The sequence below is a fragment of the Leucopleurus acutus genome (genome assembly GCF_964270905.1).
Source record: "Leucopleurus acutus genome assembly, chromosome: 2".
Classification (NCBI taxonomy): domain Eukaryota; kingdom Metazoa; phylum Chordata; class Mammalia; order Artiodactyla; family Delphinidae; genus Leucopleurus; species Leucopleurus acutus.
This window is the reverse complement of record NC_139143.1, coordinates 187,622,895-187,693,656: the sequence shown is the minus strand read 5'-3', so window position 1 is coordinate 187,693,656 and position 70,762 is coordinate 187,622,895. Positions and strand designations below refer to the sequence as shown.

Below are 70,762 nucleotides of genomic sequence, written 5' to 3'. Positions count from 1 at the left end.
TGTGGGATCTTCCCAGACCAGGGCTTGAACCCACGTCCCCTGCATCAGCAGGTGGATTCTTAACCACTGTGCCACCAGGGAAGTCCCTTCCTTTGTTCTTGAAGTGTGTCTGACCACTTGTCTCCTCTCCTTCTTTGTCTCTATTTCCCACACCCCTTCAAAATTAAAAGGGGGCAACTTTTGCCTGCTTTCTTCACAAAGAGCCAAAGGTGAAGTCATTCCAGAACTCCCCAAACATTTTCTTCTTAAAATGCAAAATGACTGGAGGCACTTAAATTTTTTGCATGAGTGCAGTGCTGCATAAATTAATATAGTTACAATTTTTAAAAATTAAATAAAAACCACTCACCACCATTGTAGGGATAACATGAAATATATGAAAGTGTTCTGCAAATAAAAATAGCGTGTTATTTCTTGAAAAGAAACAGGTTTTTAATATCTAAATCAAAACTTTAAAAACACTGACATTTAAAAATACCGTTTGAGGGCTTCCCTGGTGGCGCAGTGGTTGAGAGTCCGCCTGCCGATGCAGGGGACACGGGTTCGTACCCCGGTCCGGGAAGATCCCACATGCTGCGGAGTGGCTGGGCCTGTGAGCCATGGCCGCTGAGCCTGCGCGTCCGGAGCCTGTGCTCCGCAACGGGAGAGGCCACAACAGTGAGAGGCCCGCGTACCACAAAAAAAAAAAAAAAAAAAAAATACTGTTTGATCTCATACATTAATGGTGAGAATGCTAAGTGATTCAACTTGTACGGAGTTGCTCAAATTTATTTCCCACTTCTGGGAATTTACCCTCCAGTTATCCTTGCACAAGTAGGACATATGAACATGGTCAGTCAATGCAGTGTTTTTGGCAGAAAACGACTGGAAATAACCTAAGTGTTAACGATAGGGCACCAGTAAATAATCTACGAAACATGTCCACAATGGCATACTATTTATCCGTGGGGAAAAAAATGAGGAACTTCTTGATATGGAAAATCTTCAAGATATTCTTAATATGGTAGTGGCAGCAGGTAGGGAAGTGCAGAACAATATAGAGTCTGCTACATTTCTATGAGAAAGAAGGAAAATAATAGTATATATTGGTATTTGCTTGTGCATGCATAAATAGTGGAAGGATGCCCAAGAAACTAAGAACATTGTTACCTAGGAGGTGGGAATGGAACTGGATGGGGACCCGGATAGGAGTTGTCTGTTCAGTGTAACCATATCATTTTGGATTCTGAAACCAGTAAAAGTATCACTAACCAGACTTTTAAAAACATAATTTGAGATTGTTGACCTTAAAACAAATAAAATAATAAGACCTTTAGCTAGCCAAGATGAGTTTACTTGGGAATAGCAGAGGAATTGCAATTCAGGACAAGCCAACTATGGTGAAAACCACAGGCAAGTTCAAGGAGGCCAACGGAAGGTCAGTTTTTACTAGATTTTGAAGGAAATTGGGGAGGGCTGTGGCAGGTTTTTTTATTGGCTGCAATTATAGGCAGCTTGTTGCTGTGTCAGAAGGAAATTTTCTTTCTTTCCCTGGGGCCTGTAAGATGCAGTGAGTGATAGGTGTGTTAGAACCCTCCCTTCATGGTTTCCCCAGCCCATTTTGATTTAGGTTTCCTTTGTGCATTTTCACAAGATTGTAATTTCAATAAATTAATTAATCAAATACAGACATACTTCATTTTATTGCACTTCACTTTATTGTGCTTCGTAGACATTTCATTTCTTACAAATAGAAAGTGTGTGGCAACCCTGCATCAAGCAAGTCTACCAGCACCATTTCTCCAACAGCGCTTGCTCCCTTCGTGTCTGTGGCACATTTTGGTAATTCTCCCAGAATTAAAAGTGGAACCTGAAGATGTAACTCAGTTGCTGCGATTTCACGATCAAACTTTACCTTAAGGAGATGAGATGTTACTTCTTATGGATGCGCTAAGTAAGTGGTTTCTTGAGCTGGAATCTACTAATGGTGAAGACGCTCTGAAATTATTGAAATGACAACAAAGGATTTAGAATATGACATCAACTTACCCGACAAAGCAGTGGCAGGACTTGAGAGGGCTGACTCCAATCTTAAAAAGTTATAAAGCATTTGGTAAAATGCTACCAAACAGCACTGCATGCTGTAGAGAAATCCTTCATGAAAAGCAGTCAATTGATATATTTTCATTGTTTTAGTTTAAGAAATTGCTACAGCCGCCCCCAACCTTCAGCAAGCATCACCCTATTCAGTCAGCAGCCATCCACATCCCAGGCTCCACCAGCAAAACCCTTTCATCAGCAAAAAGATTAGGACTCCATGAAGGCTCAGGTGATGGTTAGCATTTTTTAGGAATAATAATAATAAAAAAAAAGCACATACTCTTTTTGGACGTAATGCTATTGCGCACTTAACAGACTACAGTATAGCGTTAATATAACTCTTATTTGCACTGGAACACCAAAGAACTCGAGCGTCTCGCTTCACTGTGGTGGTGTGGGACCCAACCTGCGGTATCTTTTTTTTTTTTAACGCGCAGGCTCAGCGGCCATGGCTCACGGGCCCAGCCGCTCCGCAGCATGTGGGATCTTCGCGGACCGGGGCACGAACCCGTGTCCCCTGTATTAGCAGGCGGACTCTCAACCACTGCGCCACCAGGGAAGCCCTACAATATCTACTAAGTACACCTAGACGTGCCTGATTTACGTGCTCAGCTCCCTCCCTAATTCTGTGGATGTAGAAGCAGCTTTGGAATCTTTAAAAAATACTATTTTGAGAAACGAATACACGTGAAATTAGCCTCCGTAACCAAATTAGTCACAGGGGATCGGGTAACAGAGCGCAGGGAGACCCTGAAGAATCCTAATAGAGCGGGGGCGACGAGGGAAGGCGCTCCAGGAAACAGGAACAATGCAGAGGGAGCCCTAAGTGCACAGATGAAGCGTGAAAGGAACAATTCTACTGATATTTTGTGAAAATGAGTATTTAAAGGAAGCCGACGCACTCTCCAGACCGGCACAGCAAAAAACGTATGGGCTGCGGGAAAAAAAAAAACAAAAACGGGTTAAATTCAGCGTGAGCCGGGGGCACACCGGACCGTGCCTCGGATGTGGGAGATTTCGGCAGGATACGTGAGTCCACAGGCTTCCCGCGGTGCCGGTTGTTCCAAATGGAATCAATCCCAGGAGCACAATCTCCACGCAGAAGGGTAAGCGCTTCCCACCCGTTCTCCAGGGTGGGTTCGGCCGGACGTGACGTAACGTGATGAGAGCGACGTGCGTCTGCGCAGTGCGAGGCTCAGGAGCCGGGCCGGACGGCGCGCGTCTGCGCAGTGAGGGGCGATGAGAAGCCGGACGGCGCGCGCCTGCGCAATGAGGGGCTGAGACCGGAGCGTGGCGGCGCGCGTGCGTGCTGGTTTGCGTACCTGCGTGAGTCCTGGGTTAGTCCCGTTCTGGCCCTGTTGTCCTCCGGGTAGAGGTGCCGACGGAAGGGGCCGAGTCTCCGCGTCCCTGGGAAGAGAGGCGAGGTTCAGGTCGGGGTCTTGGGGAACCCGGCGTGTGTGCAGGCCGTGGCGCCGCGGGCGGCGAGGGCGCGCCGGCAGCCCGCTGGACCCTCGGGGGGTCCCGGAGGCGGCGCGGACCTGGCCGGCGTCTCGCAGGGTTTGAGGAGTGGGCGGCCTTCTGACATAAGCAGAGGACGCCGTTAGGCCGCCAGCGTAGTAGCAACGCTAAAGCTGCCGGAATTTGCGTGCATAGCATCCCACCAGCCGGGAGCTGGTTAATCCTGTGTGTGTTAGCATCGTTTTACCAAGATCAGTTCACGGAAGACAAACTCTGCGGAAAGAGAACAGGCTAAAAACTATTCAGACCCTGGCTTAGCAGCCGTCGTTTACAACGGCGTTTGCTAAGTGCAAAGAGAGAATCTAGCTGCATTGAGCGTAGTGAGGGGGAATTACCATTTTTCTCCGTTATTAAAAAAAAAGTGTGTTCAAATATTTAACACTGTTAACCTCCCCCGAATTTTTAGTGCAGTTATTGGAACTAAAAAAAAAATCCCCTCCAAAAATCTCAGGAGCTAATTGCTAAAGAGTGTATTTCGTTTCTCACCCAGCTAATAAAGTTTAGTCGTTTCTCTGTGAAATAGTACTTGAAAAAAGATGACTTTGTACCTCCCCCGCGTCGTGTGAAATGAAAGACCCATGTACTTGTGTCTTGGAAAATTACATTTGCAATATATTACTAGGAATTGGATTTTTAAAAACATGATGAAAGAAAATCTAAACAATACCAGCGTGTTGGCAACCTTACTGTGTTTTCATCTCAAAAAACATCAATTGAAATGCTGTGAAAACCAGTGTTAATCTAAAATGCATTTTTCATGTTCAGTTGTGTTTGTGTATCAAAACCTTTTCCCTAGGAGGCACTTAGTTACTCTCCTTAAAAATGTTCCTAAAATTGAAGTTGTTGGCTCTTACAGAGTCGCAGTGAAAGTGTTTCGAAAATCTTTTTTTCTTTTTTTCAGTTACATCTTTAAGAAATCCAACATCAAAATGGCTTCAAAAAGAGCTCTGGTCATCCTGGCTACAGGAGCAGAGGAGATGGAGACGGTCATCCCTGTCGATGTCATGAGACGAGCTGGAGTATGTCCCCCAAAGTTTTCTAGCTCTCCTGTCTTTTAAAACATTTTTGGATTTTTATAAGTCATTTTGAATAAAGTAATGTTCCATGTACTTTATGAAGTATTTCAAACAAACACGACAGTACAGAGACTGATTCCACCTGTTTATCTACTGTGCACATTTACTACTTGTTAACATTTTGCTATATTTCTTTCTGACCTGTGCCTTGAAGAACAGGTGCTTTAAAGGAAGAAGGCATTGCAAAGCCCTCTTTGTAAATTTCCCTAATCCCTTTCCCTTTCTTGCCCCAGAGGTAACTGCTGTCCTCACAGTGATGTCTTTAAAGTAGCATAAGAGTGTGGTTCTCATTTTGCATGTTTGTGGTATAAACCTATATATACACATATAACCATAGTGAATGCTTAAATAGCATTTACTGAGTGGTAGGTATCATTCTAAGCACTTATATAAACTTTTTAAAATTTTATAACCTTATGAATTATTGCCATTCTCATTTTAAAGTTGAAAGAACTGAGGCACAGAAACAATCAATAAAATAATTAAATAAAGTGCCCACGTTGTAGTAAAAGTATAGATCCGGTTTGTTTATTTAAAAGTGCTGCCTAGAGAATTCCCTGGCGGTCCAGTGGTTAGGACTCTGTGCTTCCCCTGCAGGGGGCACGGGTTCAGTCGCTGGTTGGGGAACTAAGATCCCGCATGCCGCGCGTGGCATGGTCAAATAAAAAACAATAAAATTGCTGCTTAGTCTTGCACTGTAGGAATATGCCAGTCTAGCCGTCCCTTTATTACACAGTTTCACAGCATTCTAATACTGTAATATTCTTGTACAGGTTTCATTGTTCACAGGGTTAGCAGTTTTTCTAGGCTCTATGCCTGAAAGGAATTGCTAGTTGCATGGTTGATGTTACTAGATTTTGTCAAATGACTATCCAAAGTACTAATATGTGGGCCCACCAGCAGTGAGGAAAATTCCCATTTTTTCCAGTATTGTCAACTTTGTAAATTTTTGCAAGGCGGAGTAGTATTTCGTTGTTTTAACTTGTATTTCTACCTTAAGAAAATACCAGGAGGGTTAAATGGCAGCAGCAACTTGGCCAGGTGGATTATTGATAGGATGATCATATAATTTATCACCTAAACCAGAACACTTGTGGGAGAAAGGACGCTAAACAGACAGGGTGCTGGGACAGCATCTTTAATTCATACTGTTCCAGGCAAAGTGGGACAGACCTAGTGATTAAATATATTTAGCCATCTTAATAGCCTAAGGTCAGCATGGTTTGGTTGCAGTATTTCCTGCCCAGTTATTTTAAAACACAGGGCAGCTGTGGAAATGTTACTCTAAATTTATGTTTCAGTGTTCTTAAATATCGTGATGATGTCTTTCTCTTAGATTAAGGTCACCATTGCAGGTCTGACTGGAAAAGACCCGGTACAGTGTAGCCGAGATGTTGTCATTTGTCCTGATGCCAGTCTAGAAGATGCAAAAAAACAGGTTTGTTCCATATACTTGGAATTATTCCTTCCTCTGGCTTCTTTATCAGTTTCTTGAACTGTCTCTTGACGACATCTAAGACTGTTGTTAGCACAGACTTATTTTAAGAAAGTTACTTTGCTTGGACGTCTTCGTCACTAAACTAAGCCCTGGGAAGTGAAGGACTTTGCCTTTTTCCACTGTGTATCCACGGAACCTGGCAGGTCCCTGATACCACGTGTGCTCAGTGTGGGTGGATGGGTGGAACCCTTTCATCAGTGTTCTGGCTCATACAGGCAGCCTGTCCTCTGCTTATGATTATGTTACTTAATATAAAAGAGTCAAGTGGACATTTCCCATTCATTTTTCACTCTTTACTTGAAAGCTACTTCTTACCTTTCCTTTATCAGTGACACAGACGTGGTTGTGTGATTCATGTTACGTGGAACAACTCATACTTGATTTGTGGTCGGATTAAGGGAGGGGTAAGAGGTCCCCTGAAATTGGTCACTTTTTCATTATTGCGGTTCTTCCTTTTGAGGGGGACCAACACTTCCGGGAATCTGTCAAGAGCTGTGGTCCCTTTCCTCAGAAGCATGCCCCACGCTACGTATACCAGACAACTTTGCACACGGTTTCACCAGGCTCAGGCTTCAGGGGCCGGTGTGACAGGAGTGTAGGCTGTACCCTGTTGGAGCAGAGCCCTCTCATGGACGGCCATCTCTGCCCTCCTGGGGAACCTGGAGCCTGATTTCCCTATGCCTCACTCTCAAATGCATAGAAAAAAGTGTATTCCTTTCTAATAAATCCAGATATTTCAGATTTATTTGCCGGACTGTGGAGTGTAAGAACATTGGTATTTCACATAAATTGGTGAAACTTTCTAAATAGCAGGTTAAAAATGAGAGAGTAGGAGTAAACATTCCTTCCCTGTTCCTTTTTGTCCTGTGGTGTCTGGGTATTTTAGAACAGGTGACATCTTGTGTCTATTTAGTGTTTAGTTCAGTTTCCAAAAGGAGTGAAAAAAGTTCTGTACTTCACAAATATTGTTCTAAGTTTTGCTTGGTTTTCAAACAACATAGGACATTTTACAGTCTTTAAAAGTAACTCTAAATAGTATATGTTGGACTAAAAATGTAAATTTTCATTTCATTTGCTTAATGACTAAATTTTTAAAGCTTTTAACAATTTAAGATACTGTATTAAACCAATTTCTATTTGTAATTTCAGCAAGTTTGAAATCATTAGACTTCTGGGGTGTTTTGGTATCTGGGATACTAAAATATTACATCATTTTTATCCTCCAAGTTCCATTTTTCATAAGGTTAAGAAAAACTTTTTGTGCTTTTTAGAGTTTGTTTTTTTTTAGTTATTTATTACTATGTACATTCTTGTTGAAAACAATTCACGCGGTGTAGACAAACGCAGAGTCAAACACGCTAAATGTCCCTTTCTTGTTCTTGCCCTCCCCCCACCCTGCCTCAGTTGGCGATCTCCTTTGTCCATGAGTGTCTGTATACTGTACACATGTATGTGGGGGCATTGAGAGGTGTGTACACACATGCATCTACATGCGTGTGTATATTTATTCTTTGTACAGGAATGAGATCATGATAACGCCTGCAGTTCTGCAGCATGGACATCGTTTCATGTTACTGTATACAGATTTTCTGCAGTTTTTACTTACAGTATCCCATTATAGAGAAACCCCTAATTTAACTGTTCTTCTGTGAACAGCTTTTTGCTCTGATGTGAAAGTGTTCCTGCTTAACGCACACTTCAAGTGAAACATCTTCACGTCCTTTTTCATTTTTTGAACTGTTACAGGGACCTTACGATGTGGTGGTTATGCCAGGAGGTGGTGTGGGCGCACAGAATTTATGCCAGGTAAAGCTGGGGGGCTTCAGCCTCTCGTATTCTGCTGGGTTTGCTGCTAAAATATTTCAGGAAGGAGGCTGTGAATAGATTAGGAAAAGGTGAAATTAACAAAGTGCTGTTCCAGCTTAATTTTTAAAAAAAGTTTCTAATAACATTTACTATAGAAGTAAGCGGAATTGGTGAAACAGTTATGAACAGATTCTGTGAATACAGTTCAAATGTAAGACTACTTGTTTTTTTCCCCCAACCGCAGCAGAATGATTAATTTTGTGCTTGTGAGAAGGGTTAAGCCTAGAAAGATAAGAGATCGGCTGTCTACTCAACCATCGGGGTTAGGGAGGTTGCAGGGGGCTGGAGCTGCCAGCTTGAATGAAAAATGGCATAAAAGAAGCCGCTGCTTCTTCTTTTTGTCTTGTGTGAAGAGTTAGCCTGCAGGAAGAAGAAGAGAGAGAGGTGGCAGGGGCAGGGCACACAGAAGCTCATGAGGCAGGTGGAATCAGACATTTGGGGCTGCTGAGCTCCACTCCCTACTTTGCTGTCGGAAAACACCCAAAACAGCACATTTCCTCCCTTCTGTGTCTTTCTCCCTAGAGTACAAAATGGCAAGGGTTAATATGCCCAAGGGAAATTGCTTTTCTCATCTTTAAACATCTTTAAGAAAAGGGTACCTTTTTCTTATAGTAAATGCCTTGATTGGGTTTAAGGATGTAGAAACACTATGAATTTGGTAGTTTTTATATTGATGATTTAGCGGTATTGTTGAAAAATAGATTGACGACCTTGTGGTTTAAGCTAAAATCAGATTCTGCCAAAGTTGCCAGCCAGAGATTAGCTGCAGCTTAATGACAACTTGCTGTGTTTTTGGTTTTCTTTGACTAGTCCTCTGCTGTGAAGGAGATCCTGAAGGAACAAGAAAAGAGGAAGGGCCTCATCGCCGCAATCTGTGCGGGTAAGTACAGAGCCGTCCTGTGGTCAAGTGCGTTGTTGGCTTTCTTCAAAAAATACGTGACGGGGTCGTCTTTAGTTATTAGATCGTGTTCCCAGGACTTCTTCCCCTTCCTAAGGTATGAAGGGCATCTGTATCGGTGTATTTAGTTTGGGGCATGAGGCTGATGTCATCTCAGAAATTACTACAGTTCCGTTTTCTGCCTCTCCCTGCCTTTGGTCTACGTTCTGTGAAACTTAGTGTTTTCCCTGTTTGGTGGACCTGGAGGAGAACATGGCCCCTCTGGCACTCAGTAAACAGCTTGTTACGACAAACCCCCGTGCCAGGAAGTACTTCTGCCCGCACAGGGTCAGCAAGAATTGGGCCAGCATAGTGTCAGAGCTCTGCCCTGTGCTTGCCCTGGGGGGCTTCCTGCCTGGTCCCCAGTGTTGAGAGCTGGGTCTTAGGTACTGTATTCTCTGCCACTTAATTTAGAGTAAGGCTGTTGGTGCTTTGTCGATGTCTCCACATCTTTGAAACCTAGTAATACTTTGGGTTTTGATACCATTTTAAAGTCCATCCTTCTTGCTCTAATATCAGATGATATTCTGCCATCTTGCATTTTTTTCATAGTGTAATTTTGGCAGGTGCTTTCCTTATTCATAGGTCTTCATTAAATGTTTGTCAAAAAGAGCAAATAGGGGCTTCCCTGGTGGCGCAGTGCTTGAGAGTCCGCCTGCCAATGCAGGGGACGCGGGTTCTTGCCCCGGTCCGGGAAGATCCCACATGCCGCAGAGCGGCTGGGCCCGTGGGCCATGGCCGCTGAGCCTGCGTGTCCGGAGCCTGTGCTCCGCAACGGGAGAGGCCACAACAGTGAGAGGCCCGCGTACCGCAAAAAAAAAAAAAAGAGCAAATAAAGAGATGAATGTATGGATGATTAATTAAAATGATGTGTTGATATTTTCTTCAATACAGTAGACTTTTTAAAAGAAGTCATCGGCCGGGGATCTGGGGACTGCATTACAGCAGTGGTTCTCGGAGTTTTTTCAGAGGGTTTGTAAGGGCAGAGCAGATACTATTAACACATTATTTGCCTTTTTCCTTCTTATTCTCACAAGAGTGCCATCAGAGTATGACGATGTCATCATTCAGGCATGGCCTGTGTGCTCGAGTATTCTTACGTTGTAAACCTGTCCCAGTTTTCATTTCTAGCATGGCAGATACTGATAAATGTAACTCGTATAATAGCTAGAGGGGTCCTAAGACCCCTTTACATGTTTGAGAACCTCTGCATTAAAGACCGGGAAGGACTGAGGGGCAACCACCTGGCAAGCCCCGTCCTTGGGTTCCAGTCAGCACTGATCTCTGACCTGCCCTTGGGGCTCGGGGATTTCTGTCTGCTGAAGGACGCTGCAGCCCAAGCAGCTGCAGCCCTCCTTGTGGAGGAAGACAGAGGTGCTGTCATTCATGCAAGGGCTTAGTCCACCTCCCCCTTCCCACGTGCTGACCCTCACCTCTGCCTCATTCTTAGTGCTTTACCTAAAGGAAGAAAGGAAGGGTTTGGGCTGGGTTTGTCCTCTTAGGACTGTGTTGCAAGTAAAAACCGCATATCAGTTTGTCATTTTGTGTCACCAAAGTAGCAGAATTATCAGCCACATCTGGTTCAGGGTTTTGTGTTCAGGCAGACTTGAATCCCACGCTGCTAAGACACACAGGCCTTGTCATTTACATCCACATTGTAAAGTGAACGGAGCTAGTGACCTGTTGTCCTGTTGAATGTCCTGCACTGCCCCTCTGGGTGCTGCACAAAGTAGGAGAAGCGTGATGGCGTGTGGAGGAGATTGCAGCGAGGTTGGAACGAGTGATGGGAGAGATTCGGGTGTTTAAATCAGCAGATGAGAACAAGATGATTCTTAAATGTCGCAGTTAGGAAATGGGAACGGTTTATTGAACTGAAGGAATATTAACTTAACCCCTAATACGGAGTGAACGGGAGAGACAGAAATTGGAAGGGAGGCTGCCTTGAGAAGAAAATAAAACGAGATTCACTCTGGGTGGGGCAGGGGAAGGAAGCCTGGAGGTGACGAGCAGGCTGCGGGCAAGCGCTGGGCTGCAGGTGCAAGCTGGGGGCGGTTGCCGGGCTTGGTGTTCGCTCTGTACATCACCACACGGTGGCGCTGTTGGCCTTCGCCTCTGGGCCTCCCAAGGCGATTCTGTCCACTGGACCCTCTGTTCCCTGAACCTTCTGCTCCCTGCTCAGAGCTGGACCCCTGTTGCAGACTCGGCCACATTTCATCCACTGGAATCTCAAGTAATAGGAGCAGTTAAGTGTCCCCTCGAGTTTTCCAGCTAGGATTCTGAAGCACCGGCAAGCAGTAATTTTGAGCTTACCGTACAGTCACTGATGTTATAGGCAGCCATTTTATCACCTGGAGGGAGCGGCCTAAGAATTCCTTGCTCACTGTATGACCTGCTGTCCTCATGTACGATCAGTCCTCGCTTGAAATTTGCTTTAAAATGTATGACGTAGGAAATTATTTTTTCTTAAAATCTTACAGAATAAGAATTAAAGGTAATTCATGAATACATCGAATAAAAATGAGATAATTACTCTATTTTTACACACTCTTAGGATTTGCTACCAAGCATAGCTCTCATATGCAGCATACAAGTAAGGAGGAAGGGGGCGTCAAGTATATTTAAGAGGCTTTCCAGTTAAGATATAAGTGAGGACTTGGTATGAAACTGACACCTGACGTTAAGGCAGAAAGCTTATGTAATTACGTATCATTTGTTTGATCTTCCTGTTAGTAGCAGGTAAGATCTGAGTAGCCTGTAGGTAGGTCCGTTATATAACCACTTTATCCTTGGAACGGTGCTGTAAAACGAAAGGTCATGAGAGCAAGTGCTTGGGTTTGCTGGAGTTAAAGTGTGCAGAGTCTGTCCTGGGATGTTAACCACAGTGCCCTAACCACTTAGAAGGCCACGGTGCTCTTCTGAAGTTTTTCTAGGTGTGACATTGGGCCTTAGAAAGTTTTTCTTTTGTTATTTTTTGGTGGCTTAGACGGAAAAGGTAGAAAAACTACTTTTCTAAAAGTTTTAAGATAACAAATAGGGACTTTTTTGTCTTAGTCCCTATTTGAGGACTGTGACCTACAACATATGCTTGTGATTAGCAGTGAAGTTGACCATTCATAAAAATCTCAAGTTAGCAGCGGCATATTTTTTTTTAACCTTCATTTTAAGAGGGAGCATGTAGAGGACCACAGGGGGCATTTGCACAGGGTTCTTAAGTGCGTCGTTGTGAGACAGAAACGCCAGTGCCTTTGTATCTCAGACGTGGGCATTTCACAGGTGTCTCCTTTGGGGCTGGGACAATGTCCCATTCATTTTAATAATCCTACCGCCTGATACATTTGGATAGACAGATGGATGAGTGCTAATTTTTCATTCTCAAGTAGAAAAATAAAACTAGTCTCTACAATAGCAGTCAAGCCCAGGGGTTCAGAGAGTATTAGTTGCCTTTAATGTGTAACTAAATCTTCCGTGTGCAAAGGGTAAGCAGGACGTTTTGCCCTCCGTGGTCTCCCCCTCCTTTGTGCCCCTGTTACACTTGCAGCCTGTCCCTCGAGGGGACATGTTCTATTTACCTGTTTGCGCCTCAGCTATAAAAGCAGATATTTTTGATTAAATGGTTATTGATGTGTTTTAAGTTTGTGCGTTTTTGCCGCATGTGCTCGGCAGGTGGTTTATTATAAACACACTTTACCTCTCATACTAAGAAGTGTTTAGTTTCGGAATCATAAGCATATTTTAGGTAAGAGCCCCTGATTTTGAAGAATAGTTTTGCTGCTGCGATTTTTAAAACATGGGTTTTTCTGTGTCTACATTTAAGTCTTTTTATTCATCTTCTTTTTAGGACCTACGGCTCTGTTGGCTCATGAAATAGGTTTTGGAAGCAAAGTTACAACACACCCACTTGCTAAAGACAAAATGATGGACGGAAGTAAGTACCTGCTTATATTGTAATGAGCCAAAAGACCTACTCAGAAAGCTGTGCTATAGCGTTGTCTCCCGCTTGGTAGACAGTAGTACATAGGGATTCTCTGTGGGTTGGGGTGTGATGTGTTCCTCACTTTCTTTGCAAGTGTTTCAGTGAGAGAGACGGGCTAATGGTGTGGGTGTCTACGTGTGCGCCCCCTGACGGTGTGGGTCTGCAGACATGCACCCTAACGGGAACGCAGGCGCTGAGCCAAAGGCCAGCCTGGCTCGGAGTGGCGCAAAATGCCAGTTTAACGAGTATTTTTACTCAATACTTTGCCAGCGGCCTGAGGGTAAATTTTAAACCTTGATAGCGATTTCAGAATGTGCCCTTTTGCCCACAGTCCAAAGTAAAATGGACATTGCTCCCTTCTTCCAGAGGAGGCCCGGGTGGCAGGCAGGCCTGTTCCTTCGCTCATGGGCTTCTTTTATAAATATCAGCTAGGTGTTTAACTTTCATTCATTTATTTTTATGAAAACAATTTCTATTCATGGTTAAAATAAAAATGCAAACAGTACAGAAAGGGGTGAAGTAAAAGGAAGTGTTTCTCTTCTAACTTCCCCAGCACCTTTCTACTTTTCACATTTAACTTCTATTAAGTTTTCCTGTGAAACTCTAGAATTTTCTCTGCACATACTCATTATCCTTTGCAGTTTAATATTGTTACCCACATGAGATCTAGTAAGTACATTCTACAGCTTGCTTTTTTAACCTAATAGTATAACCTATAATTGATCAGCTTTTTAAAAAATTCTCATATTGTTGCTTGTCACTTGGAGATTATTTTTAAAAAGCACGTCATTGTCTCTGCCCTCCAAGAGTTAACAGCTTGCAGAGACATGTGCATCAGACTTAGAAATATGAGGCAGTGTGTAATTAACAGCAAAACAATGTAACCAAGCTCCTGGATGTACAACTGTGTAGCCACTGCTTCTCAGTGTGACATTCAGAGCACCAACCAGGTAGTGTCTTTTGTCAGGTGGTATCTTCCTCTGCCACCTGTCCCTGGAGTGCATATCACAGGGAGGCAGAGACCCTGGAACATGCAGAGAGAAAGGAAAGTCACGCTGGTGTGGATAAGTGCAGGGAATCACAGATTCCCACTTAGAAGCCAAAAGTGCTTCGACTGGCGTTCAGCCAGCAGGGAGACCGAGTGACCAGCTCTGTTTAAAACACCCACCGACCAAAAACCAGTGGCTAAATAAAAAGACTAATAGTTAGGGAGGGTGGGAGGGAGAAGCAAGAGGGAGGAGATACGGGGATATATGTACACGTACAGCTGATTCACTTTGTTATACAGCAGAAACTAACACACCATTGTAGAGCAGTTATACTCCAATAAAGATGTTGGAAAAAAAATAAAAGACTAATGGTATCAAAAGCGGATTTGAAAACAGCTGCACGACTGATAGATTTTCTTGTCTATCTCTGTTCTGCTCTGGACTTATTCTGAACTAAAAGTAGGGCAAGTAAATTTTTTCTTATGTTAATGCTTTCATCGCAAAGTAAAGTGATGCATTTTTCATTCACTGCCTTTTTAAAAAGATTAATAGACCTTATATTTTAGAGGAGTGTTATGTTCACAGCAAAATTAAGCAAAAAAGTACAGCATTTCCCTAACCCCCCAGTACCCCACCCCATCCCCCTCACCGTCAGCTTTGTTTCCCCCACCAGACGGTGCCTTTGCTGCAGTCGATGAACCCGCGCTGATGTGTCCGCGCTGATGTGTCGTCATCACCCAAAGTCCATAGTTCATGTCAGGGTTCACTCCCGGTGTTGCAGGTTCTGCGTATTCTTAAATCTGATCCAAAGTAGTATTTTCTTGGAAGATCTGTGAGCTTAGTTGGCAGAAAGGTACGAAGTTGTCAGTAAAGCCATCTTTGTGAAAACTGATGGTTTTTAAAGGCTCTGGTTTCTGGGCATTTTGTATTGTAGGGATTTAATTTACTTTGAGCTGATGGAGGGGTTTGGGAGGGTCAGAGAGAACAGAGTCGGGCTTCCTTTAGTAGTTACGACACATGAGAAGGAAGAAGGAGTGGAACGTGTTCCCCGTTATCTGCACATGTATCTCTGTGGCTCTTTCCTTGTAACGCCTCAGGAAGTTGAGGCTGATAGAACTAGAAAAAGATGAGATCGTTAACTCTCGGGCACCTACAGGGTATATTCCTGCGTGTTATCTCGAGCCTTGCAGCCCCCGTGCCCAGCAAGGCAGGTGTTGGCCTCACCTCGCCTGGGGAGGTGAGGCCACTTGTTGGAGCTGGGCCGGAACTGGGGCCCCCGCCTCTGTCCTGGTGAGGCCCCCCACACGCCTAAGTTACCAGCATTGCATTCTGTCCTCTTACACGTAAGTCCTCTTGTAAGAGAAAAATGTTTGCAGTTTCTGCCCCTTCAGAACATTCTGAGAGGTGGAGCTGTAATCGCTTCCTGGACGTCTCCTCCGGGAGGCCCTCTGTCTCGTCCTCGTGGTGAACGTCGTGTTAAGATCAGTAGGCCTGGCTGTGTGCTGAGTGCTGGGGACGCCGCAGTGAACAGGCTGCCCTTGCCTGGCCACGTCTGCGGTAGTGACACCACCACTTTCTGCTGGCGTTTGGTTCGGTTGGGTTCCCATGATCATCCTGTTAGGTTGGTATCATCCCTATTTTACAGAAGAGAAAAAGGAGGCTCAGAGGGGTCAGACAGCTGCTGAATGGCAGACCTGGATTTGAACCCAGAACTGCTGTGCACAGGGGTCGGCGGCTTTTCCTTGAAGGGCCAGATAGTAAATATCTTGGGCTCTCTGGGACGCCCCGTCTCTGTGGCGACTACTCCACCTGTGGCGCCCCCTCCACCTGTGGCGCCCAGACCATGTAGGTGAGGGGTGTGCAGGTAAAAGCTGCCGTTGGTTGCTGCCCCCTGGCCCCCCCAGGTGTTTGATCTCAGCTTTGAGAGAGGCTTTGGGGTGTTCGCTTAAAGTTAACGGAATGAATGCCTCCTGCGGGTTGGCCAGGAATTGGCTGGTGCGCGGGGCGTTTTCTTCATTGTCGCCACTAGGTGGAGGTGGTCCGTAAGTAGACCTTTTGCTCTTCCTGGTTGAGATTCTTAGAACCATGGAACCTTTAAACATCTTTAACCAGTTTAGGCTGTATTTGTAATATTTTACCCACAAAGAGGTTGTTAAGTGAACCATTTAGAGCCGTGCCTCCCGCTGACCTGTCCGTCTCAGCTCCAGGAGACCCAGCCCAGCCGGTTTCCTAGTTCAGCATTTAAAATGATCTTTAACCATCAGGAAATGAGGTTAGATTAGGAAAACCTCTCGCCCTCAAACCAGGGATCCACTTTTCTTCTAAAAAAGTGTAACTAGGAAATGTTTCACGTACTGTAGTCAGTTATTTCAGTGGGTGACGTGATTTTTAATGAGGTTTAGGAAGACCTAAATCACTGCAGGTGTTATTCATCCACTTTGAAAGGACACGAGCATCAGGACGTGGTTTCTAAAGCTTGTTAACACAGCAGAAGCATCTTGCTCAGGAGACTTCTTTTTTTTTTTTTTTTTTTTTTTTTTGGCTGCGTTGGGTCTTAGTTGCAGTGCGCGGGCTCAGTAGTTGCGGCGCGCGGGCTTAGTTGCCACGCAGCATGTGGGATCTTAGTTCCCCGACCAGGGATCAAACGCATGTCCCCTGCATTGGAAGGCGGATTCTTAACCACTGGACTGCCAGGGAAGTCCCAGGAGACGTTTTTCTGTATGTGTTCACTGAACAGGCATTTCCTGAGCTCTTCCTTAGGCTCTGGGAACAGAAAAGGGAACAAGATAGAGCCACGTCCTCAGGTGTTCTCGGGGGTGGGGGTGGGGGGGCGGGACTGGCAGGAGGTCTGCACTGAGCATGGGGGAGGGGAGGGGTTCAGAGGCGGTGTGTGCCTGGCTCTCCCTGCGGGGACTGGGTGTGGCGGGATTTCACAGAGGACCCTCTGTCTTTCGTGTCCCACGTCACTGAGTGGTACCACCACCCGCCCACCCAGTTGCCCAGGACAGGCGACTGGGAGTTATCCTTGATGTCTCTCCATCGAGTCTTTCCCCAAGGCCCGGGCATTTTATCTCCAAGGTACATCTCAGACCTTCATTTCCTCTCCGTTGCCGCTGTCCCATCCAGGTCACCGTTTGCTCCCACCTGGATGCGGCTTCTTTTCCGTCTCCCCTCTGGTTCCTTCCGGTCCAGTCTCTGTGCGCAGGCCAGGCCCGGGGGTTTGTGCACCGTGACGTGGAGCTCAGGGTCACCTCAAGGTGCTGGAGAAAGTTGGCGAAGGCTTCTCCTGGGGGAACTGGGTGTGCTCTGATTTGCGCTTTGGAAAGGTTCCCGTTTTGGTGGTGCTGAGTGTGGAGGGAAGGGCAGCCAGAAGGGAGGCTGGACGCAGAGGTCCCGCAATAAGGCAGCAGGCAGAGGAACATTCATTCATTCTTTCATTTACCTGGTCCTCGGGGGCCCCCCCTTGGTGCCATTAATACCCTGGGCCAGACGGGCAGGTGAAGGCTCAGCGTTTTACAGAATAGACAGTAAACAGGAGACGTATTGTTTCCTCGGCGCTGCGAGGGCGCTGTGATGGAGTGACCTGAGGGACCTGGTTTAGAGAGGGGTCACAGGTGCCCTCTCTGAGGGCTTGGTGCTGATGCTGAAATTGAAAGAGCAAGTCGCTGAGAAGAGCTTCCTGGGCAGAGGGAGCAGCCCAGGCGCCCCGTGGGGCCGGAAAGAGTGCAGTGTGCCCGGCAGCAGCTCCCGGCACGAGAGGGCGGGGGGGGGGGGGCAGGCTGCATGGGGCGGTGGTGCTGCACGCGCGCGTGGAGGGAGGGTCTGCTGACGCCTGCCTGGTGTGGAGGGTGAGACCTGTGGGGGCTGGTGCAGGGAATCCCAGCTTTGTGCCCTGAGACTTGCCCGGAGGTAGTGTCGTTTACTTCCTGGGAATATAGGAGAAGCACATTTCTTATTACATTTGCAAAAATACAGCCAACTGGGGCCGCAGAGGAAAATAGTCCCTGACGAGTGAGTGTGGTTCCTCCTCCGCGCCTCCCTCCCCGCCCCCGACCCCTTATGTGTAGTTTGTGCTTGTTTGATTTTGAGGCAGCAGAGCGCGTGTGTGCGCGTTACCTAGGTAGTCTGTATCACAGGTAGTTTCTACCTTCAACACCAGTTCACCCTCATCCCCCTTTCCTCCAGCATTTTGTAGGGAAGGAAAAGTAATTTTCCCTCTACCCTTCTGAGTTCTTAGCTGAGACCCCTGAAAAAAAAAAAAAAAAAGACAGATTGACCAGAGAAAAACAAGCTTAACATGTATACATGGGAGATACCCAGGGAAAAATGAGTAACTCCCTGAGGTGGTTTAGAATTCTGGCTTAAATACCATCTTACTAGAGAAAGGAGACGGGGAGGTAGGCCTCTCAGGGGAGCGTAACTGGCTTTTAGGAAAGTTGAAGGGACCCTTCGGAGAGTAGCTGGGAGGAGTAGTAGTTGTGACAAAGTTCGTCTGGGTGTGGTGTCAACTTCTAGTTTTCTCTCCCGGTTGATGAGACTCCCGAGAGGGGATTTCTGAGTTCCTTCCGGATGATCTGTCTTCAGGCAGGAAAGGAGGTTCCGAGGAAGCCACTCCCTCTCCCTGCCTGTGCTGTTTTTCAAGTGCTTTTAGCTCAAAATAATCAGTAAAGCAAAGCAGCCTATTTTGGGGTGGCGTTTCCTGAACTCCTGCTGTCATACTTTCGAGTGTGTATTCTCTCCCCTTCACTTCACAGAATTGACACTTGGGTGTGTTGTGGAATAGAAACGTGACTGCTTAGCATTCACTCTGGCGTCCCCCTCACACACACGAGGGCTTTTGCAGCTGCGTTGAAGTCACGTGTGTTCACACACTTCATTTCAGCGTTGGTAGTGCCTCCTGCTCTTTGCTGTGCGTGGCGGCCTCGGTATCTTCCCGCTGTGCTCCGAGAGCTGGGAGTGCCTGAGGGTCGCGAGGGACTGGCCACCTCGTTGTTGTCCTGGGGGTTTTTGCTTGTTCTTGTTTTGATTTTCATGAGACCAGTAGTAGTGCTGCAGGGGAGTGGGACTGCTGAGTGGTGGTTCTTGCTGTCCAGCATAGCCCGCTGGGACATAACCCTTTTTTGTTTTTATTTCGAAGATCATTACAGCTACTCAGAGAACCGCGTGGAAAGGGACGGCCTGATCGTCACCAGCCGGGGGCCGGGAACCAGCTTCGAGTTTGCCCTGGCGATTGTCGAGGCGCTGGCCGGCAAGGAGGTGGCCGAACAAGTGAAGGCCCCGCTGGTTCTTAAAGATTAGCGCAGAGAGGTTTGGTGATGGGTAATCCATCCCCACCGTGTTCACTTTAAACAAAAGAAGGGGGATTACTGTGCGGAGACGCCGTCATCACCATCCCCCCTCAAGTGTGGCTGTGATGTGACAGCTGCACAGAGATTCCTCAACCTGCACTTGTGTCCCCACGTTTCTGAACCTTGACTGCAGAATAAATGGGGCATTTAGCAAAACTACTGATGGTTCCTTCTTTTACTTCTGGTCTCTGTTTTCTTGTGTGAAACCAAGTGATTGTCAGCTTCGTTTGCAGCTCTTAACTATTGATACAGCTGCTGAAATAAATGAATAGGAAACGCATTTTACACAGCAGGGAGGAAAAGCATAAAACAGAGATTGGAAAGGCTTGTGACTTCTCTCTCGTCCATTAACTGTATCTCTAATGTGCGACTAAAAGATACCAACGAAGTTGGCTGCACTGGTGAATTTTTGTAAGCTAATCCCTCGTCTCCCATTGCAGAGAGAGTCCTGAGATGGAATGGAAAACTTCCCAAGGCTGGCCTAGCCTGCCCTCCCTTCCCTGGGTAACAGTACCTGGCTGTTTCACCCCGCGAGCCGCCCGGCTCCCGTGTGCAGTGGGTGGGATGCACACCAGGACTGGGCACACAGCCCAGGCCCGGCCAGTCAAAGCCTGACGCACCCTGACCAAGGTGGAACCGTCAGCCAGTGGGATTCAGTGCCAGGGCCTGCGCCCTGCCCGCTGGGGTTCTCTGCTGGCTGGTCAGGAGGGCCGGCAGTGAACCTGGAGGAAAAAGGCCTGGCCGAACGTGGCTCCAGCATGACAGGCGGAAAGCTCAGAACGTGCTTGACCCAAGATCCATCTGCCCCCGAAGCAGGCAACGCCTGGACTTGCGAACAGGAGCCAACAAATTCCCGTGGCTTTTTTGTTTCACTATTTATAAGTGACTGATGGGACCCAGAGGAACGAGGTAGTGGGCAGGCTCCTGAAGGTGGAGGGCTGAGCCACTGAGTAAAACTGCCGACCCACCAGTGTGCTCTGCCGCCTGTCCCCGCTTGCCCCCCACCCCACCCCCGTCTCTCCTTCCCCCCTCCCTCCTGTTCCTCCTTCCCTCCCTCCTGGCCTTTTAGACGTGTGGGCTGTGAGGTTTCTGTCACAACTACTCAGCTCTGTCCTAGTAGCATAAAAGCAGCCACAGCCACGCCACCAAGCAGGCAGGATGGCCGTGCAGCAAAACCTTTATCAAACCGGGCAGCAGCGGGGATTGCACCCTCGGGCTGCAGTTTGCCTACCCCTGAGCCAGAAGGCAAGGCAGATGTTACTGATGAAAAATGCAAACGTAATTGCAGGTTTTAATACGCACTGATGGTGTAAAGAGGATGCCGGGGAGGGAACAGGAGAGACTGCGTGAGGGGTGGGGGGCCTCTGAGGTGAGGTTTCAGCTGAGACCTGAGGAAAGGTCAGGTTTGCCCCTTCAGCAGCCGTTGGCTCTGCTGGACCTGCTCTGTGCCCAGCCCATTCCTGGTGCCGCAAGAGCCACTGGGAGACACAGTCTGTCCTCTTAGAGCTAACATGTGGGATTGGGAGAGACTGGAAAACATCTACGTTCTATGAAGAGAAGCAAGGTAAGGGGGCAGTGACGGGGATGTTTCCTGCAGGGCGTATATAGGAGACCTCTGTGAAAAGGGACCTGAGGGGAAACCTGGAGAGATCCGGTGTTGAGTAAGGCAGGACTGCTAAGAGCATTCCAGGAAGAAGAAACAGGAAGAGCAAAGGCCCTGCGGCAGGATCAGTGGGGTGTGGAGGGCGGCTGGCTGGGGGTGGGGTTGGAGAGCTAGCTGGCAGGCACCTAGATGGGGAGCCCTGGAGGAGGACCCTGATCTGTCTCGGTTCAGAGGTTCTCTGTTGAGAGGGGACCCCATGGGGAGCAGGGGGGAGGACCCCAGAGGTGGGCGCCCATGTGGGTGAGAAGGCCATCCCCACGTTTCCAACTTGAACACAAGGTCAAATGGAGATTGTGTCCTGAGCTGGAGAAGGAGCCCGTGGGGTAGGAGGGGTGAATTTGGAGTGCAGATTGATGAATGCAAGAGGTCTATAAAATACACTTTCAATAAAGAAAGAAAAACTCAAAACCTGTTACTTTGAAAGTCCCAGTTTACTGACGTTTAAGTAATTCATTGTTAAGAGTGAACAGTAAAAATTCCTGCGTGACTTCCCTGGCGGTTAGGACCCTGCGCTTCCGCTGCAGGGGGTGCAGTTTCGATCCCTGGTCGGGAACTGAGATCCCTCATGCTGCGCAGCCAAAAAAGAAAAAGAGAGACAGACTAATTATTTGGTTTTAAAAAAAAGACTCTCGCAAGTCATGGCGTATCTTACCAGCAGCCCCTACCTCTGATTAAGCTCCCTGGAATTTGAGTGATCTGCAGGAAGGGAACTATTTAAGAGATTAGCTCTTTGAATTTTTGTGCCTTTGGGGCGGCAGGGAAAGGTGATTCCAGATGGACAAAAAGGAAAGAGCATTTTTAAGAGACTCAGTTTATCAGACTCCAGGCGATATAGCGAAGATTCCCCCCACCCCCACCCGACAGTGTTTGGGGCAGGGTCTCCAGGACCTGCTTTATCTAAACCTTAGACCTTTTCTGGCCAGGTCAAGAATTACTGGCTTCAGGCGGATCGATAGCATCTAAAAGCCTCCCCCCTGTCAATCTGCCGGCTTCTTTCCTATGCTAAACACACCTGCTCTCTTCCTTCTAGGAAGTAGGGGGGCAGGGGGTGCGGGACAGTGGTGCCGACCAAGAGAACTTGGGAACTGAAGGAGGGGGGCGGCTGGCTACATTTCAAAGTGACCTGGACTTGGAGTTTTAAGTGTGTGGCCCCTCCAGCTAGACGGGCCTCCTCAGCCAGGGGTCACCCCACTTTGGGCATCATTTCCTTCGCTCTCACCTTTGCGACAGTAGCTGTGGCTCCTGGAGCTCCGGTGTCTGCCCAAGGCCGCTTGCAGAGTTAGGGAGGAGATGGGGTCTGGAAGTCAAATCTCTTACCCGGAGCCCAGCCCGGGTGAGCAGCTCAGGGCCGTGGCTTTCCCGGCACTGGGCAGAGGTGGCCAGGCTCGGCTGGCCAGGGGGTCACTGTTGCCCCAGGGAAGGGACGGCCAAACTGCTCTTCCAAAGAGTTAGTGATTGTGACTGGTATCTGGTGAAAGCCTGATGAATAAATGGAGGAGCTTAGGGCGGTTGTTTCCCAGGGGCTAAGTAGTACAACAGGGAGGGTCCAGGGCGGACCAAGCATCCCTCTGGGTGGCTAACCTTTCACACTGGATGCAGAGTCATTACATATGTCACTGTTCTCCCCCTGCTTTTTCACTGATGGTTATCTTAGAGAACCTTTTCTCTGCCAGCATGCGGAGATCTACGTGCTGGCTACATCATGCAACTCAATTCTCCCAACGTCCTGACAAAGTGGTCATTGGCATCCGTTGTAAAAAGAAGAGAAAATTGTCGTCTCTCGGTCCTGTGCTGTAGGGTTGTCCGAAGAGCAGAGGCAGCCATGAAGGGGGGAAGTACATTTCTTAAACTGTGAAACATTAGATGTAAAGTATGGTTTTAGTGCAGCCGACTCTATCATCTTAGAGGCTGGTTGTGTGTTCTATACTCTAGGCTGTTGCTTCCCTAAGGAATGAGGAGAACATTCAATTTTCCTGAGCAATCATCTCATAGTTTTGCTTTTTTTTAAAAAAAAAAAAAAAAAACTCCCTGCCTTTGCCCTTGGTCAGGGGACCTGGGTGCCCGAGGAGCAGCAGGGGGTCAGGGCCACTGACATACCTGCCACAGCGTCTCCCCTCGCGTGTGAGGTCAGAGTCAGTGAGGTGCACAGGAAGGGGCTGAGGAGTATCTGGGCTGGACACACCCTGCTGGCTCCTAGTGTGGGATCCTGGAGCTAGCCCCTCCCCCCAGACCCCAGCTCCAGCCTCAAGGCACCCAGGGCCAGGGGTCCAGGGCTCTCTTGAGGCCAGGCGCTGCTGCAGGATTGCCATCACCATCATTATCACCATCGCCATCAGCATCACCATCTTTGCTTCCTGCAGCCCGCAGGGGCTGTTTCAGGTTCCCCAAGTCCTGGGCCAGCTGCTATCCATCGTCAGATCAGATGCGATCCCCGCTCCGGGCCTCACAACTCATCTGCTTTATTTTGCTTTTTCAGTTCTGCGTGTGATCCCATTCTCGGGTTTTCTCTTTAAAAAAGTTTATTTTTTGTTGTTTTGTTTTTGAATTCATCCTGCTCTTGGAGATTTTTCCTTGGATTAAAAATAACATTAGAGTGGAAAGTTCATTGTCTTAAAAAAGAAAAAAGTTGTGGGTAACAGAGGAGCCATATGCAGACACAGACCTTGGGTTGGTGGTGACGGAATCCCGCCCGGGATCGGGACGCTGGGCCTCAGTCGATGTCACGGCTTTGCTTCAGAGGTTTTCTTAAAAGCCAAGCAAAAGTGAGTATGCCGTAAAGGTTTCTTTGTTCAAGGGGAGAATAATATTTCACAGAGTTTACTGAAGAGCGAGTTGTGCTTTGTTTTAAAAGACACATAGAATGTAACCGGTGTCAGTCCTGAATTCCTGCGTCCTGAGGGCTTGTCCCTCCAGCCCCTACCCCACTCTGGCCTGTTGTGGGGAGGTCTTGGGGCCCACCTGCCTTGAGCCTCAGGCCCCCAACGTGATGTGTGGTCAGTTACACAAAAAGCAGTCTCTCTCCATTAGCCTGGCTGAATGACTAGCCCTGGGGATGTAGGGAGATAAGGTGGCAATCTTGTTAGGGATAACTTGCCAGGTGAGAGGCAGGTAAGGGATGATGATGCAGAAACTGATAGCCATGCCTTAGAGCCTTAGACCATCCCCTTGGTTTGCCTTAAGCAGCGAATCAATGCAAGAATAATGGACAAGTTTGCAAGCAAGAATGAACTCACCCTCTTTTTTAATACTTGCTTATGCCTCTCCTTCCATCATCCAAGAATGACGGGCCGCTCAGCCTACTTACGACAGAGTAAACTGCCTCTGGATTGTGGATAATACTATGTCATTAGCCCGTGAGACATCTAGCTCAGTGCCACCCGAGTCTTCAAGCACTTTTAAAAAAATTTAATTATACGGCATTCTACAATTTATCCATTGTTGCTAATGAGCGTTTGGGCCCTTTCCAGTCTCCCAGGGTTTTGCTCGCATCTCCTGATGCATATGGGCAAGAGTTTCTCCATGGTAGACATTTTGTTAAGGACCACTTATTTTAGTATTTGCTTTTTTGTTTCATGGACCCCTTTGGTACAGTAGTGAAGTCTTGGATGACTTCTTAGAATAACATTTTAAAATACATAAAATACATTGGATTACAAGGGAAACCAATCGTATTGGAATATAGTTTTCAAAATGTTAAAAATACAAACTTGTGATAAAGCAATACATGTCCTCCTACCATTAAATGGTCGTATTTAGCCATTGGTCTAACAACGACCATAATTTCGAAGTTCTGGTGAGCATGACCGGTATTTTGAGACATCTGCAACAAATTCAATGTGATACACAAAATCTGTATCCTCTTGGTTGGTACAAGTCACAGGTACAGTACTAGTAACACAAAGGTTTGGTTCCTAATGGAAGGAAATAGCAAGTTTCAGTTAGAGATTAGTGACAACACAGACATACTTTTTTTTCCCATTCGAGCACACAGACGCCCCCTGAACTCTAACCACGTGCCCCAGGTTAAGAAGTCTTGCGCTAGGACGCGCTAAGCCACTTCCCAACAGTTCTGGGAATTTATTCTCCACAAGCGGTGAATAAGAACGACTGTTGCTTCATATCCTGTCGCCATTAGCTATTGTCCAACTCTTTAAGTTATTGCCAATTTGGTAGGTGTGAAATGGTATCTCCTTGAGGCTTTAATTTGCATTTTCCTGGTAACTCAGGAAGCATTTTTCTTATGGTTTCTTCTGTGTAATGACTCTCTTTTGCTCATTTTCCTGTTGGGTTTTCATCTTTTTGATTTGTAGGAATTTTTTATACATTCTGAATATTAATCACTATCATTTATTTGAGAAGAAATTGGGAGAAATGAGTGAACTGCTTTTTTTTTTCTTTTGCGGTACGTGGGCCTCACTGTTGTGGCCTCTCCCGTTGCGGAGCACAGGCTCCAGACGTACAGACTCAGCGGCCATAGCTCACGGGCCCAGCCGCTCCGTGGCATGTGGGAATCTTCCCGGACCGGGGCACGAACCCGTGTCCCCTGCATCGGCAGGCAGACTCTCAACCACTGCGCCACCAGGGAAGCCCTACTGTAGAGTTCTTTTGTTGTTGTTATGTTGTTATTAGGTTTCTATTGTTGTCACAAATTACCACAATTGTAGTGGTTTAACAACACAAGTATATTATCTTACAGTTCTGAATGTCAGACCTCTGACACTGGTCTCACTGGGCTTAAATCAAGGTGTGGGCCGGTGTGTGTTTCCTTCCGGAAACGCTAGAGGAGAATCTATCTCTTTGCCTTTTCCAGCTTCTAGAGGCCCCTGCAGTCCTAGGCTCGTGGCCCAGTCCTCCATCCTCAAAGCCAGCAGCACAACATCTCCCTGACTGTTCTTCTGTGGTCACATGGCCCTCTCTGGCTGACTGCAGCCAGCAGTTTCTCCACTTTTAAGGATTTGTATGACTGGTTTGGGCCCACCAGGATGACCCAAAATTATCTCCCATTTTGAGGTCCCGAGCCTTAATCATATCTTCAGAGTCTCTTTTGCCATTAATGGTAACCTATAGGTTCTGGAGATTAGAACAGGGACATCTTTAGGGGAGGGGAGGTGGTGGATGGGAGCATTATTCTGCCTGCCGTCATCATATTCTTTATTAGGTAAGGAAATACACTTCCATTCTTTGCTTGCTAAATTTGTGTCATGAATGGATGTTGAAATTTATTAAATGCTTTTCCCACAGCAGTTGAGATCATTAAAGGTTTTTGTCCTTTGATCTGTTAATGTGGTGAATTAAATTAGTAGATTTTCTAATCTACTAATCTCTTGCATGCCTAGATAAACCCAACTTAGTCATCATGTTTTATCTTTTTTATTCATTACCAGATTCTGTTTGCTAAGTATTTATTTTAGGATTTTTTTGCATCTCACGTGTAAGGTTGAACTGGAAGTTTCCTTTCTTGTACAATTTTGGTATCAAGCTTGTGCTAAGGTCATAATTTGAGTTGGGGAATATCCGCCCCCCACCCCCATTTTTTTCTTTTCTATAGAATCATTTGTGAAGGATTAAACTTATATATTCTTTGAATGTTTGATGAAATTTCCCTCTAAATCAATCTAGACCCAGTGTTTTCTTTGTGGTGAGATTTCTGTTTTAACTGAGCTGAAATTCGTATAACATAATATTAACCATTTTAGAGCATGGAATTACTGGGTTTTCTATGGGTTCAGTAACTCTACGTTTAACTGCTTAAAGAACCACCATTCAAATTCTTTGCAGGCAATAGGATTAGTCAGGTTCTTTTATCTTCCTGAGATGGTTTTGGCCCCTGAGATGGTTTTGGTAAAGTTGTATTTGTCTAGGACTTTATCTTCATTACTTAAGTTTTCAAATTTATTGGCATAAACTGGTTTATAGTCGCTTAGAATGTTTTTAATCTTGGCAGCCACCTGGAATCGTGTCCCTCTTTTCATTCTTATTATTGTTTATTTGTGCTTTCTCCTTTTATTTTCTTTGACTAATAATCGTGCAAGGGATTTGTCTATTTAATTAGTCTTTTCAAAGAATCAACTATTGATAATACTTTCTATTTTACGTTTTCCCTACTTTTCAGAAATTTCTTACTCTTTCCAGACTTTTCAACCTCTACACTTGAATGCTTGGCTCCCTAATTTTGAGATCTTCTTCTTTTCTAATATAAACGTTCAAGGCTCTACTTTTTTTTAAAATATATATATTGATGTCAGTTTGTGTTAGCATTTGGTTCTGATTATTTCCGAGTGCCTGCATCTTTTTTTCAATTTATCCAGCTATATTTTTGCTATTGATTTCTAACTTAATTGTAACGTGGTCAGAGAGCCTGGTCTGTAGGGTAACAGTCTTTTTAATTTTGTTGAAGCTTACCATTTGGTCAGTTTTGTAAATATTTCATGTGTGATGGAGAAGAATGGGTCTTCTCACGCCCATCAGAATGGCTAAGATGAAGATAGTAGGGTAATACTGAGCATGGATAACGGGGGAGCATCTGGAACACTCATATGCTGCTGGTAGGAATACAAATGGCTACAACCATTTGGGAAAATTTTTTGGCAGTATCTGCATAATAACTAAACCTGAGCTCAACCTACTCAGCAGAAATGTGTACACATGATCATCAGAAGACATGTCCAAGAATGTTCATCTCAGCATCATTTGTATTAGCTGTGAGGAGGAAACTATCTAAACGTCCACCAGTGAAACAAGAGATAAACATCTTGTGGTTTATTCATATAATGGAAGAACAAAGAAGACATTTCTACATGCTTAAATCTCACAAACATAATATTGAGCCAAAGAGATACAAGAGTACTACTGTATGATTCCATTTATGTAAAGTAAAAAGGGACAAAATTAATCTGTGGTGTTAGAAGCCAGGATGATGGTTACCTATATAGCATGGATTGTGACTGGGGGTGGGGCAGAGCAGCAAGAAAGGGGGTTCTGGGGTGCTGTAAGTTTCCATTTCCTGATTTAATCCAAGTCCTGGATCTGCAGTGTGTCCACTTTGTGAGAAATCGTTGAGTCATATATATATATTTTGGGGGGGGGGTACCAAATTACTTTATTTGAAGGAATGGGACTAAGGAAAGGACTTGTAGATATTTTGGTACAACTTACAGAAAAGGTAAGGTAACCCAAACATGCATGCACTGCCTTGGTGACCAGGGAAGTCACCCCTGTGGCTACGGGAAGCCAGCCCAAGGCTTGGCTCTCATTATCACTATTTCCCAGGGTGTGCTTGTCTAAGAGATACCGTGCCATTTCAGATTCGGGGGCCCCCATCGTGCGCAAGTTGGTCATGTGGTCACCCACTTCTTTAGTGGATTTCACCTGCTCATTCAGGTAATGGGTCTCAATGAAGTCACACCAATGGGGGTCATTTTTCTCTGTGGCCAGTTGGTGCAGTTCCAGTAGTGACTGAGTCACACTTTTTTCCAAGTGTAGCGCACATTCCTTTGCCCTCAGCCCACGCTCCCAGTCATCACGGTCTGGTTTCTTGATATCCTGAAGGAAGATTCGGCCACCCCGTTGGTTCTGCAGCTTCATCAGTTTCTCGGCATGTTCCCTCTCCTCACAAGATTGGTGAAGAAAGTATTTGGTAAAGTTCTTCAAAGCCACATCATCGCGGTCAAAATAGTACGACATGGACAGGTAGACGTGGGAGGCGTAGAGCTCCGGGTTGGTCTGGTGGTTGATGGCAGCCTCCGAGCCCCGGTGGTAGTTCTGGCGCACCTGCAAGGGGGACGCGGTCGTCATGGCGGGCGGCTGAGATGAAACGGTGGCGGTGGCTGCGCGGCGCTGTAACGACAGCGGCGGGGACCTTGGGGCGGTCGGAGGGCGCCGTGAGGTGATGGCGAGGGCTGGCTCTGAGCGGCCGGCCGGAACGGGGGACGAGCGCCGGGTTCCGTCCAAGCACTGTTGAAGCAAGAAACCGCGGCGACTCTCCGCGAGGACTGTCGAGTCATATATTTTTGATCTGTGTTCTCTTCTCTATTTATGTTCTCATTCAGTTAAAAGTTTAGTTTAAAAATGTCTATTCTTGGGCTTCCCTGGTGGCGCAGTGGTTGAGAGTCCGCCTGCCAATGCAGGGGACACGGGTTCGTGCCCCGGTCCGGGAAGATCCCACATGCCGCGGAGCGGCTGGGCCCGTGAGCCACAACTACTGAGCCTGCGCGTCCGGAGCCTGTGCTCTGCAACGGGAGAGGCCACAACAGTGAGAGGCCCGCGTACCGCAAAAAAAAAGAAATAAAAATAAAGTCTCTTCTTGGGAAAGAATCTGAAAAAGTATATATATATATTCTTAATAACTTTGCTGTACACCTGAAACATTGTAAATCAACTATACTTACTTCAGTAAAAAACTCTATTCTGTAGTTGCTGGGTGCAATGTTTATATATTCATTACATCAAGTGTGTTAACTGTGCTAGTCACATCTTCTCTGTCCGTACCTATTTCTTATATGCTTGATATGTCAGTTACTGAGAGAAGTGTGTTCAACTCTCCTACCGTAATGGTGGCTTTGTCAGTTTCTTCTCATAGATGCATAAATATTTGCTTTGTATATCTTGAGGCTATATTATTAGATACCTATAAGTTCAGAATTGTTATCACCTCCTGGTAAACTGGATTTAAAAAAAATCACTGTGTAGTAGTCCTCTTTATTGCTTTTTGCTTTAATGTCTATTTTGTCTGATTTTTTTGGATAATTTTCTGTTTCTGTTTATTAATTAATTTATTTACTTTTGCTATGTTGGGTCTTCGTTTCTGTGCGAGGGCTTTCTCTAGTTGTGGCAAGCGGGGGCCACTCTTCATCACGGTGCTCGGGCCTCTCACTATTGCGGCCTCTCTTGTTGCGGAGCACAGGCTCCAGACGCGCAGGCTCAGTAGTTGTGGCTCACGGATTCAGTTGCTCCGCGGCATCTGGGATCCTCCCAGACCAGGGCTCGAACCCGTGTCCCCTGCATTAGCAGGCAGATTCTCAACCACTGCGCCACCAGGGAAGCCCTTGTCTGATGTTTAATAAGCGATTTCAGCTTTCTCTTGGCCACTACTTCGTGGTTTACCTTTTTCTATATTTTCAAATTTTCAGTGTCCTTATGTTTTGGAAGCACCTCTTGTGAATAGCATAGAGAAGAATTATTTTTTAAAAAATCTGGCCCAACAGTGGTTTTTTTTTGGCCACACCACGCGGCATGCAGGATCTGAGTTCCCCGAACACCCGCCCCCTGCAGTGGAAGTGCGGAGTCTCAACCACTAGACCACCAGGGAGGTCCCCAACAATGTTTTCTTTTAACCAGCATTTTTCTTCTGACTCCCATTGTTGCAGCTGAGAATTTAGTCATCTAATTGTTATTCCTTTGTAGGTGATTTTTTTTTTCTCCTGCTTTGGCTGCTTCTAAAACTTTTCCTTTCCTCTGGTGTTTTGCACTGCAAATCCATGATTTGTGGATTTATTTCCTTCCTTCCTTCCTTCTTTCCTTTTAATCTGCTGGGATTTATTAGAATTTCTGGATTTGAGCCTTGGTATATTTCAACAATTCTGGCAAATTCTCATCCATTATCTTTTCAAATATTGCTTCTTCCTCATTCCCTCTTGTCTTTCCTTCCAGATAATGTAATTTACCTCCTTTTATTATATGTTTCATATCTCTTGACCTCTCTTTTTCCATTTTTTTTGTTTTGTTTGTTTTGGGTTTTTTTGCTTTTTTGTTTTTTTTTTTTTTGCGGTACGCGGGCCTCTCACTGTGTGGCCTCTCCCATTGCGGAGCACAGGCTCCGGACGCGCAGGGTCAGCGGCCATGGCCCACGGCCCAGCCGCTCCGCGGCATGTGGGATCTTCCCGGACCGGGGCACGAACCCGCGTCCCCTGCATTGGCAGGCAGACTCTCAACCACTGCGCCACCAGGGAAGCCCTGTTACATATTAATTTTACTTTAAAATGTTTTATTCTTTTTCAAATCTATTTGTTGTATGCACATGTTTATTTATTTAAATATACCAAACATATGTGCTTTTTATTTTTTTTTAATTTTTTATTTTATATTGGAGTATAGTTGGTTAACAATGTTGTGTTAGTTTCAGGTGTACAGCAAAGTGATTCAGTTACGCATATATATGTAACTATTCTTTTTCAAATTCTTTTCCCACTTAGGTTGTTACACAGTATTGAGCAGAGTTCCCTGTGCTGTACAGTAGGTCCTCACTGGTTATCTATTTTAAATATAGCAGTGTGTGTCTGATAATTCTCAAATCCAAAGTCTTTGCAGTTCTGTCTCTGCTGTCTGTGGTTCCTGCTGTTTTTGTTTATGGTGCTTTGTTTCCCTGTGTGTTTTGTGGTTTTTGCTTGGGAAGTGTTCATTTTCCTTTATCTTATCGTTAATTCTATAGGATTCTTTGAGGTTCAGACTGAGTTTGAGCTCTTCCCAGAGAGGGTTTACACTACTTCTGAAAGTCACCTGAGGGGCCCTATCATTCTAAGACCTGAGTGGTTGTGTGTGTTACCAGTTTCAGAGTTCAGTGCAGGAAATAGAAACCACTCAGTGTATTTTAAGCAGAAAGGGGTTTAAAACAGGAAATTAGGTGCTTATAAAATCACTGGAAAAACTGGAGGTGTGGTAAATCAGGAAACCTCCCCTGGAACTATTGAGTTGAAGACCACATCAATGTAGTTTTGATTCAGGCATAAGGAAGCCAGGGTTAGGAGGCCACTGCTGCTGCAGCTGTTACCATAATGACCATATCTACCCACAAAGCTGCTGATAAAACCCTGAAATGCTGAGTCTGGCCACTGCCAATCTTTTACACTCCTCGTCATGACCTTGGTTGCCAGCGGAACAACAGTCTTGGCCTCAATTCCAGCTACCAAATCTCACGCAGGTCCATGCAGTTGGGAGAACCTAATTCATGTCTAGAGTCTAGCTGCAAAAGAGCATCAGAAATTAGGCTTTTACGTTCCAGCCTCTACAATACAGGAGTTGAAAAGCGTGCTGAGTCCGTTGATCATGACCTGCTCAGAGCTACTGGGTAGCTTCTCACCGCTCTGCAGCCTCTCAGTTCTTGTTACCCTTTTGTCAGCCTGTGCCTAGTGTATCTTTTCCATCCCTGTATTTTGAACCTGTGTGAGACACTATTCACTGGCTACGGAACATTCATTTCGAAATCCCTTATCTCTTGTCTGCCTTTACTAAATAAGCTGGGGTGACCTCCCCTCTTGCCAGCTGACAACAGTTTTTTGGTTTTTGTTTTTTTTGCGGTACGCGGGCCTCTCACTGTTGTGGCCTCTCCCGCTGCAGAGCACAGGCTCCGGACGCGCAGGCTCAGCGGTCATGGCTCACGGGCCCAGCCGCTCCGCGGCATGTGGGATCTTCCTGGACTGGGGCACGAACCTGTGTCCCCTGCATCGGCAGGTGGACTCTCAACCACTGTGCCACCAGGGAAGCCCTGACAACAGTTTTGATTCCTGAAACACCAGCAGAAGTCTGTTGAGAACTCTGGGAAGGTTTTTGCTTTTCCTGAAAGAGGAAGCCATGGGACCAGTGTTGTTTTTTTCCCATTCCTGCTTTCAATGTGGATGTAATGCCTAAAGCCTTGGCAGCCATCCTGTGACCATGAAGAAAAGGCCAAGAGAACTGCTGAGATACCAGCCGTACGCTGACGAACCAACACCAGCAGCCACGTGCTTCCAGACTTCTACAAGAAAAATAAACCCACTTTGTTAGCCACTGTAGTTGGTGTTTCTGTTATTTGTATTCAAAAGCAGTTCCAACTAACATATAACTTTCTTTGTACGTGTGTCTTCTGTGAATAACATATCAATTTGGTTGTCGTTAATCTGAAAGTCTCTATTTTTAATGTCACCTTCATCTTTTTTGCTGTTGTTTACATACATTTTATTTTATTGAAGTATGGTTGACTTACAATGTCCTATTAGTTTCAGGTGTACAGCACAGTGATTCAGTTATACATACATATATACATACATATATATTATTTTTCAGATTCTTTTCTCTTATAGGTTATTACAAAATATTGGGTAGAGTTCCCTGTCCTTGTTGGCTATCTATTTTATATATAGTAGTGTGTATATGTTAATCCCAACCTCCTAATTTATCCCTACCCCCCTTTCCCCTTTGGTAACCATACATTTGTTTTCTATGTCTGTGGGTCTATTTCTGTTTTGTAAATAAGTTCATTTGTATCTTTTTTTTTTTTTTAGATTCCACATATAAGCAATATCATATATTTGTCTTTGTCTGGCTTACTTCATTTTGTGTGATGATATCTATGTCTATCCATGTTGCTGCAAATGGCACTATTTCATTCTTTTTTATGGCTGAATAATATTCCATTGTGTGTATGTATGTATGTATGTATGTATGTGTGTGTGTGTGTGTGTGTGTGTGTGTGTGTGTATCTCACATCTTCTTTATCCATTCATCTGTCATCTGTCAGTGGACATTTAAGTTGCTTCCATGTCTTGGCTATTGTAAATAGTGCTGCAATGAACTTTGGGGTACATGCATTTTTTCTAATTATAGTTTTCTTCAGATATATGCCCAGGAGTGGGATTGCAGAATCATATGATAGCTCTATTTTTAGTTTTTTAAGGAACCTCCATACTGTTCTCCATAGTGGCTGCACCAATTTACATTCCCACCAGCAGTGCAAGAGGGCTCCTTTTTCTCTACACCTTCTCCAGCATTTATTATTTGTAGACTTTTTGATGATGGCCATTCTGACCAGAGTGAGGTGATACCTCATTGTAGTTTTGATTTGCATTTCTCTAATTATTAGTGATGTTGAGCATTTTTTCATGTACCTGTTGGCTATCTGTGTGATTTCTTTTTTTTTTTTCTTTTCTTTTCTTTTTTTTTTTTTTGTGGTATGCGGGCCTCTCACTGTTGTGGCCTCTCCCGTTGCGGAGCACAGGCTCCGGATGCGCAGGCTCAGCGGCCGTGGCTCACGGGCCCAGCCGCTCTGCGGCATGTGGGATCTTCCCGGACCAGGGCACGAACCCGTGTCCCCCACATCGGTAGGCGGACTCTCAACCACTGCGCCACCAGGGAAGCCCTATCTGTGTGATTTCTTTGGAGAAATGTCTGTTTAGGTCTTCTGCCCATTTTTCATTGGGTTGTTTGTTTTTTTGTTATTGAGCTGTATGAGCTCCTTGTATGTTTTGGAAATTAATCCCTTGTTGGTTGCATCATTTGCAAATATTTTCTCCCATTCTGTAGGTTATCTTTTTGTTTTATTTATGGTTTCCTTTGCTGTGCAAAAGCTCAAGTTTCATTAGGTCCCATTTGTTTATTTTTGTTTTTATTTCCATTTCTCTAGGAGGCGTATCTAAAAAGATATTGCTGCAATTTCTGCCAAAGAGTGTAAATGGGAATTTAATTCATACCCCTTGTGATTACTGGAATGTTTTGACTTATTCTTGCTATCTTATTTTATGTTTGCTTTTTACCATGATTTTTCATATTAAATTTCTCCTCTTACCATTTCTTGGATTGATCACTCTCTTAAAGTTTCATTTTCTTTTTCTTCAAGTGTCTTAGAAGGTGTACATCCAATTTCTACCATCCCACTTGGGACAAGTTTCCAATGGATTTTCTTTTTGTGCTGTAGTTTGAATACCTTCTACTTACCTGTTTTTATGTTCACATTACGATCCTTTCTTTTGCAGTATCCAATCTGCTTTCAATCTCCTAAAATTTTTCTTTCAGATATAGCATTTTTCAGGTCTAAGATTTCCATTTGGCTCTTTTTTAGTGTTTCTATATTGCTCCTAAAAAGTCATCCCTATACCTTCACCCATTACATCCATCTTTTCCTGTCAAATCTTTAACATATTTATAATAATTATTTTTGAGTCTTCGCTAATTCTAGCGTCTGGCTCTTCTGTGGGTCTGCTTTTTTCTCTTGATTATGGGATGCAGTCTCCTGCTTCTTTGCGTGTCTCATACATTCTGATCGTACACTGAACATTATGGGTGATACATCATGACAGACACATAGTTTCTGTCAACTTCCTCTGAAAGGTGATGAACTTTGTTCTAGAAGGCCGTTAAATCACTGGCAGATAAACTTGGTCCTGTGGCAGCTCGGTTCTAGGCTTTGTTAGGGTATGTTTATTTCAGTTTTGCCCTCAGTGCCTTCATTTTGTGTGATGATCTCTACGTCCTTCCATGTTGCTGCAGATGGCACTATTTCATTCTTTTTCATGGCTGAATAATATTCCATCGTGTGTATGTATGCATGTGTGTATGTATGTATATATGTATGTATGTATGTATGTGTGTGTGTGTGTATATACGGGCCTCACTTCTAAAACATGGCCTTTCTGGGGTTTTAGTATAAAGCCCAAGGAGTTTACCAAACACCTCGAACTAGGGTGGACTTGAATTCCAAACTCTGAGTCTGCAGTCGGGCAGCTGCTGAAATCTCTGCTCAGTCCTCTGCCTCTCCACTTGGCACTTTCAGCTGGGCTCCTTGGAGGCGTGACCCATACGTACCTGGTTCAGCAGTCAGCCCAGGCTTGAAGGGTGATTTGTACACAGATCTGGGGGCTTCCTCCTTTCAGGATCTGCCCTCCCTCAATTCCCAGCTACTCTGGCAGCCCTTAAATCCAGCTTCTGTCTTTTCAGCCCTGTAAGATGAGGTGGACCACCCCGAGATTCCTTCCGTCTAGGGCACTGTGCCTTCACCTAGTTGTTTTTTATGTTTTTCCCAAGTTTCTAACTCTCAATAGCTTCTGTGCTATTACCTGAGGTGGAACTTACCCTCTAGATTTTTTTTTTTAATTCCCATGCCACTCTCTATATTTTACAGCTTCATTTTTAATGGTTTCCTAGGGAGCCTGACACTTCTTATTTATTTATTTAGGCTGTGCCGGGTCTTAGTTGCGGCACGCGGGATCTTTTAGTTGCGGAATGCGGACTTCTTAGTTGCGGCATGCGTGCGGGACCTAGTTCCCCGACCAGGGATCAAACCTGGGCCCCCTGCATTGGGAGCGTGGAGTCTTACCCACTGGACCTCCAGGGAAGCCCCTCCTCTAGATTTTTAATGTACACTAATAGTATTCAATAATATCCAGAATTAATCAATTCTATCCTCTCCTCCAAAAAGACCAAAACCTGAGTCTGTTTTCACTTCCCTTCTCATTCTCCTTTTCCTTGAATTAATCCGGGATCTTAGTTCTCTATTATTATTCATTCTTTAGCTATGCATAAAAACTATTTAAACTTCACTATAAGCTGTAACGGCTGCTCTGTTTGCCACTGCCCATTGGATACCATAGCTACCTCCTTCTTGGATTCTTTGTGTCTTGCTATGTGGCAATCCTTGAGAAATTCCTTCAGGGAGCAAATCTGAGAGTGACAGACTTCCTGAGGTTTATATGCCCCAAGTATTTCGCTGTGACCTTTCACGTGAATGCTAATTTGGCTGAGTAAAGGCCTCTGGGTTCAAAGTCCTTTTTTCTTAGAACCTTGATGACATTGCTCCAGTTTCCACCAGCATCCTATGTTGCTGGGACTCATATAATTCTTACTTCTTTGAGGGTAATTTTCTGCTTATTTTCCTTCGGAAATGGTGTTGTTTTTTGTTTTTCTCTTGGTATTCTGAAGTTTTGGGAAATGTGTAAGGGTGTGTCTTATTTCCAAGTAAGTCATTTTGTCACCCGAGGGCCCTTTCCATGTATCTTTCTTCAGATCTGGGAAATTTTCTTCCATTATGTTTTAATTATTTCTTTCATGCCACTCTCTGTTCCTGTCTCCTCAGATTCTAAATGCCTCTTTACTTTTCTTCTCATTTGCTGTTCCTCGGACTTTTCCCATAATACCTTGGTTTTGTGTCTTGTAATGTTGTGTCTGAGGGTTATTTCCACACCTGTTTACTTTGTGAAATCTTTGCCTGGGTGCTGGTCTCTGTTTATAGAGTTGTGTGCTCTTCTTGACATTCATTGGTTTTCAAATGTTTGGTGATTTTTAATCTTAGGCTCCTGTTTGTGTTTGAAAACCCCCAATTCTGCTGTCTGTGGATCCAGGCTCTGATCACATGGGCTTGGAAGAGGAGGGTCCGTGCTTCTGGCAGGGTGTGCAGTGGGGATGGGTCCTCTTCATCGGGAAGGGCTTTCCGTCCCACCTAGAGACTTCCTGCTGCCTGGGGCCTTGCCTGTCTCTTGGACACTAACGCTCTAGCCTGGAGGCAGACACTCACTGGCACGGGTTTAGTACAGGGAAGGGAGTGGGAGCCGCTAGCCAGCGGATACTCCGAAAGTGGTTCCCCAGATAATCACCCTGACTCCTGCCCCAGGGCTGCTTCCTGTTCCATTTCCATAAACACAGAACTTTCTCAGAACTCTTGGACTGCTTTCACAGAAGTCACTGCCTGTGAATATTTTAGGCTTCCTTTTCCTTTGATCCTATTTCTCCATCAAGCCACACCTATCTACTCTGTATCTTTCATGAATTCCTGAAACAGTCCGGTATGCCAATAGACATTTTGGGTTTTTACTTACAGGTTTTTTTGTGGTTTTTTTCTGGCGGGGGGCCTCGCCGCATGGCTTGTGGGATCTTAGCTCCCCAACCAGGGACTGAACCCAGGCCCACGGCAGTGGGAGCGCGGAGTCCTCACCACTGGACCGCCAGGGAGGTCCCAGGTTTATTCTTGACTTCAGGGGACTCCAGGATATGTTTACCAGGGAGGCAGGAGGCCCACCTGCGTTGGGCCATGGATGGGTCCCCACAGCTCGCCTGCATCACATTCCTGGTTATGGACCACAGGGTAGGGGCTCTGCACCCCTCCGAATAATACAGCGTCTCTTGTCCTGGTTGAGGTTCAAACTTAAAGGAGAAAGACCTGCTGACATCAGGATTTGCAACTGGGAGAGGGGTTGAAAACATATCCTCAACATTAGGCTACAGAAGAAAACCTTTCCATGAAATTCCCACCTAGAACCTGTTACGGGGAAGTGAGGTGATAAATGAGTCCAGAAAAATATATGAGGGCTTCTAAGCCAGCCACAGCTTGCGTCAGGACACAGTGATGTAGAAATAACACAGCAAAGTTTTACGTGCAACTCAGGGTGTGGCATGTATGTATGATTCAGAAAGAATAATATGAGTTTGTATAGCTGGAAATGGGCATTTGGGTGGAGATTAAGCAACGACAGAATTATAATGCACGCTGGGTGGGACGGTAACACCTCTTTTTGCCTGTAAGGCTGTTCAGAGAAAACTCTGTATCCAGAAATCTGTCTTTTTAGGATTACTGAATACATAGAACCATTAAGAATATGATTTAAGGGAAAAAAAAAGACATGAATAGAAGATGTCTATAGACTGATGATACTCCAGGTTTTAGAGGAAAACATTGAAAATGAGGATTTGGGGCTTCCCTGGGGGCGCAGTGGTTAAGAATCCACCTGTCAATGCAGGGCACACGGGTTCGAGCCCTGGTCCGGGAAGATCCCACATGCTGCAGAACAACGAAGCCCACACGCCACAACTACTGAGCCTGTGCTCTAAAGCCTGCAAGCCACAACTACTGAAGCCCGAGTGCCACAACTACTGAAGCCCATGCGCCTAGAGCCTGTATTCTGCAACAAGAGAAGCCACTGCAATGAGAAGCCCGCAACAAAGAGTAGCCCCCACTCGCCGCAACTAGAGAAAGCCCACGCGCAGCAACAAAGACCCAATGCAGCCAAAAATAAATAAATTTAAAAAAAAAAAGAAAGAAAATGAGGATTTCAAGTGTACAGCAAAGTGAATCAGTTATACGTATACATATATCCACTCTTTTTTAGATTCTTTTCCCATATAGGTCATTACAGAGTATTGAGTAGAGTTCCCTGTGCTATACTAGAGGTTCTATTAGTTGTCTATTTTATATATAGTAGTGTATATGTGTCAATCCCAATCTTCCAATTTATCCCTCCCCCCCTTACCCACCGGTAACCATAAATTTATTTTCTACATCTGTAACTCTAATTATGTTTGGAGATAAATTTATTTGTAGCCTTTTTTTTTAGATTCCACATATACATGATATCATATGATACCTGTCTTAGTCTGTCTGACTTACTTCACTCAGTATGATAATCTCCAAGTCCATCCACGTTGCTGCAAATGGCATCATCTTGTTCTTTTTAATGGCTAATATTCCATTGTATATATGTACCACATCTAAATCAACTATAAAACATGACAATTTCAGTTTGGTAAACCAATTTCTTTATGAGATACTCATCAGTAACCAGATAAGTGCCAACCTATTAGCGTTAAAGTGTGTGGATTCTTGCAAAAGGAAAAAACTGAACTGATTCGGCATCCAGTAAGCTTGGAAGAAAAAAGAAAAAACTAGCCTCGAAAACAAAAATAAAAGCAGATTTCTGGCTGCTGTCCACAAAATCCTCCCACACAGCTGACTGATGACAGGTTGAACACCTGTTGTGTTACCTGCTCCCACGGCACACCTTTCTTTCCTCAAAGAGCCTCTGGCGTGTGCCAAATCAGGATTTTGGTCCCAGTGACAGTGACTTTCTCGCGCGGCCCCGTACAAGTGTCTTTTTTCTTTTCTTCTTTCTTTTTGGCCATACCACGCGGCATGCAGGATCCTAGTTCCCCAACCAGGGATCGAACCCGCCGCCCCACCCCCACCCCCCGCAGTGGAAGAACGGAGTCCCAACCACTGGACCGTCAGGGAAGTCCCAAGCATCTTTTCTTTTGAACCAGGTCGCTTGGTTGTAAGGCAGATGCTGGTAGCTTCACGCAAGATCTCCGTGTGCCCAGCACCGCCGCTGGCAAAGGGCACGTTTCTGATAACTGGTGACTGTTAACACGGTCAGGGAAATGCAGGAACAGGTTCAATCAGTCAAAGTGGCATCCGCGAGCCACCTCTCAGGCCAAAGCTACCTTGAGTGGGGGGAACACGGCTGCCTAGGGCCTCGATATTGTGCTTTTTTGCACTGACTCTGCCGCGATGCCCAGCAGTTTTCTGCTGTGCCAGTTAGGGGGCAGGTGGAAAGTTGAGCTGGAAAGACCAGAAACGTAGAGCCTGAAACCTTGATGGGAGGATAAAATTGTGGCAGTGCTTGCAGAAGAGCCACCTGGGTAAATGGACTGTTGTCTTTGGAAGGCGGTTGTCATAATTCGTATTGAAATGACGCACGGGGCTCGGAGAAGCCTCCCTGATCCGGCTGCCCAGGCAGTGAGAACTGTGCCCGCGCTATCTTCACAGTTCTGGGATCTTGTGAGCCGGGCCACCTGGGCTCCTGCGAGCCCCAGACGTGTAATTAGAGCCTCCCAGGCCGGGACGATACGCAGACAAGTCTTATCATGCATGTGGGCTGCAGTGGGTGTGCTGAGCCGGGCTCCCAGGTCTCCCTGAACCTCAGGATCCGGCCCCGGCTTCTGCTTAGCCAAGAGCTGTGATCGGTTACCAGGTAGAAAACTGTGTACAGGACACTAGTGCCTGCACGAACCTCAGCACGGCCGAGGAGCTGGCACAGGCAAAATACAGCTTCCTGTGTGCTGAGCCCAGGGCCACTCAGAGCTCAGGCCTGACGGACAGACTCATCCTGCCTTACACAAGAGGGGTGTGCACTAAAGTCACGCGGTCCCAGGGGAGGCGCTGGGCTAATCCCTCATAACTGCGAAATGAAGAAACATGCAAGAAGCATGTGATTCAGATGTTTATTTGACATGGATCCAAAGTTATTTCCAAGGAATGAAGGTGCTGCCTTTTCCCATCGGGGCACAGAGTTCAAGATGACGAATGCTCGTACGTTCCCAAGGACCAGTCCCTTGGTTATAACCCCTCGGTTCCCCCTTTTACTTTGGTTGGGGGAGGGAGGAAGAGAAGAGTCACGTGCCATCATGGATGCTGTTTTAGAGAACTTGCTATGGGTGGGCTTGCTTTGGCTTCCAGGCCATTTGATGGGATCGCAGGGTGAAGGATGACGGCATAGTAGAGGCACGTGTAAGCCCAATGGCCTGCCAGCAGCTCTCTTTCTAGGCAGGGAAAACCTTCCCAACCATCCCCAGCCCCCTCTCCATCCCAAACCCCCCCTGCGGCCCTGCCAGGTGGCCACGGGCCTGAGAAGCAAAGGGCCGTCAAGGGCTGCTCTGATGTGAAAGCATTTCTGATTTCTGCAGGTGCTGGAAAACGTAAACACTATACCTACCTTTGCCACTGAATTCTGGGCAGATCACGTGAAAGCCGAGGTGAGCCTGTCTAAACACGCTCTAGTAACACATCTGGGCTGCTTAGGTAGAAGTATCTTGAAGTTTGATACATTCAAGTGAAAAGCAAGCATGAAAATTCACACCCTCAGATCGCATTAGACATGCTTCAGTTACACTGTTTCGCTTAGTACAATCAGGCTAGCTGATTTCGGATGCACTTGAACCTTCTGCCCTATTCTCTCCTCTCTCTACTTTCCAAATAAAACACCAAAACTTCTCTTAAAAGGTGTATGATTCAAATGTGGAGAGGAAAAGGGTCAGAATGTTTGTCAAATGGTCTAGTCTGCAAAGCAAACCAGTCTCTGAGTGTATCTTAGTTGGACCTAAGCTTATTTTCTTAAAAACAAGAACCCATACCACCACCATGCCCCCCATTCCCAAGCTTTAGTACTGGATTGGAAACTCACAGTTTGCCTCCTGGTTTTTTACACGATTCAGATTCAAAGGTGTGGAACCTCAGTCTGTCTATCTGAAGGCCTTTAAAGGAAAAATCATTCAAGAATCCTCAAAGTTTGAAGTAATAGAGCTAATGCAAAGTAATCTTGTGAAGAATCTTGGCAGGTCAGAACCAGCCTGAGTCAGTTTTATCTTCTCAGTTGCCGTTACCATAATGTAGACATTTTTACACGGCAACATAGTTTTAAAGTTTTATTGGCTTTTCACAAAATGCCTAACAGAATGCTGAAATGAATTTCTAAGTTAATTTTAAAAAGTAGGCCCTAAGTCCATTTTGATGGTAACTATTGCTAAATAAAATACTGTATGTATATATATATATATATATATATATATATATATATATATATACACACACACACACATATATATATATACATATATACATGTGTTGTGGCAATGTCAATTTCCTGGCTTTGATTATGGACTATGATTATATGTTATCATTGGGGAAATCTGAGTAATGGGTACAGGGGACCTCTCTGTACTGTTTTGAAACTTTTGAATCTATAATTAATCTCAAAACGAAAAGTCAGAAACAAAAACAAAGCTCTGTATGAAATAACCATGCTAGGAGCTTATTTTTAAGAAAATGTCTCCCTATACCCTAATATAATAAATTATGTGACGAAATTAAGAACTAAAATAGAGGGACTTCCCTGGCGGTCCAGTGGTTAAGACTCCGTGTTTCCACTGCAGGGGACACGGGTTTCGATCCCTGGTTGGGGAACTAAGATCCCGCATGCCATGCAGTACAGCCAAAAAATAAAATGAATAAAATTTTTTAAAAAAGAACTAAAATAGAGAATAGCTTAATATATATTTTGATTCTTAAACCAGTAGGTGGATGTAGTTCTCTTTTCTCCGACTATGAATTGCTCTAGAAAAATCTATGGCTCTGTTGTTTTGACGAGGGCCCCTAGCATTGAAGAAACATCCTTTTAAAAGATCTTTTCATAACACAGTTAAGACATCCCTTGAGACCTAAAGAGAAATAAGCAACGCATAAACAAGATTAAACTTCCATTAGAATGTGGAATTTGGTAAGATCGGCAAGGCATACTCGATGACTGCAGCCTAGAGAGACTTGGAATTTAATATTATCCAGATTTGGGGTTGACTTAACAAAGGAGTCCTCTTGAACTTAGCTTCTGCTTTCTGCCATGAAACGGTCCCTAATAATAAATTCCTTCTGTTTGCATAGGGCTGGGCCCTGCTCTGCTGTGGTCTCCCATTGATGGGGAAGGGAAGCTCAGGGAATCCTTCCCGGAGGACGTGGCAGGTTGAGATGAGCCTGCACTTCCTGACTTTAGGCCAGAGCTTTGTTAACTAGGTAAGGTCCGTCTTTAAGTGAGGACTCAACAGTGCATTCAGTGGCAGCTGAGAGCCGGCTGTCTCCTCGCCCGTAACGGTCTTATCAACACTAAGAGAGCAGGCCCAGGGCTGCCCTAGGCCAGGGGAGCGCTTAGAATTCCATCTGCTCCGTGTGCTGGCCAAGGACTGAGTTGGCAAGCGGTGCTACGGATAGCGTTCTGGTCACTAGTGGCACTGGCCAGGAAGAAACAGGAAAAGATAATAGTCGCGCAAAATCAGGGAACAACGTGAAGGTGAGAGGGAAGCAAGTACGCAATGAATTAAAGATGGTCTTGACCACAGTCCAAAGAAGAGGCAGTGGAGTGGGCAAAACAGGCAAAAACTACGAGCTGCAGATGGTGCGGCGTCAGTGCCGTGATCAGGAGCCCCCGGGGAACAGGCACAGTGGCCCGGGCCACACACCTGGGTCTGCCTCCCACCTGAGATCACCACCTGCTATTTCTACCTCCAAGTATCTGCAAAGCCAGTGTTTCTCCGTCTCCACCGCCGGACACTCGGATCTCAGTTCCGACAGCCTCTGTCCTGAAGTCTCCCCCTTTCCAATCCGTTCTGCATGCAACAGCCCTTGGTCTTCTTGAAACACATCCCATCCCATCCATCCCCTGCTTAGACCTTTGAGTGGCATCCGCTACCCTTCCCCGTTGTCGCTCTCGCTGGGTAACTTCCGGCCCCTGGCGAACGCCCAGCTTCCCTCCAGCCTTGCGGTCCCCGTCCTGGGCTTCCCAGTTCACTCTGCTTCCTTCGGCTCAGATTCCATCCCTTCAGATCTCATCACCTCAGAGAGGTGGGGGCCCTTTTGTCATTCTGTCACCACCGCTGTTCATTCCTTTCCAGCGTTTATCACAAATGGTCACTAGGTACTGCCTCAAATTCCATAAGGGCCTGGGTGTGTTTTCCGAGGGTCTAGCACTTGGTAGTTATTCAACAAACGTCTGTTGAAGGAACTCCTCAAACCCATTTCTTCATCTGTCAATTGCCAGAAATAACGCCCAACTTGTGGGGTGAGGATGAAATCAATCCACAGACGGGGCCCTCACTGTGTACCAGCTACTGGTTTATACGCAGTTGTCACAGATAATTCCCGGTCGTAGTTGTAACCCTCTCCCCCAGTTTTACCAATGAGAAAACGGAGGTACAGAGATTTCGAAGAATCTGCCCAACACGTCATTAGAAAGAGCTGGAGTTGGACTTTCAGCCCAGATATACCATTTCCGAGTCCTCACTCTTTACTCTGGAAGGAACCAAGCACAGGCAGGGGTGCAGTTAAAGTCATGGAGAGCTTTGCCGTCACCCAGGAAGCTGGGGAGTGTCGAGGGCCGGGGGCGGGGGACGGCAGGCAGCTGGATTTCAGCGACAGGGCAGAGGAAAGGGAGGTGAACAGGCAAAGGACCAGGCGACACCGGACGGGCACCCTCCCCGACGGCAGCCCAGCGTCCTCCCGCCTCCCAAACCTATGACTCAATGAGAAGCCAGGGCAGGCTGGCCTTCCTTTGGTGGCCTTGCATCGAGCAAGAAGCAGAGCCTCCCCGAGGGCCCAGGGCAACCCGGACCCAGTCCTCAAACTCAAAGTGCGCCACATCAGGTCCACGTCAGAGCTGGCTGCTTCCTGTTAGAGCCCCTTGGATGGGGACGCCCCTCCCCAGAAGGAACCTGTTTCCACAGCAACAAACCAGCATCAATTCAGATGCACCTTCTTAATTGTTATAGATAAATACAAACAGCTCGTTTTCACTGTCTGTATACTACTTAAATGTACATTGCTTAAATCGTCTGTCATTTTAGGGAATGGTGGTAAATTTCAAGCCTATGTTAGACTGCTTAAAAATTCCCTTGTGCTTAAAAATGGTCATGTTGTCATATTACTCGAGACACAAATTTTTTTTTTACACCTCCCCTACCCCTCCCTCGAGACACAAAATTTTATAAGAGTGTAGGCAAGAAACATTATTAACGGTGTCATAAATAAGTATTATAACTTTATTAAAATGAAAAGACAATATTCAAAATAATGCAACAAAAATGAATAAAATCCTTTGTCCAATACTGTACACATAAATGCAGAAATCAGTGCATTTTTCTAAAGCATGTTTTAACCTTCATTTAGTTCATACTAAAATACAAGCTTTAAATAACTCAAATAACATCACTCAGCAGTTTAAACTGTAAACAGCTTGTTTAACATGAAGAACGTCGCAGTAAGGTACTTCTGTTACTGAGCACCATCTCCTTTGTGCGGCTCTACACAAGATAAATACAGCGAAGCTTGTGAAAATGGGAACGTGAGCTCTCCAAGCGGAGCAGCCGACTGTGAGAGTTTCCAAAGCAGGTGCTGAGGTGACCTCTGCTCTTAAGACATACTGGGCTGTTGGTCAGAAGTGTTTTACTTAAAAAGCAAACAATCCCCAGGAAATACTGAAGAGGAACCAGCAACACAAGGCCAGCTTGTGTTGTACTCGTTTATTTATACAGTCTAAAAAAGGGGAGGGAAAAAACCCAGGACAAAAAAACAAGAAACAAACAAAACAAAAAAACCCACGACACACGTCCGCACACAGATCCTCTCAACTGCATTGCTGTCTCATTATTGCTTCAACTGACATCCTCAACACTGGCGAAGAGTTTAATTTGCTTTCCCCCCCGAGCGCCCTGTGTTTCGGGGTGGGGTGGGGGGTAGAATACAGCAGGAATGGTAAGGAAAAATGACTAATTCTGTTACCTTCCCATTTTTCAAGATGTGAGACACGGACAGGTGAGAATACGGTACCAAATATGTGGCCATCCCTCCCCTCAACAGACCAGAAAGCAAGACCTAAAGAATTTAGGTCTTGGGATGACTTGAACGAGGCAGGTTAAATCACGGAAAGAACGAATGCCCTGCCCTCCATGGAAAAACTGCTTGCAAAGATGAATGAGACAAAACAGAACAGGCCTCAGAGCCAGAAATCCTCAAACTTAGTAAGCAGAAATAGTTGTTTGGTTTTTTTTTTTAATGATTTTGATCTAAACAATACTGTATTCTGTATTCTCTTCAATGTGCTCAATTTTCAGTCTGCCAGGAGCCACCCTCCAGCTTTAGTTTTTATCATTCTAAATATATATTACTCTAAGATAGCAACTACTTGGTTAACTTGCAACTAGGATCTACGACTTTACCACAAGTGTAGGTACGGGTGCATAACGTGAGCACGTACAGAAATGTCCCCATCCTTCCTTCCCGCATCACATCTTTAAATCACAGACTTGAGCAGACTTTTCTCTGCCACTAACACGGTCAGGGATGCTCAGCATGGCAGCACCTCACGACCCTCTAAACCCTTCTCTTTAAGACAGACAGTTCGACTCTCTGACCCTGCGACCTGCCCCGTCTTCCTGGGAACCGCCATCAGGCTGCAGAACTGCAGGAGAACCGCTGGCTGCTGCGGCACCTCTGCTGAGCCAGGATCCAGGGTCTAAGGGGAAACCACGTAGGAGAAATGTCTGCGCTTCACGTGGCCTGCCAGATCCACTCTTGGTTTCGAGTCCAGCTTTTCTGGGGCCGAAAAGACACCGCTGTCGGCAGGGAGGGGCTGGATGGGGGTGCTCGTGTGTGTCTCTTCTGCTTCCCTAAAAAACTTTTCGTATTTGTCCAGGTAGGGCGGCCTCTCAGGGAGCAGGTAATAATGCGTTGAGCTCACTTTCTTCCCGTTTTCAATGATGGGCAGGATGCAGGGGACCTTACCGGCGGCCCCCTCGCTGTGCTGTCTCTGCAGGGCTTTGCTGCTCACATACTTGGGGTCGGGGGCAAAGCTCTGCGTGGGGGGCATGACCCCGTTGAGGTAAGACGGGAGACTTTTGGGGCTCGGGGTGCGGGAGTTACTCCCGGACAAGGGTTCTCTCGGCGGGACTTTGGGGGGCCTGTCCTCGTCGCTGTAGGTGCTGGAAGTGACTTCGGCCGACCACCTTCTGTAGTCCGGCTTGGCCGGCCGGGGAGGGATGGGGACCCGGGGGGGCACCTCGGGCTTGTCGTCATCGGAGTTGGGAGAAGCCCTGTGCACGTAGCTGGAGATCCTGATGGCCGGCTTGTTAAAGGACCCTGCGGGGCCTGAGTGAGACCTCCTCAGTCTCCGGTGGGCCTGGGACAGAGGGGGGTTGGCACTCGTCCCCCCAGCAGCCTGGTCATGCGCCTGGCTGAGATCCGCGGCCGAGACGGCCGGGGTATCAAAATACGCGTAGTTGATCTGTCCGCACCCTCGGAAGCTGCGCCTGCCAGGGCCGTCAGGTCTGAACTCGGAGATCGCGCAGTCTTCTAGAAGGAAGTCCGTGTCCGAGCTGGTCAGGAACTCGACCTCGCAGTCCGTCTCGTCCAGGGAGAGGTCCTCGGAGATGGGCAGGGGTGGCAGGGGCCTAGAGCCCCGCTCGCAGGGAGCCATGCCAGGGAAGAGGGACGGGGGCGTCTTGATGGGGGTGAGCGGGGGCGTGGAGGCACAGACCCCGTTCACTGCCAGCTTCTTCAATCCACACGCCACCCGACCCTCCTCCTGCTGCCCCCAGCCTTCACTCGGGGGGATGATGAGAGGGGGCAGGCGAGACTTGGCGGAGGGGCCGTGCTCCGGAAAGTGGCTGCCGTTCATTGGAGCAGACCTGGAAGCGCGCCCTGGAAGGAACCCGAGAGGTTACCCAAGATCGACCACGCTCGCCCTCAGCTGCCCGTGCTCCTGCCGCCTTCTGCCGGGTCGCTCCTGGCCAAACCCCCAGCCGCTGGAACGGCGAGCACACCCAGGCAAGCACCACGGGCGTAATTAGGGCCCGGAGGTGGGGAACGCACCTGATCCGGTTCAAAAAACAAACGACCTCTTCTATCTGCCTTGGACGCGTGCGCGGCGCATGCCCACACGCCCCAGACAGGTTCTGTGACGTGTGCAGAATCCACAGAAGGCCAGCAGCATGTAACTTACGCGAGTGCCAGCCTGCACCAACCTGGTCCTTTGAGAGGTGGACCCCACAGCACACTCAGGGCGGCCCTGAGATAGGACAGAGCCTCACCAGGCCCCTTGCGATACCGCGAGCCAGAGACTCGCCTGCGATGGGACAAGCAGCCCTTGGCAAAAATCTAAGGAACACCAGGTTCACGTTAGGAGGACTAACATACACACACTCTTCTAAGTTTTTGTCAACACTTATACCGCTTTGTCACTTTCAAACAGGCATTCGAGGCTCATCAGGAAGAAGAGAGATCCTGTCCGGGGCTCCTGAGAGTTATGATATCTCATCGCTGGGACGCCTTTAGAAGCTCACGCCCCCACGGGGAGACCCAGTGACTCAGGCTGAGGTGCAAAGGCGGCTAAGGACACGCTTAGCTTCAGAATCTGTCGCCACTAGGGGACCGGCTCCTGTCGGAAACAGCTCAGGTCGTTCCCTCATTTAGAAAATAAGGCTGGAGGCCAAGCTCACGCGAGGGGCTGCCACCACCCTCCTCCCCCAGTGCCAGGGGTGCTTGGGCTTTCAGGACACATACCTATGGATGCTAGGTGCTCCGCCGTCGAGTTCAGACTGTAGGCCATGGTTATGGGGTCGATGTTCAAAAAGCCGCTGAAAGGAAAGGACAGACACCTTGGTGACAAACAGGCAGCAATCGCGTCCCCGCCCTCACTCGGATGTCACACGCTCAGGCTCCAGCGGCCCCACGTCCTGCACTTACTTCTCAAACTCGCCGCGGCCCCCCCAGCAGGCCTTCAGGCTCCCCAGGGCTTGGCCATCGTGCAGAAACCCAGTTTTTAACGGGACTCTGATCTCCTGAGCAGCGACTCCGGCCATGGACATTGTGCCTTATTCTGGGAAGTCTTCAAACTCGTGAAGCCCAGGGAGGGATGTGTGGTCAGCCAGTGGCTTTCATTTCCTAGAGGGGATACAGAGGAGAGAGTAAAGGAACAATCCCGAAACGCGTAACTCGCCACGGTGAGAGAATTTCGGGGGCTGTGGAATAGAAACGTTCCAAGACCGACTTCCACTCAGTTCTTCCATTTTTTTTTTTTGCGGTACGCGGGTCTCTCACTGCTGTGGCCTATCCCGTTGCGGAGCACAGGCTCCGGACACGCAGGCTCCGCTGCATGCGGGATCTTCCCGGACCGGGGCACGAACCCGCGTCCCCTGCATCGGCAGGCGGACTCTCAACCACTGCGCCACCAGGGAAGCCCAGTTCTTCCATTTTTATGTTACCTAGCTCTTACTTTTCACGAGGGTACGTAAACGTAGACATTATAAGTCTTTTTTGGGGGGCGGGGGTATGTACTAATCCAGGATGTGAGATGCTTTCAGCCAGTGGGAAACAGACCGTCGCCAGCCGAGGCAGAGGTCCTGCGCGCTGACAGCTGCACAACACAGCGGCCTCACCCGCCAGAGCACACACACGGACCTTCCAGTGTGTGGTTGTGTTGAGAGTGGAGCTCATCCCACCCCGACCCCCGAGCTACACAAGTAATTTCAGAAATTACTGGGTTCCGATCTGCAACACTAATATTCTCTAAGACCCAACGCTTTGATGAAGCAGGAGAGTCTATACTCGGCCCCTGATGACCAACCCCACACGCCCAGCATTTACTTGGATTCTGTATTTCGGAGTGGGCCCCGGGAAGACAAATTCTCCAGTTACTACTTTTGCGAGAAAAAAGAACTCGTTACATATGAAGATACTCATTTCCATTCTCCCGTGGAAATCAAGTTCTGCACGGTGGCTTCGGCAGAGACCTGGATAGCGTCCTCCTCCCTTTTAAACGCAAACTGAAGACTGCATTCTCCACATTCTCCCCTGTGAACTGCCTAGTAATTTACGTCTGTCCTGCCTAGCTGCGAGGCATGGATTACAGTTTTCTTAACCCAGCAGTTCCTCACCTTCAGACCCCTCCGCCCCCTTGTCAGATGTGTCTGGAGTCCCCAGTCCCCATTTTCCGTATTCATTACCGCGGTGTATTCGTTATTAGCATCCACGTCTGCCCTGTCTTCAGATACGCATGTTTGCTTAGAATAAGGTGAGGACGTCACTTGTCAAGTCTCCGTGTCACATTGGCCCCTTGTGCGATGTGTACATACACTTTCTAACGCTTTCTCATCCTCTTGGCAAGTATTTTCGCACAAACCGAGAGCTGGGTGCCGTGCTGAGGACTGTGGGTGACACAAGACGAGTGAGATGGGTGCTGTGCTGGGGGAGGGGCACACAGGTCAAAGTTTTGTTTCAGGGTCAAATCCGTCACCCCCTACAAGACTGTGAGCTCAGGAAAGAGGCTGCACCCCAATCATTAATTATCACCACCTGAACGTTAGCAGGTGCTCAGTAAGTGAACGTTTGTACAACGCCATCTATTAGTATTGTCAGCAGCAACTGAATGTAAACAATATGTAAGGCACAGGGTTTATTTTTTGTTTTTTTTAAAGCTAAGGGTCTAAAAAAATACTCTGCAAATGTTTATGATTCATTTTTTTTCACGTAAAAAGGAATGCAGACAGTTAATGTTTCAGTGACAAAGGAGGACGGGGTCCGATCAGCCCTTCTCAGCTTTTTACTCTCCCGAAGTCAGCTGTTTTCATATACTAGGCAGAGATTTCAACAGGTTTAAAATATTATTTCTAAGAGTCAAGCATTATCTTTCTTTCATCGGTCTCTAAAGATATGTGATTAAGAAGAGGGGGGGAAAATCCCCATCATTTCAGAAATCTAAGTTATTGGGAGGTCTTTTTTGTTGTTTCTGAGGGTTGGTTTTTAAGATCAGGAACAAAGCAAAAGTGTTTTTACTTCCCCTGAATGCAGTTAAGCTCTAAGAAAAATTTAAGATAAAATCTTTAGCAAAAAATTGCTAGACACACCCTCTCTGTCCCTGCCCGGTGGTCTAGGGTGCTGTTTCTGAACAATCTGCAAGCACTGGCAGGACGACAGGGACAGTATCTGTGGCGATAGAAAACTGAAAGGCCAGATAGGAAGAAGAATATGGTATCTGACTGGTTTGAAAGCACACATTTGAAGATCGCCCATCCAGATTACAGGAAAGTGCTGCAGGGGATGGTGAAGGCCCAGCCCTCACCTGTCTGCAGGCCAGCAAGAACTACCAGTAATTACTGTGGGTCGGCCTCCGAATGCCATCTAAATCTTCGCTTTCAACAGGGTGATTGTGTAACCATCGCCTCTGCTGAAATGACCTCGGAATTCTGGACTTCCATTTCAGTGGTCCCTTAACATTATGTACACGTTCTAGAAAAAGTTATTTTTTGGTCATTGTTTCCATCACCTCCTTGTTAGCTTTCTTAAGAAAAAAAATTTTTTTTTTTTTTAGTATAAAAAGAATTGTGTTCACTGAGGCAGCTCGCTTGTGACCACAATAGTGTCTTTGTGCATTCATCGAAGGTGACCTGCCTCTACATTTCAATGGGGAATTGTGAATGGGCCATGTTATGAAACTGTCCAAACTTCCCACTGGCTCGCACGGGGAGCTCCCAGGGCAGTGTCACTGTGTGCTCTCTTCTTCTGGAAAATAACTCCCAACTGTAGACTCAAAAAAGGGAACCTGCAGGGGGTCTGGAAGGAAACTTTTAAAGTGTGTTCCTCAGGTTGTAAACTCAACCACCTGGAATTCTTTTATGTCTCTTTCAAAACTCTGGAAGTATTCAATATGCATACTCCTCTGTAAAAAAAAAAAAAAAAAAAAAAAAAAGTCAATCAATTTGGTCAACCTCGAGTCAAAAAGAAACACGGCGCTCAAGTGAAATTTAACTGATGCTGCCGTGTTTCGAAGTTTGTTCCCTTGTAACTGTAAAACTAGCTCTACCTTACAATTCATTAGGAAAACGGCTGCAAAAAGATACCTACGTGGGAAAACCAGGACCTTTAAGTCCAAGATGGCATTGTGCGATGAAATGCAAACAACACGAAAGCTAATGTGAATCCACTCAGCCTGGTATATAGACCAGGGTCTCAATAACCTTGGGCATAGTAACTTTTCTAAAATACATGAACTAATTTTTAGCCTTTGTGTCAAAAATGCTGTTAAATACCCATCCCAGGTGTGAACTACTTTTTCCTGTTAACATCACTTTTTTTTTTTTTAATTCAAGGAAAACAAAACAAAACAAACCCCTAAAGCCATTTGTTTCTTGAGGCTGTCCCTTTACTTTCTCTCCTTACAACCGGCGCTGCCTGGAGTTCTCATCCCCCTCTAGGGCTTCAACTCTACATTGACAGCTTCCCGAAACCCGAGTCCAGCCCAGGCGCAAGCCTCCACTTTGCATTTCCTATTGTCTGGTGATTACCTTTCCAGTCGGATGGTCCCCTGGCATCTCCAACTTTACTAACCAAAGGCCTCCTGTCACCCACTGCACATCCCCTCCCCCTTCCCAAACCAGTTCACAGTCTAAGCAGATCACACGTCTCCGAAAGGCACCATTTTTAACCTGAGTTACAGCAGATGTACCTTCAATCGCCAAGGTCCACAGCTTATTTCTACGCTGTTTCTCAAACCTATCTTCCTTCCGTCCAGATCTGCCTCGGGTCTGAAAGTCCCCACCCACCCTGCACACCAGATCGCTGTTCCTCATCTCCCACTGCTCCAACCTCGTCAAAGTCTTCAAGGGCTGCTCAGGGCAAGCTGCTCGGTCTGGCGTTGAAGGCCTTCACGACGAGGCCACCATCCGCCTTTCTCAAGCTCTTGCTTCTCCTTTGCCCACATCGCTGTTAGGAATCAATGTAGGCGTCAGGGCCACCCTCTCCATGAACCCGCTCCCTTGGGAGAAGCCAGAGGAGGCTGTCCGGGGCTCGGGTTGTTCTGTGCCCCTGGCCCCCTTCTATCAGTCTAACTTTCTAGGACAGCACTCCCACCGCACCAACAGATCCTGACCTCATTCATTTCTGACACATACTTAGTAAGTGGATTTTGAGAAAATATTCATCTCATTTTTAAAGAAGTAATTACATGAAAGATTTATGGAATTTATAATACAAACCAGTGAAGAAGGGGAAAAACACAGGTGTGTAAGGGATAAACTTAACATTTGCTGACATCGCCCAATTATAGCGGAACAAGTCTAGGACGGGTAGCCAGCGAGGAATTTTCAGTAAATTCATTTCCAAAATCCAAAGTGGACAGTTTGAGACTGGGTAAAAAATTAGAAGCTTAAATGGTTAACAGGGTAACTTTCCCAACTGGCATCTGTTACTAAATGTCTACTTAAAGCAATCGGGGGATGCTTTCTAGAAACACTGAATTTCACCTTCTCCTCTCTTCTGGATTGTAATGCACCTCCTGTGTTTTTGCTGCTAAATTTAAAGTCATTTTCCTTAAAAAAAAAAAAAAAAAAGGGTTACATCCAAAAGCACATTGCACATTCTTTATCAAATAGGTGAAATGACATGCCTTTTGATTGAGGATAGCCTCTCTGAGACTATTCTTTAAAAAACAGGCTACCTTGAGACAATAACCTAGATAGGCTTACCTGGCCACAGATCTCATTAATAAATCTCAGAGGCAATCCATGAGAGGGGGAGGGGCACATTTTTGTCCCACAACTCATCCACTTCTGCCCAGTGCTTCCTTATTTAAAAGAGTGATGTAATTTCCTTCTTTCAATCTGGTTTAAGAACCTGATTTCTGTTTATTCAGGGTGATAAATGGTCTTCTCAGCTGCATGTAACAATTACCTACAGACCTATTTCCATACCCAGGGAGATACAAGGTAACTATATTCACAGCCAAAATCTGTGAAAAGAAACTGACTTAAGACCATGACAACTACCATGATTTTAGACCCTCCCCAAGTAAACCAACTCATCTTTCATTTTGAAGATGCCTAAAATAATCACCTTCGGGAAAATGAAAAAGCAAAGAAAACAAAGCCACACCTCACTATTTTTACCGTGATTGGTGTCCAAAGCACTGGTGGCCAAGCGATCTGCACTGAACGCTCAGTTTAGCTCTTTTACAGGATTTTAATTTCCGTTAACAAAAGGAGAAAACTTATTTGACATTCGCCTAACACATTCAGTGCTTATGATCGCTATAGTGTTGTGTGGCCTGAGCTGATTTACTAAAAGCAGAAGATTCTTCAAAAATCACAGGCCCTAATTCAGGGTTTTTCTCGGATTTCACTTTAATAGGCATGATCTGGGGGAAGGGAGGAGGGGCAGCAAGGTAGGAGAGCGCCCCGCTACTGTGGAAGCACCAACAGCCGCTGCGTTAAATGCCCAGATGGTTTAAAAGTGTGTTATCTGAAGTTAGGAACACGTAACTAAACTCAGTGGTTTCAGTGAAGATGTGCGTGTGGCCCAGTGTGGTGGGGATGGACGTTTTGTCCTCCTGCAGCCCTGTACCTGGCCCGTGATGGCCCATTTGTAGGTGGGAAAAACCACGGCAACCAGGAAAATGTTTGATCTTCACACTGTCGCGGTCAAAGCTGGGTGACCTAAGCTCTGAAATAATTCAGAATATTCTCCAGCTAAGTATTTTAAGAAATGGCAAGCCAACAGAAAACGTATTGCTCCACTACCATGGTCACCGACAGCCTGTGGATTCCCTCAGTCTCCTACACGGCTCTGGTGACAGAGCAGAAACGCCCCACAGCAGGAATGGATTCTTTTGTCCTTTGTCCTTTTCCTACACAGCGCTAGCATCAGCTGAACACAAAGACACACTGGATGGAAAAATATTACTCCTTTTAGACATACACACGGTAGATTTCTAATTGTGAAAGATACGTGATTTCTATTCAAATTTTAAGGACAATGAGCACAATAGTCTAATGATAGGAAGCGAGTCTAAAACTTCACATTTAATTAATGAGCATTTAAGTCACCCAATGGGTAACTCGAGATTGTTACAGCGAACAGAAACCCAGTAAGGATAATAACTAGTTCGCTGGACACTTATCTGACAGGCATTGTTCCAAGTGCTTTATGTGTATTAACTAATTTAATCCTCTCCACAACCCTGGGAGGTGGGTGCCTATTACCACCCTCATTTACAGCCGAGGAACCGCAAGCACAGAGCTAAGGAACTTGGGGCCCAGACTTGAGCCAGGCTCTTCCCACACACCACACGGCTCTCCAAGCTCTTAATTAAACCGGGGGAAGATCTGACCCACTACGATGCTCAAGGTTTCAGGGTGGCTCAGACAGACTGTCCTGGGGCTTCGCTGCCTGGTCATAGTTTTTTCTTGGGCAACCTTTAGCCTATGAAAGTTCCTATTATACTTCAACTCCCTCAAATTCTCCTGTACAAGTTATTACTTACAGGTCTGTCCTATGTATCCTCTGGAAAGGGTGGGTTAAGTTATCAGTCTGATATTCTGTGACCACTTCAAACAGTTCTTTGAAACCATCAACCTTCAGTGACACATGGCTGCCCCACCATCATATAACCCGTTACAAGATGGTATTTGATATACGCGGGTCTGTCTCTGCCCGTAAAAAGGGGTCCCTACATATACCCAAGGGGCCTCCTTTTAATCCACCCCCAGCATGGATCCCTGTGGGTCGTGATAATCAGGCTCTATTGTAAAATCCAGAATTTAATGATAAAATGTCTTGTATTTGGAAAGCGGTCCACAGACGACAAAACACTTTCTAACATGTTATCTCACTTGATCCCCAAGGCATCCCTGTAAGAGGAGGCAGGGATTATAGTCGCCATTTTACAGAGGAGGAAATGAAGTGAGGCTAAGCATCTTCCTGTTGGCAAAGGGCCGCCGCGGCTCCTCTGCCCTGTGATCTAGCATTTTCCCCACTACACTTTCATCACCTCTCCTTTCTAGAGTGTCTTCATTTCAGGCGACAGCCACGTTTCTCCTCCTGACATTCCTGGTTACAGATGGAGAAACTGACACAAAGGACAGGACCCAAGCGCTGGTCAGCTGCGCAGAGAAGACTGAACTCAGCTCATGCATTTGGCTCACTGGTTTTTAGAGGGCAGGGCTCCATTATTTTCACAAATAGTTTTCGGATGCTTATTCTGGACTACATACGACGCTAGGTGGTGCTGACTAAGGTTCAGTCTAGCGAGGAGAGAGGTAAGAGGTAAGCGCACTATTTCAGATTGTGGTCACTTCCAAGGGAATGAGCGGAGGACAGGAGAGGGCAAGGAGGCAGAAGAACCTGTTCACACAGGTGGCTAGGGAAGGCTTCTCTCAGGTGACTTTTCAAATTTGAATCTAAACGATGAAAAAAAAGGCAGCCATGAGAAGAGTCAGGAGAGGAGCATTCCGCCCAGAGAGGAACAGTATTTTCAAATCCCAATCTGTGACTATCGAGTTTCATATTCTGGGGGTCTTTAACAAGAGCTTTTGGACAATGTCTTCTTCTCATTCTGACCTTCCTACTGTTTCCTCTGTTAAACTGTAATCTTTTGTTGAATCATGGCACTTTGGAGTCGAAAAGGGCTACGTCGTGTAGCCAGAGCCCCACATTTTAAAAATATATTCAATGGCCTTTCGGTAATACCGCCCAATGTTATGCTATAAAGAATTGGATTCAAGTATCAACGAGGACTCCATATCGCAGAATCCTTTTTCCTTTTCTGAAATCTGAATCCCACATTAACTTCCCCCACCTTAAAACGAACTTCTGTATTTAAGCTAGTAACGTATGTTCAGAACCCCAAAACTCACCAGTTTTACCTATCTTTACACAGCATGTTTACACTGTGCGAATAATGCCAGAGTGCCACAACTGGATTTCGTTTACCTGTTGAGTTATCCCGATCAGCTTTTATAACGCATGGCCAAACACCAGCACCAAAGGATGCTACAGAAATCCTGATGATGAGGTACCCACTCAAATGCATTTAGCTTAAGAGCAGACTCCCTCCATGGCGGGAGTCTGTGACATTCCAATTCCTCGAATTACCCCTGGCACCACCTTTCTCCTCCTCTGGTCACCTTTTGAAAGCAACCTCACGGTATGTAGACATTCAGGTCAGTTTCAAGCATGTTAGACTGCACCTGTAATTTAGGTGACTTGATTTTTTTTTTTTTAATTTTTTTATTTTGGCTGTGCCAGCTCTTAGCTGCGGCATGTGGGATCTTTAGTTGCAACATGCGGGCTTCTTAGTTGCAGCATGCACACGGGATCTAGTTCCCTGACCAGGGATAGAACCCGGGCCCCCTGCATTGGGAGTGCGGAGTCTTATCCACTGGACCACCAGGGAAGTCCCAGGTGACTTGCTTTTAAAAGCTACCATTACTATTAGCAGAAAGGAAATATTATCTGGCTCCTCTGAGGAGCAGCAGTTATTTTCACACAAAAACTCAAGTCTACAGTATAATTAAATCTCACAGAAAGAGCAACTAGAATCGACTGTGAACCGAAAGTAGGAAACCCAGTGCATCACGACAGTGGTTTTCCTTATCTGCCCAAAATATGAATAATTCAGACATTTCATAACGGCCATTAAAAAAAAAACAACAGATTTGCTTCCCGAACTTTATCAGTGACTGGCCCTATCATGCTGAGCTTTAAAATGTAAAATATGCTTTCCTGCAATTATTTATCAGTCATCAACTATGTGCAAAGCTGCATAAGACAGAAGTTGTGCAAGGCAGGGTTCCTACCCTTAAGGAGTTTACAGTCTAACATCTGTTAGGTTATAGATTATTACTCCCAGACCTCTCCCACCTACCAGTGAGTGTCCACAAGAACACACAGCTGAAAAGGAAACTTCTGTATGAAGTGAAGGCAATGATGAACAGTGTCTGAACTCCATGCTAAAACCCATATGTATTTCTCTTCAAATTTGCTAATATCTGGAAAAAAACTTGATTGATAACATACTGATAACCAATCATAGTCGGCCTGTTAACAAGGAACCGACTTCTTTTATTTTGGTCTTAGCAAAATTTGGTCATTTTCTGAAATGAGTACCAAAATGCCTTGGTTTAAGGAAAACTTCACTTACAACTATATAATTCCACTAAGGATTAAAAAAAAAGAAAAAGAAAGAAATGCAGTTCAAAAAAGAAGGCAAAACCAGATATGGTGAACTTATTTAGATGCTTCAGTCTCCTGAACAAACATATCCCCGTTGCATTCTTAACAGATTTATAAAAGCCTGAAACTTTGTAGAACACTTGTTCTCCAGAAGGGGGGGAGAAAGGCATTTTAACCTCACCTTTCTTCACCCCCGACAGTTGCCTAGAAACCAGTCCTGCCCTACCTGTGTTGCAGGTGCACCTAAAGTCACCAACACATCTCTTTTAAAGCTACAGTCTCTATTCTGATTGCACTTACGTTTATGACTAACACTCTACTCATATTTTTTTATCAGGTAAGACACTGGTTTCTTTCGAGCAATGACGAAATCTTAATATAGACTTCGCAAGCACCAATCCAGTATCAATCCTGGTAAAGGAGTCATCTAATTTGTATAAGACTATGATATACATATAAACACACACGTACACACACAAGAACTGGCCAATCAATAAGTGTTGTCGTTTCGAACACAGAATTCTACAGTTCCTTCCATCTGAGGCAGCATTTAGGACCTTCACAGCAAAGAATCACGTTCCTGGGAGGAGGGGGGGGAGGAGGGCGCGGGGCTGCTCGGATGAATTAAGAACACCGACTGGGGGTGACCGTCGTCGCCGAGACCAGGCAGCAGAACCGCGGGTCAGAACCGGCGCCGATCCCGGCCCCCCGCAGCTCCCAGGACAGAGCTTGCGGGCGCGCGGTGTGGACCAGACTAGTGCAGCCCCCAGCGGGAGGAGGAAAGACCCCGAGGCCGCCGCCAGCCCGCGGACGCAGGACCCCGGCTCGCCGCTCCCGGAGCCGCGTCCCCGGCGCCCCGGGCCGGCCCCTCCCTCCGTCCCGGGAGACTCTGCACCGGGCGACCCTCTCCGCGCCCCGGGGACCCGCCCCGCGTAGTGAGCCGCCCGGAGCCCTGAGGGGCGCGGCGCCGCCCCCCCCCCCCGCCCGCAGGCCCCTTACCCCAGCGAAGCCGCGGCTGCCCCACGGCGCCCTCCCGCGCATGTCCGTCCCGGCTGTCTCAGCGCCGCGGGCTCAGGGGCCCGGACACCGCGCAGGCGCCTCGCCGCTCGCCGGCCGCCCGCTCCCACTAGCGTTTCCCACTCGCACTCGGCCGCCGTCGCCGCCTCACTATATAGCGAGTGGGCGGGGCCGTGACGTCGCCTCTCGCCGCCCCACCTCCCCCGCGCAGCCAATTCCGGGCGCGAGCCGCTTAAAGGGGCGAAATCGCGGCGGAGGCGCTCGCGTGGGGTCCGGAGGCGCTCGCGTGGGGTCCGCCAGTGTCGCGCGGCCCCGCCAGTGTCGCGCGGCCCCGCTGGGACGCAGTCTTTGTCTCCCGAGGGCCGTGTTTCTGGGCCGCCGCGGTCTGGGCGCCTCCCCTCTGCCGGATCCGGGTGGCCGCTGCCCAGCTCCGAGAACCCCCTCCCGGGAATCTTTCTCTGAAGTGTGCGGGCCGCCCGGCCTCGGCCGCGGTTCCTGCCCGACCCAAAGGCGGCACCGCGCCTCGCGCGGGGTTTCCACCGTTTCCAGCCCCAGGGAGGGTTTTGTCTTCCCCTGTCCGCGGGCCGCCGCCGCGTGGGTGGGCTGAGGGCACCGGGGGGAGGCAAGCGGAGCTTCTGCTGGGCCGGCCTGGGGTGGGGGACACGTCTGCAGTTTGCAGCCACGCGCTCACCACGAGGCCCGCGGGCCGCGGCGTGGGAGGGACAGCGCGGGACAGGGTGGGACAGTGTGGGACATCAAGGACAGCTCAAGACAAGGAAGGACAGAGTGGGGCATCGGAACCTTGAGGGACAGCGTAGGGCAGAGTGGGACCGTGTGAGACAGCGAGGGGCAGCGAGGTCACATTGGTGAGGGCCTTTCCTGGCAGGGTGCCCGGCAACCTCACCTTTGACCACACGTTTGCCAACGGAGGCCAGGCCCTGGTGGCAGTTGACCCGGATAGGGCCGCCCACGGGCTTCCAGAAGCACCCCCTCACTCCAACACGGCGTCCGCTTGACTTCCCAACCTCGTGTTTACTTAATAGACCCAGGCAGACCTCAACATCTCTTGGCATCAGGGCAGCCACTGATGCCCAAGGACAAAACACCAGCAAGCCGGCAGGAGGAGGTTTCTCGAGGCGCCGGTGATGCAACTTAGGCTTATAGTTTAACCGTAAAATAAATAATACAAATGATAACAAACCAAGAGTAACTAAAGTAAGAAAAAAAGCAAACAGACAGAAACCCTCCAGTTTTAACTAGAAGAAATCCCCTGAATGGTACTCTATTGAGTAGAGGCCAGAGACCTCTTGCTGACCTCTTTGGTCTCCTCAGAGGCCCTTCTTGCATTTCAGCAGTAATGCCCAACAGTTAGACATTTAGCACTACCTAATTGGAGTAGTTTAACATATGGAATGAGATTCCGACCTCATTATCAGGTTAACTATTAACTTTACACTCCATGAAGTGATTTGCCTTTTCTCCCCTATTATTTACTTACATTCTTTTAAATTTAATTCAAAGGCTTAATTTTGAATTCAAGGCCTTAGGAACACAAACTAAAAACAAAACAAAACAAAACTCTCTTTTATTTGCAAGATAAACAAACATTTAGCAGAGAGAGCTCTATCCCTCATTCTGATAGGCTCCTTCTGGACTTCAGGGCTTCTTGGGTCATTTTCATTGCTCTGCTACTTAAGAATTCAGTTATTCCATCTTTCTGTTAACGTTTCTTACTGCCATTCATGTAGTAGTATTTTAGGATGATGAAAATTAGTCACAACTAATCGCTATTTTTCTTACCAAATTAACTAGGTTTTTTATTCACAATCTATCCAGATTTTTTCCCCCATTTTGGTTTCATTTATGTTTACGGCTTACCCATACACTATCAGTATGAAAAAAAAGGATCAGCCTGAGAACTTGCCAGAGAACATCTTTTCAGACCTCACAGTCCAGCATTTACTGAATGGGGACCTAGCCAAGCTCAAGTTTCATCCAAAAGGCACCCTGGTTGCACGATTTCAAGTAACCACAATACAGCTGTAATTTGTGCTTTGGCCTTATTGGCATGTTTTACATTCTCCTATTCATTAAACAGTGATAATCACCAGAGCAACCATCAAACACACCCCTTCTTTAGAGAAAGAAGATCAACAGGATACTCAGTATAGGGTTGAGAGCTGTATGATGGGCTAATGTTTTGGTAAATTATCAAAAAAAAATCACAAAATCACATGAGTCATTCTTGATGAATCTGATTTTTTCTTCTGATCTATTTAAAACTTGCAAAGTAAACATCTTAAAAAATTTTTATTGACATATAGTTGATTTATGATGTATCAATTTCAGGTGGACAGCTAAGTGATTCAGTTATACATATCTATATGAATATATATATTCTTTTTCTGTTCTCTTCCATTATGGCTTGTTACAAGATATTGAGTGTAGTTCCCTGTGCTACACAGTAGGTCCTTGTTGGTTATCTATTTTATATACACTAGTGTGTATATTTTAATCCCAAACTCCTAAATTTCCGCCCCCCCGCCCCCTGGCCCTGGAAAATAAACATCTTGATGTATTCATTTTGGGGGAAAAACCAGTTAGAGCTGATGGCTTACTGAATTTTGCTTACAATAATACTCATACAATGTGGCTTTCTCAGCTGTGGATGAATTACATGAGAACACTTATACCCCACCTATCTTTTATCTAAGACTCTATTAATGATAGTTTGTAATAACACTGACATGTCAATAATATTGTGGAGTATTTGCGGAACAGTTTAAAAGGAAAATGCTAAGCAACTTCAAATGAGTATTTTGTGTTTATCAAATGATCATTGCATGACTTTTAACAGATTAGAACACTAGTCTAGAGGTTTAGAGAAAAAATACCCTCTTTGTACTGAATCTAGCATGTTTTAAATGATCTCCAGTAAGGAAGAAAGTTAAAGTCAGACAATGTTTATTTTTACATCTCCCCAATTCATCTAATTTTGAGGCCACCTCCCAAGGAATTTATATTGGCTGATTGTTATTTAATATTAAAAAACCCTAAATGTAACATTTAAAATGTTAGACTTACTTCACATTGACCCAGATTGTCACTTTGCACTTGCCCTTCTTTCAGAGTAAGAAGAGGCTGTACTTGGAGTGAGAACAGGGGGAGGTTCTGGCTCAGAAACCTTAGGATCACAGTCTCTGCTTTCCTAAGGACATTGTTTCTTTCTGTCCTCCCCCAGTATCCCTGCAAGTCATGTGTAAGCACACATGTGCTGGACAGGGCCTTATGACACTTCCAAATTTCTATTTGGATATTATGCGAATACTGTAGAAGAGGATCGCAACTTGGTGTTTATTCATCTTGATTATAGATGTTTTTGTGTTTGGGCTCTGTTTATAGAGACATATTTTAAAGTGAGACACTTTCTGCATTACTCTCTTAGTCCTAGAGCCTTTTCTATTCACAGTATATGTAGTTATGCACTTTTAAAAAACCAATTTATAGATGTGTGCAATAAAAAATACATGAGAATGGAAGAATTGCATTTCACAAAGATCACTTGTTTAGTTGTCACTTTATGTTTTGGAGACATCTGGGCATACACACACACACACACACACACACACACACACATATTTACACAGTATTTCCAATAAACTTTGTGGATTATTTTAAACTCTCCCACTGATATGAGCCGAGATTCACCCATGGGAATTGCCTCATCAAATCAGTCTCCATGGAGCTTTCAAATTTAGCAGCCATTTGAAAAGTTGCACAGAAAAAGATTTCTTTACAACTTCCATTTTCCCCAGGGATATTAATTAGGGATATTACTCCCCCTTCTTAGCTTTTCCCCTAAAAAAAAAAAAAACAGAAAACAGAAAAGAAAGAAAAAAATACATGCAGTACGCTCAGCCCGGGAAAAGACTGAAGAGGCTGGTTTTTTTTTTTTTTTTTTTGCGGTACGCGGGCCTCTCACTGCTGTGTCCCTTCCCGTTGCGGAGCACAAGCTCCGGACGCGCAGGCTCAGCGGCCATGGCTCACGGGCCCAGCCGCTCCGCGGCACGTGGGATCCTCCCGGACCGGGGCACGAACCCGCGTCTCCTCCATCGGCAGGCGGACTCTCAACCACTGCGCCACCAGGGAAGCCCCAAGAGGCTGGTTTTAACTTATCCATCTACTAGTTTAAATGTCAGGGCCAGGGCTTACCTGATTTTGCTTAGTATGAGTTTCGCAGGGCTATTTGTATAGTTCGTTTTTAACTGAGCCACTTTTTCATTTACTTAATGCTCCCTTAACCAACATTTGATGCTATTGCCTGTTAATATATTTCTAGTTTTATCCCATTTCTAGAACTTACAACCTTTAGAAATTTTTTAGTGTCCTATAGATACACTAATTTAATATATAGATGTTTACGAGACAATTTTTTCAAATTTCTTGGAAACAGTAATCTGATTTTTATCTTCAGATTTTAACATGACATTTTCTTCCAAGTAAATGCTGTATTTCCCACTAGCTGGCCAGTAGGGTGTGCTCTAGTCCCTTGTCAAATTAATTAATTAATTAAAAATATTAATGTCAACTCTTCATTAAGAGATTTCAGAAATATATTTCACTCCTTCATTGCCGTTGACACAGATGAGGTATGTTTACATAGACACAAGCGAATAGTTCAGCAAACACAACACATATGGAAAGTTAAATTGTTATATTAAAACAAGACAACAGAGATGCTTCTTTCTTTGGATTTAGTTCTAAAATAACTTGGTATCATTCTACCAAATTGGTCCCTTGGTACCAGATATTTTCTTTTCTTCCGGATAAAAGAAGAAGAAGGAAAATGGTGTAGGGATGGAGAGCTTAGGGTCTGCATTCAGAGGATTTGGGTTTGAATCCAGTTCTATCACTAGCTGTATGACTCAGGCACGCTCCTCACCTCTCAACACCTAGTGAGCTGGGGATAACAGTACGTCCTACTCCATAGGGTAGATAAATGATATTGTGTACATAGAAGTATTTAGATCACAACCTGGCTCCTATCAGGATTCAATAAATGTTAGCTGTTTTTTAAATCAATTGTTATTCTCATTGTTAGTGTTGTTATGTATTCTTTTTCTCTCTTTTTTTTTTTTTTGACCAAGCGGTACGGCTTATAGGATCTTAGTTCCCTGACTAGGGATTGAACCTGGGGCCCACAGAAGTGAAAGCATGGAGTCCTAACCCCTGGATCACCATGGAATTAATTACCTGTTATATATTCTTTGAGTTTTTGAACACCTTTCAGTCTAAGATTCCAAAAGTCTCTATTGCTTATTAGTATACATGATTTAATTTATCCAGGAGGTTGTTGTGTTAAATTCCAGGAGCATAAATGATTCATAAGATAAAATGTTTTACTTTCTTTGCAGTATTTCCACTTAAGAGGCTATAAAACCTTAAGCCAAAGAAAGGGATCTGTCATAATGAAATTTCAGGCATCAGCCTTTCTTGGAGAGATAGGCTACAGGCAGGGAGAATCTTCCTAGTGACTCTGAAGGGAAGATAACAAGTGGTCATAAGTCTAGGAACATTTACTTGTAAGCCCATACTTATCAACATCCATAGGCATGTTTCCTTTAGAAAAAACTAGGTTTAGTTTGTCCATAAACTTCAAGTCCCTACAGAACTTTTTAATATGAACAGCTTTACCATCTTCTCTGGAATGCAAAGGTAATGGGATATACCCAGTGACTAGATGCTGTAAGAACTGAATGAATGTCAACACCTCTCTGTATTTTTTCTCCTTTTTTTAAATTGAAGTATAGTTCAATTGAAGTATAGTTGACTTACGGTATTGTGTTAATTCCTGGTGTACAGCAAAGTGATTCAGTTATATGTATATATTCTTTTCCATGTTCTTTTCCATTATGGTTTATTATAGTGTATTGAATATAGTTTCCTGTGCTATACAATAGGACTTTGTTGTTTATTCATTCTATATATAATAGTTTGCATCTGCTAGTCCCAAACTCCCAATCCAACCCTCCCTCACCCCGCTTTTTGTATTTCTAATTTTATTCATTCATACTTTCATTCGTTCATCCATCAATAAATGTCTACTGAACTCCTATGTTCCAGGCCATACTAGGTACCCATCAGTAAGCAAGAGACACATAATCCCTCCCCTCAGAGAACTTTCAGTTGTGAGAGTTGTAAACAAGCACCCAGGAAGCCATAAGGTGATAGAGGCTGGCAGGGTGCTACAGGGATCATAAGAAAGGCACCCACCCAGACCCGGGGGAGTCAGGAGAGCTTTTTCGGACCATGTGAGGTCTCTACTGAGAGGTGAAGGTTGCTTCAGCTGTGGGAAGATGAAGGGAGAACAGGGCAAACAGAAAATGTTCAGAATGTTGACATTTGAGGAGGTCAAGTTCACTCTCAATGACAAGAAGGTAAGAGGTGAGGTTGGAGAGGTTAAGTAGAGGCCAGATTTTACTTGACTGTATATGTCATGTGATGTGAAGAAGTTCAGACTTGGTGCTAAAAATAGGCGGAGCGTGCTATCGAAAAGGTTTAAAGTAGACGGTGAAATGTTTGCATGTTGAGATGTCACTCTTATTGCCACAGGCCTTATGTGACCAAAAGATTTATAATTTGGGGCTGAGGGTGCTAAGTTATCTTCTTAGTTCTGAATTATCATTCTGGCTAGGGCATTAGTTCTTCTAACCCTGGGACATGGAGAGCTGCACCAACGTTTGGCAGTAATTACGAAGCAGATGGGAAACAAGATGAGGGACAGAGAGAAAGAGACAAACGCATAGATTTTTGGTCAACTCCTTGGTTTTCAGCCACTTGGGGTGACAGGAATGGCATCTGTGGCTGGTGGCCTCGCTTGGGGAAATACAGATTGGGGTTCATGGTGTTTTATAATAAATCCCTCAGTGTCTACAACATTGCAAAAGTTACAGATTTCTAGTGGAGGCACCGCTAGAACTCAGGGCTTTAGGTTCAATGACCCTTTTATAAGAGAGGATGTGAACTTCAAATCTATTATAAAGGTTAGGTGAATGTTGGTTGATACTTCAGTTCAATTTGCCACTGTCATTTCTTCTGAGTTGTTTCTGATCTCTTCCTTAGTCAATTTAAGACTGTGGATAAAGTCATCTTTTTTCCAGATTGTACTTTTCTTAAAATAATGATTGTGAATCACTGATATCTTAAAGGTGGCCAGTTTTCTTTTTTTTAATAAAAAGGCATATTTGACCGTGTAATTAAGACAAGTGACCATTCCTTTGCTCAGTTTCTTACATTGTAAAACACGTGTGATTATATAATTAACTTTAGGGTGTTGTCATTAATGAAGGCTGTTTGAGGAAAACTGTAACAAAAACTTCGTTTTCACCGATTTAGAAATATACTAAAGTCTACTCCCTATTAATTCATCCTATAATGATGCATCCATCAGGAGGTGCTTCAGGACATTAGGGTAATCATCACATTCACTCAATAAATATTTATTGCCAATCTACTATATTCTTCTGATGGTTTCTATTTTTTCAAAGTAAAATTCAGAAAATATCCACTTATTTGAGCTTTCGGATTGTTTCTATTTTAAAATTTCTATAATACTTTATAAGCATTTATTCCATTTCATTAATTAGAGTATACGATCCTAGTAAAGACTCGTTTACAGGCAGACCTCAGAGATGTCGCAGGTTCAGTTCCAGCCAGTGCAATAAAGCGAATATCCCAATAAAACAAGTCACGTGATTTTTGGTTTCCCAGTACATATAAAAGTATGTCTACATTACACTGTAGTCTATTAAGTGTGCAATAGCATTATGTCTGTAAAAACAGTGTACATACCTTCATCAAAAATACTTTCTTGTGACAAATACCATATGATATCACTTATATGTGGAATCTAAAATATGACACAAGTAAACTTATCTACGACACAGAAACAGACTCACAGACATAGAGAACAGACTTTGTGGTTGTCAAGGGGGAGGAGGGTGGGAGAGGGATGGAGTGGGAGTTTGGGGTTAGCTGATGCAAACTATTATATATAGAATGGATAAACAACAAGGTCCTACTGTATAGCACAGGGAACTATATTCAGTATCCTGTGATAAACCATAATGGAAAAGAATATGAAAAAGAATGTATATATATGTATAACTGAATCACTTTGCTGTAAATAGAAATTGTAAATCAATTATACCTCAATAAAATAAATTTAAAAAAATACTTTCTTGCTAAAAAGTGCTAACCATCATCAGGGCCTTCAGTGAGTTGTAATCTTTTTGCAATCATACTATCAAAGATCACTGATCACAGATCACCATAACAAATATAATAATAAAGAAAATGTTTGAAATATTGTGAGAATTACCAAAATATAACAGAGAAGTGAAGTGAGAAAATGCTGTTGGAAAAATAGCACCGATAGACTTGCTTGATGCAGGGTTGCCACAAGCCTTCAATTTGTGTAAAACACAGTATCTGCGAAGGGCAACAAAGTGAAGTGCGGTAAAACAAGGTCTGCCTGTATTTTATATCTCCTTTTGATCATAGGTCTAAGCTTAAATTACAGGAAGGAAGATTTGGATGAGTGCAAATAGACTAATTGGTATAAAAATGCAAAGGAAGGGCTTCCCTGGTGGCGCAGTGGTTGAGAGTCCGCCTGCCGATGCAGGGGACACGGGTTCGTGCCCCGGTCCGGGAAGATCCCACATGCGGCGGAGGGGCTGGGCCCGTGAGCCATAGCCGCTGGGCCTGCGTGTCCGGAGCCTGTGCTCTGCAACGGGAGAGGCCACAACAGTGAGAGGCCCGCGTACCGGAAAAAAAAAAAAAAATGCAGAGGAAGTATCTTTGGAGCAAGGCTGTAGATTCTACGTCCCTAAAAATCTTTGAGAATCAAATAGACTCTTTGAACTGGTATTTTCACTAGTACTCTAAACTAAGGAAATAATCATATACAGAGTAAGCTTTGTGCTCAAAGATGTTCAATGCAGTGTTATTCACAATAGTGAAAAACTGGCCTGTTAGTAGGACAATTGGCTAAGTAAAGTATGAAATATCCATTCATCTATTAAAATGATGCTTATGAAGATTTTGTAATTAGAAATAATGATTAATAATAGCTAACATTTTTACACCATTTACCAATTATTAGGCACAGTCTTAGGGCTTTGCATATGTTAATTTAACTTTCACAACCTTATAAGGTACATGCTATTCCTCAGTTTATGACTGAGGTCAAGTAATATGCCCAAGGTTGCACAGCTACTAACTGTGGACTCAGACCTAGGCAGTTAATTTACTTTTAATCACCCCAAATTCTTCCATTATCATGTTTAGTGAAAAAAGTGGACTACAAAATCGAATATGGAATAGCTATCCTCATATCACTTAGAATTTTTTACTTTGCTAGTGAAAGAAAACCCAACTCAAATTGGATTAAAAGGAGAAAAAAAAAAAAACCAGGAATTCAGTGGTTCAGTAACAGAAAAGTCTAAGGATGTCTAGCTACATGCACAGCTGTATTCCGGTGCTCAAATGATGTCACCCGATTAGGACTTTATTTCACTGTGGCTTTGTCCTCTTTTATACTGACTTCATCTTGAGGTTCCTCAGTGGCATGGTGGCTGCCAGCAAACCCTAGGGTCAGCCAATTAAAAAAAAAAAGAGAGTTCATTTAATGGTTTGAACAAAAACCTTGAGCCTTACTCTCACTGGTTCAAACTGAAGGCCAGGGAATGCCATGCTCTGACTGTCCAAGCCCAAACATGAGCCCACCTTTGGAACCATGGGTAGAATCAGTGCCGTCCAAATCACATCAGCTAAGAGTAGAGGGGGTGGTAGTTTCCCACAGTAAAATTAGAGAAGGGACTAGGAGAAAAGAGAAATGGGTGTTGTTAGTACACATTATGTAGCCATAACAACAATTTTCTTACCTATAAATTAAGCATTTAACATTAACTTAAAATTTCTTCATGTTTTCTGTCCTTTCACCTTGGTGACACGACACGATTACACCTTTTTGATGCCTCTCCTATGTCGCCTATGCTTCTCTTTCCTGGATGCTTAGCTGCAGGCATCCTTTGAAGCTGTCTTTACCTGTTTATAGTTTAGCCATCTCATTCAATTCCTGAACTTTTTCTTATCACCTCTATAGGAATTGCCTCAAAATCTAATGGTAACCCTATCTTCCTTCCTGACCTTTAATTCCATATTTTCAATTTCTTATCAGTGCATCTCCCATGGATGTCTGTTGCAGATTGCCTTCCTTGAGAAGCAGGCTTTGAGACACAGGATGTTTTTTAGAGTTTACTCTTGGGATCTGGGGAAGAGAGGATGAAGAAGCAGACTTGGGCAGAAGATGTTGAGCTGTGATACAGACCTCTGCTGATCCTATGGAAAGCTCTATAGCCAGATTGTCCCAACTCGGGCAAGGGAGCTGGGCCTGTATTCCTTCCATCTTCATCAGCCAGTCATTGGATGTGAGTTGCCCTTGGGAGTAGTAGTAACCTTGGGCGAGGTAGTTTTCTTCAGCTGAGGCAATCTGCAAAGAGAATCGATGGCTAAGTGCTATTTTCTGGCTGCAATCCTAGAAGTATGGGGACTAATCCTAGAAGTAAGAGTTTCAGTGCTCAAGGGAAATCTGGATAGCTCATCATAGTAGCTTTCTTTATTCTCTCTGCTCTTAGTCTATCCTTCCTCTCTATTCTCCTAGTGGTTTTGTTGACTTTTTAGTTACATATTTTGAGACTATGTTATTCGGTGCACACAAGTTTAGGATTGTTAAACCTGTCTGGTAAACTGAACATTCTGTTACTGTGGAATTAACCTCTACCTCTAGTAATAAGTTTTGCTTTCAAGTTTGTTTTGTTTGATATGACTATAGTCATACTGGCTTTCTTTTACTTAGTATGTTGGTGAGTCTTTTTCCAATATTTTCTTTTTAATCTTTGAGTTCCCTTAAGTTTTATGTATGTCTTGTAAAAAGCACAGAGATAGAGTTAAAAAAAAAACCTTTGTCTTCTAAATGGAGAGTTTAATTACTAATAATTATTGTGATTGCTGATATATTTACTGGTGATTAGAATTCATTTTTACTATATTATTCTGAACTTCCTATTTGTCTTGTTTTAGGGAGTTTCTTTTTCTTCTTTCTTGCTTTTTTGGTCTCTCAGATGTTATTTTCAGGTTGGTTTTCTATCTCTCTACAATATATTTCTTTTGAAAGTTCCTTAGGGGGTGATATGTTGGTTGAAACTCTATCAGTTTTGTTTGCTTGAAGATGTCTTTTTTTCACCCTCCTTCTCAAAAGATAGTTTCATGTATATGCAGCTCTATGTTGACAATTTTTTCCTCAGAACTTTAAAAGTATTATTTCATTGTATTTTAATATTATCATAATTGATGAAAACTTAGTTGTCAGATTTTTGTGGGTTTTTTTTTGGCTGCTTTGTGTCTTCATTGCTGTGCGTGGGCTTTCTGTAGTTGCGTCAAGTGTGGGCTACTCTTCGTTGCGGCGTGTGGGCTTCTCATTGCAGTGGCTTCTCTTGTTGCGGAGCACAGGCTCTAGGCACATGGGCTTCAGAAGTTGTGGCATACGGGCTCAGTAGTTGTGGCTTGTGGGCTTTAGAGCACAGGCTCAGTAGTTGTGGCACACGAGCTTAGTTGCTCTGCAGTATGTGGGATCTTCCCAGACCAGGGATCGAACTCGTGTCCCCTGCATTGGCAGGCAGATTCCCAAC

At 45.4% G+C, this 70,762-nt stretch overlaps 2 protein-coding genes and 1 pseudogene across 4 annotated transcripts; 1 reads left to right on the top strand and 2 right to left on the bottom strand.

The window, feature by feature from the left end:
* Positions 1-3,319: 3,319 nt before the first annotated feature.
* Positions 3,320-19,664, top strand: PARK7 (Parkinsonism associated deglycase). Of its 2 annotated transcripts, none has more exons than XM_082832917.1 (7): positions 3,320-3,416; positions 4,499-4,616; positions 6,010-6,111; positions 7,918-7,977; positions 8,848-8,917; positions 12,813-12,899; positions 19,074-19,664. In XM_082832917.1, the coding sequence occupies exons 2-7, from the start codon at positions 4,527-4,529 to the stop codon at positions 19,232-19,234; spliced, it is 570 nt and encodes a 189-aa protein (XP_082689043.1). In that variant the 5' UTR covers positions 3,320-3,416; positions 4,499-4,526; the 3' UTR covers positions 19,235-19,664. The 2 variants fall into 2 exon arrangements, with proteins under 2 accessions (XP_082689043.1, XP_082689042.1); XM_082832916.1 differs by having other exon boundaries at positions 3,416-3,509.
* An 8,583-nt stretch (positions 19,665-28,247) lies between these two features.
* On the bottom strand, positions 28,248-28,926 carry LOC309957418 (ferritin heavy chain-like; annotated as a pseudogene). The gene has a single exon. The product of its transcript is annotated as a ferritin heavy chain-like (transcript).
* A 16,090-nt stretch (positions 28,927-45,016) lies between these two features.
* Positions 45,017-59,130, bottom strand: ERRFI1 (ERBB receptor feedback inhibitor 1). The gene is made up of 4 exons (XM_082834010.1): positions 58,995-59,130; positions 48,738-48,935; positions 48,555-48,628; positions 45,017-47,693 (listed from the first exon to the last, which is right to left on the bottom strand). The coding sequence occupies exons 2-4, from the start codon at positions 48,857-48,859 to the stop codon at positions 46,510-46,512; spliced, it is 1,380 nt and encodes a 459-aa protein (XP_082690136.1). The 5' UTR covers positions 48,860-48,935; positions 58,995-59,130; the 3' UTR covers positions 45,017-46,509.
* Positions 59,131-70,762: the final 11,632 nt, after the last annotated feature.

Bases quoted from the DNA above. Each gene is read 5' to 3' on its own strand.
- PARK7 (XM_082832917.1), top strand. From the start codon at position 4,527: ATGGCTTCAAAAAGAGCTCTGGTCATCCTGGCTACAGGAGCAGAGGAG. The intron at 7,978-8,847 runs GTAAAGCTGGGG...TTCTTTGACTAG, and splicing joins GCGCACAGAATTTATGCCAG to TCCTCTGCTGTGAAGGAGAT. The intron at 8,918-12,812 runs GTAAGTACAGAG...TCTTCTTTTTAG, and splicing joins CATCGCCGCAATCTGTGCGG to GACCTACGGCTCTGTTGGCT.
- ERRFI1 (XM_082834010.1), bottom strand. From the start codon at position 48,859: ATGTCCATGGCCGGAGTCGCTGCTCAGGAGATCAGAGTCCCGTTAAAA. The intron at 48,629-48,737 runs GTAAGTGCAGGA...CTTTCCTTTCAG, and splicing joins GGCCGCGGCGAGTTTGAGAA to CGGCTTTTTGAACATCGACC. The intron at 47,694-48,554 runs GTATGTGTCCTG...GGTTCCTTCCAG, and splicing joins GGAGCACCTAGCATCCATAG to GGCGCGCTTCCAGGTCTGCT.